The following is a 66,422-nucleotide window of genomic DNA, read 5'->3' as shown; positions in this document are numbered from 1 at the left end:
CGTTCGCTTACATCTAGTTGTATTTGTATCGTTCGCTTTAAGCGATGCATGTAGTGTTGAACCGATCTTGTTGCAGCGGTGCTTGGTTCAGCTCGGCTCAGCCGCAGTGTGTGCGCTCGAGCGGCGTGACTCCACGGCTGGGTTACAGCGACTGCCTGGGCCTAGCAAACTTTGGGCCATGCCGCGGGATGCAGCCCTGCGTTTCCGGGACGGTCGAGCGTACCCCTGGGCATGGGTTCCTTTAGGGACGGCGACGACCTTGGTGGCCGCTGCTTCCGGTAACAAGTGGGTCGCCTCCCTTTTGTTGTGGCCGTGGTCGCGGCGCGGCAGGCCGGCATAGGTTGTGCTGTCCTCGGGGGCGCCTTGACGTACTAAGTGCCGCAATGCGCCAAAGGGTATATCGGTCGGCTCTGGCGGCCCCACTCCGTGTTCTCCGGGGCGAATTGTTCTCGCAAATTTGTCCACAATTTGATTTAGTTACGCGTTACGGCACAGTGAAACACCCGCGCTTCTTTTCGCGGCTTATGATTGGCATCCTTTTTCCTGCGTTGGTAGAGAATATTATGCCCCACACGCCAGGGCTGTGTCATGATTTAATGTACTTTCGGGGCATTGCGAATTAAAGCTGCTTATCTCTACAGTATTACATTTTATAAAGCTTTTTGTGGCTATATAGGCTAATTAAATGCTTTCCGTCCCTCAACCATGGATATCGAGAGCAAATACAAATGTTGCAGTGTATTTTCCGAATACCGTGACAATTCATGGACGCATCAGTGTCAGACGAACGACATATATTTTTTGGTACATGCGTATCCTAGCAACCGCCAAAAGCGGTGTTAGAATAGTGCTGAGCGAAATGGCCGAGCTATCAATGTTCTGGCAAAAATGTTTTGTCTTACCAAATATCAGTGGTAATGACAAATAGATTTATAATATCATTTTGTAAATACATTTATATTTACTGTAGCTCAACAACTGGCTTTCAAGAACAACGAGAAACAAGGTTTTGGAGCAGGAAAGCTGAGGCCACTAAAACCTACACTGTCGAGCATATATTGGATGAAAGCGATGGAAACGCAGCGACACTTCCCCAACTATTTTGCGTTCGCTTCTTTCTGTTATTTTTATGCGTTCTTTTTTTGTGAGCAGTTTAGCCGTCAACAGAGCCGTCCAATGGTCATAAGATCGCCACGTGGTCCAGGGCCTTAAGATCGCATTTCGTTGAGGGCCTCGACTTCTCGGGCCGCGGACAAATCGCAGCTGAGCTAGCGATCTTATGCCCGGCCCCTTTTCTTTCTCTCACTTCCACATTACTCTGTCGTAAAGGCGTGGATCCCTACAAAATAGCACGTCATACTGATGAAAATCCGGATGGATGCAGGCCTTCTTGAGGTATTTTGGACGATGCAATATTTTCGATCTCATATCCAATCTCTGACTCACTTCTGCCACTCAGTCTTCAGATACCAAAGGAAAACATAAAGACATAGGAACCTAAATGTACTCTTAGAAATGTGCCTAAGGCACCCACATGAGGAACGTAAGGAGAGAATGGGAGCGTAATTTAACAATTGAGGGAATAAACATTTGGACCCCGACCTAGACTCAATTGCACTCATTTAGTACATCCAAACCTCACGTTTACCGTACCCAAGGTCGATCAATCCCGTGCTCAATGCTCTCCTCAATAAATTCGGCAAAACCAGAGCTCTGGTGAGAATCTATGACCAATAAACATTATTAGTAATTGCACACGCTCCCGGACATCCGTTCTGAAAGCAACGGGACCTAAGCCATGTTACTTATACAGGTGCCTAGATTGCTAGTTTATTCCATGTCGTAAATTGTATCAAGAACAACGTAAAACCGGAATCCGGGATGATCCAACGAGAATACCCAATGCACGGGATCCCAGTTGGAGCAGACAGGTCTCGCGCTACGTCAACTGACACTTCCCATCATTTCTTGGAAGCCCGTCGGCTGTACTTTTAATGGCATAGCGTTTAAATGAGATGGTGCACTGTACCGAACGTCATTGACTTCTTATGGCAATGGTACAGTGGTCCTCATACAATAATCCCGGCTAAACACTCGAACACCTTCAAATCATGGACGGTGATATGAACGAGACCATCAGCTTCAACATGTCATGCAAGTGTATTCAGACCGGCAGAACACGCCTTAGCAGACAGGAAACGACGACAGTTTAGACACATTCCGCCTAAACCAGACATAACACATTCCGTCCAAAGGACTTCTCACAAATATAGTAAAACAACCTTCACAAGCTGTCCAAGTGGTTTATGCAGCCAAAAAGGAGACTGCACCTAGCACAGCGTACAGTTTCTCGTCCGCAGGCAAACACATCGTCATCATAAAGCCATCAAATACACCATCACATGCCATCGTCACACATCATCGTATCAAGCCACCCTCGGTTCCATAGCCACAACGAAGACGAAGACAAATCAAGGTTAAATCGGACTCCTTCCCAGCCCTACGTACAGCAGCAGTCTGAGCCGGCCGGCACCCGGTACAGGCATGCAGGGAGCGGCTGGACGCCCCAAGATAAGCATTATATGTTCCTGTGTGCAACACCTCTATTCTTCAATACATGCTCACACCAGATATTTTGCACACTTACCCAAGCACCTTTAGACTTAAATGTGTGTCATCACCTCAAACCCTGTATCTGAAACAACTAGAAAGGCCTCAGATAGTAAAGCCCCACTAAGCCTAAGCTTGTAGCTATAGGCATTTACTGAAAGGCCGGGATATTTCCAGGACAAGGCATCTGATGAACATGCAATGATCATAACACTGAAATGAGAGAAAACAGCCTGCATGAGAACATTTCTATGGTGCGCTGTCTGTTTAACTACCCAACTCGCCCTTCCATGACCTCAACTTGACATGACATGTTCTGCGACCCAGCGCTCGATTTTGCTCGACGCAGTCCTGCAGACTGTGCGGCGCTGCGGCACGACGCTGTCCCAGATACCGCTGGTACGGGTGATGCTAACTTCCGGTCTTGGGAGGACGACCAGCGAGCACACGCTACCGTCCACGGAGTCGACAGGCTTTCCGCCTCTGCGGCCGGGGGACAGGGATGTGGTGGCCACGCTTTTCCGCTAACCTAGTTGACGTTGCGCATAGAGTTGGCTCTGACAGGAGGGGGGGGGGGGGGCGACGGAGGACGTGGCGGCGCATCAGTTAGCCATGAATGCCGACAGCGCCTTGTGCCATGTCGGGTCATGCTTAGGGTGATCGTCCAGATCTTGAAGAATGGACTTCTGCATCCTGCGTAGGAGATCCGACATGGTGTTGTGCGCACCGGCCGTTGGGCTAGCCACAAGCGGTGAGGGTTGGGGGGGGGGGGGACGCTGCGGACCACCGCGGGCGCCGACAGGTCAAACGATCTGACGTGACGGGGATCCACAAAGTCGTCGCCATCGCTGTCGTCATCGACTCGGTCTCTTGGGTTCTTCGTGAAGGGCTGAAGGGCTGGCGTCCCGGCGGCCTTCCTGGACGGTCCTGGCGTCGGCTCTATGGCGGGGCTGGCCTCCGCCCTCAGGGTGGCAAACCATCCAGATGGTGTATCACGTCGTCCTGCCAAGAAAGAACAGTCCAATGATCCTTTGAAAATCGGCTGATGTCATTGGAAGAACGTAATGTGCGTCCTCCCAAAATTATATGCAATCCACACAGACAACTGACTTTATCAGGACTGACTTGGTGTCTGACCAACTATTTCAGAGTGATCCCGTTTGTAAGCCATGTCATTTTTAAAGCTTCAATGCCCTGAAAACCTTTAAGTCTCCCACAGTTTCTCAACATATTTTCACCTATCATAAACACTTACTGCAAGTATTCTCTGCAAATGTAGTGCAGCTTATGTGAGGCACACGGACGGTGGAACAATGACCAGAGAGCTGATGTCCTGTAGCAAATCACCTTGAAACCTCACGCTCTGCACAGCACTTCAAAACCTTTCATCCTAGTTGTCATACTTTGGGCAACCCTTTCCACACACAGGGTATCTGGTGCTAGGATGCAGTAGCGAGATGTACTACTATACTGATGATCCTGGGACATGTATTTCTAACCCTATGCTTAGTTGTGGTCATCAAGATATTTTGGCTCAGCCATCTGTATCTCCTGTAGCCATGACCTTTATAAGCAGGCATCAGGCATTAGAATGTGGGAGCTGGAATGATTGTTTATTTTTGGTGTCCAATGTCAGGGTCTGCACAGATTTGGAAAGTTTCCTTTTTTGCTGTCTTCAAGTCAATGGTTACATCTAAGTTGTAAATAGGCATGTGAGCCCACAAGTGTTCCTTTGAAAGCATGTTAAAAGCATGCTGGAGCCATGAGCATGCTACACCTGAGTTTTTGTGAACTAAAGCCAGAACACAATTTTATAGCAGTCAGTGATATTTCATTATTCAAGCGCACAGGTCAAAATTATGAAATATAGATGTCATCACTGCTTGTGTTCATTTAAAATGATTAGCAAAAATTCAATCCACAATGCTCCTTGAAAAATATAGATGTTGGAAAAAAGTCCTGTCATGTTCTATCCCACTGCACAAGTATTCAACTAGTTATTTCTGAGAGAAAGGGGTCAAGGATCAAATTTCATGGATTCTTGTTACCTTGGCCCCATACATTTTTATGGTTCTTGATGCTGCTTGATGCACAGTAATGCGGTGACCGTGCACAGTAATGGCGCCGGTGTCGCAGCTGGTGTGTTTGCCACAGTCGGATGTTCAGTATCATTATTAGTTAAGTTCTAAGGTAAGAGTATAATGACCCGTTTTACAATTAATTAAGATATACTCTGCCTTAAAAACAACACTTGATGTACAATGCTCTTTTGTAATGCGAGGTAGGAAACTACACCCTGACTGGAATCATGATATAACCAAGGCAGTTTCAGGTAGACAAATGCCAAAAAATATCTTTACACATGAATAATTTGAAGATTCAGTGTGATTTGGCTTGGCTCACGTTTCATATTCCAGTGTGAAGATCCAAGCATGGATGTCTTGTAGGTGTCCAGCAAAACAGACCATAGTTTTCTGAATGGATGTAGACATTTTGTGGTATGATAGCTTCAGTTAGTAAACCTTTGCATCACTTCCTATCACTGTATGCTTTGTACTTCATCACTTTGTATACTTCTTTGCTAAATTCACTGGCAGATTAATTAAAATAGCCAATTTTCCATCACAACAGCAGTATGTCAGGAAAAAGGAACGCTACTGTAAATTACAACATAATGTACCATACAGCATAAGGAAAATTACTGGGCATGCACATAGAATTCCAGGCGGTTACACACATGGCCAATACAGATGACACACAATAGATGCTTAAAACCAGACCCAATCTACCCGATCACACCCAAAACTTACCTCTGTGAGCATGATCAGACTGCAAGGCCGGTCCCATGCAGGAATGATCAGTCAATAGCAGCACAACTAAATCCAAAGAAAGACCCACACAAAATGCAGACATCCCCCACGCCTCGTAATAATGCTGTGATACCAAAGTCCAACCCATGTTGTTGCTGTTGGTTAAGGGCGCATAGCCTCTCGGGCTCAGGCGTCCATCGTTGAAGTGTTGTCTTGCAAGTTTGGTAGCACAGGTGGTAACTAAGCGCGACAGAGGATAGAAGGAATGTGTCGCACTGGTCAGGAATTTTCGTGCAGGATAGTGGTGTAGCAAGGAGGTGCAGTAAACGGTGTTAGTTTCTAGAAAACTCGGTGTTAAATGTTCAGATACATAAACTGATTAGTGAACTAAAACAAGAGAACAAAAAGTCCGGTTTTTTTTGCCAGGCTCTTTTTTATCATTTTCTTTTAACCGCAGCTTCCCCACATGATAGACGTTGCAGGTTAGTCATCAGTCAGTCGGCAGTCACAACATTGCCGTTTAACAAAGCATTTACCAGATGGAAATTTCACATATCTGCCATGCCGTGTACTCTAACGCATGCACGCACATTCATCTGCCTTCACCATGCTCGTTCAAACCTCATTCATGTAATCTCCTCTGCTTACGCACACACCCACGTATCACACATATACACATATTTGCTACACATAATTCCTATACCACTTCCTTGCTTCTCACATTTCTCAAGCATCCAGTCAGACATCGTACGCAGATATGCACGCAAGCTTAAATTATACATAGAATAAACAACTCATTTCAAACAATTACAATATAGTATAAACAACATGGCAGCAATCAATGACAGCAAAGCAAAAATTGCACTTGTCCCGCACGCAAATGCAGCACTTCACAATTGTTTCAGTAGGTCGCAGTGTCGCAAATATTTCATCACTCCATCAATGATATCCGGGAATTGATTTCCTACCAGCGACCTCACACAAAATTGTGTTCCGGACCGTTGACATAGTGTTACCAATGATCGTCTTTCGTGAAAATATACGGGACATTCAAGAAGAATGTGATACACTGTTAATGGACACTGACAGCGTTCACATTCAGGTTGGAGGTTTCTATCTATCATGTATGAGTGGGTATAGCGAGTATGCCCAAGTCTCAGCCGGCACAGCACTATCTCTTCGCGTCGGACTGCTCGCTTACAGGAGACCCAGTCTCCTACCTCTTCTTTGATGCGTTTTAAATTAGTCCTAGGGTTGTAATCTGTCCAATATTTGTTGAATAATTCACGAATACTTCGACGCACTTTAGGAAAATAATCTTTAGGACCCATTTGAAAATTACACACGTCATTCAATCTTATAGCCATCTTTGCTTGTGCATCCGCTGTCTCGTTTCCACGTATATTACTATGGCTTGGGATCCAGAGGACAATGATTATACTGCCCATTTCAATAAGCTGACTGACCGTCTCTAGTAAATGGATCACGATCGGGTTTTCAGAAGTCGGATTTCCCAGGGCTGTTATAATGGACAAGGAGTCTGTGCATATAACACATTTGAGGATGCGATTTGTATGTGTATAATTCAGAGCCTGTAATACTGCGAATCCTTCAGCTATAAATATCGAACAAAGTTCAGGAAGTTTAAATTTTTGACGTCTTTCACCGTGGACAAAAGCACATCCAACTCCGTCTGCACTTTTTGCTCCATCGGTAAATATGAACTCGTATTCTGTATACCTGCTTCTCAAATCATTAAACTCACATTGAATTTGCACTTCATCTAGCGTTCTCTTGCTCCTGTTAGTCAACTTTATCAACGTACATTTACGTAATCTCCATGGCGGAACGACGCTGCGTTTTAAGGTCACCTCTTCTGGGAAATCGAATCCTGTTTCATGGCACATATCAAGTATTCTCTCATATAGCGGGAAACCAGAAATCCTTTTCATATATCCAGTCTCTACCTCATGTAACGCAGCCTCATTGGCCATAAGTTTTCTGCATGGATGATCCTCTCGACTTAGTATCTTCAGGGAATAACGGAGAGACAAGTCGCATCTCCTCAGTCTCAAGGGAAGTATGTCTGCTTCAACCATCAGTGGTAAAATGGGCGAAGTTCTAAAGGCTCCAGTAGCAATTCTAATGCATTCATTTGAATAGCATCAATCATTTCCACTGCCTTGTTACGGGGACCATCAAAAACTTGGCATGCGTACTCTAATATCGGTCTTATCATGGCTTTGTATATTCTCAATAGTGTAGAACGATCTGCGCCACAGCCTTTTCCAGATAAACATTTTAATATTGATATCCTTTTGACAGCTTTTGTTTTAATGTACTGCATCATCGTGTTTAAGTTCAGCCTAGAGTCCAGCATCACTCCCAAAAACTTGACGGTGTCGGTGTATGTTAACGGTTGGTTATATATATGTAAGTTAGGTATGTTCGTCATCTCTCTTGCCTTCATATACCTCCGAAATACAATTGCGTTGCATTTGTGAGGTGAGAAAAGGAAACCCCACCGATCAGCCCATGCACTCACATGGTTCAACGCCCCCTGCATTTTATTAACTAGATGAAAAATTCTCCTTCCCTGTACCCATAGAGAGCAATCGTCAGCGTACAGCGCTCGGGACACTTCACTCGGGACATTTCCACACACGTCATCAATCATGATGTTAAACAATATCGGGGATATAACTCCTCCTTGGACTAAGCCGTTTTCCTGTTCGAACGTATCCGATGATGTTCCATTGCGCACCTGGAAGGTTCTGTTATCAAGGTACGATCTAACGAAATACATAAGGCGTCCTCTAAAACCCATATTAAACATTTTTTGTGAGCAAAGCAACTTTAGACGTGAGATTATATGCATTTTTAAGGTCCAAAAAAACAGCCAAGGTATATTTGTTGTAGAAAAAACCTTTTCTAATCTCGGACTCCAGCCCGACTACATGGTCTGTGGTACTTCTTCCATTCCTAAATGCACACTGATATTTAGACAACATATTGTTCCGCTCAAGAAACCAGGATAACCGTCTGGCGACCATTCGTTCCATTATTTTGCTAAAACATGAAGTTAGCTGAATTGGTCTATATGACTCAGGGTTTTCCCTAGGTTTGCCTGGTTTCAAAATAGGAACAATAATCGAGTGTCTCCATTCATCAGGGATATCACCTCCACACCATATGCAGTTCATCATTTCCAAAATTGAATGCAATTGTTCATCAGGTAGGTGTCTAAAAAACGCGTAATGTATCTCATCCGGTCCAATGGATGTATTGCCGCATTTAGCAATAGACATTTGTAGCTCAGTCATCGTGAATACATCATCATAAACCTCCTCATTGTCAGAAATAAATGACGGCATTTGATCCATCATCTGCCATTCCAGCTCTCTAAAAGTGGCTCGGTAGTTCCGAGAGGACGACATGTCAGAAAACAACCGTCCGAAGATATTTCCAACTTCAGTTGGGTCGTCAATTGTTACCAGCCACCTTCAGAACAGGTAAGGGTCTCGCAAATCGCTCCTTTCTGGTAAATTTCCTAATGATGTCCCATAAGTGTTGTATCGGCGTATTCACATTGAACATATGCAATAGTTTTTCCCACGAACCTTTCTTTGCCGCACGAATTATCCTTCTGGCTTTCGCCTTCGCCTCCTTATAAGCCAATAAATGCAGATGTGTGTACGAACGTCGGAATCGATTGAGCGCCCGTTTCCTTAACCGAATCGCCCCCTTGCACTCATCAGTCCAACAGGGGCAGCTATATTTGGTGTTTCTGATTTTCCGAGGAATGCTTTCCTTTGCTGCCCCCAGCAAAACCTTCCTAATGTTTTGGTAGTTTTGCATACCGTCCCTTTCATTGAACCGCAAACAACATCTATCAGTAAATTCAGACCAGTTCGCCTTGTTAATATTCCATCCAGTAAATTCGTCACATCGTGGTGGAATATCTCCATACCTATCATATGTAATATAAACTGGGAGATGATCACTGGAGTGTAAGTCAGTGTCCGTTTGCCAATGCATGAATTGTCCCACACTGCTTGACGTCACAGTCAGGTCGATATGTGACCATAATCCTGTGTACTCGTCCATTCTGGTTGGGGAACCATCGTTCATCACTGTTAAGGCATGTTGCCGTATTATCATTTCCCACACCTTTCCACGAGAATCGCACCGGTCTGCACCCCATAAGAAATGCCGACTATTGGCGTCCGTGTTTATGATATACGGCTGCGGTAGCTGTGTAACCAAGTCGTTCAGTTCAAGGTACGTCAAATTCTCGTTTGGTGGTAAGTATAAAGAACAAACACAAATACGAGAATGCCCCATTGTCACCGAACATGCCACCGCCTGAAAATTAGTATTTAGTGTGACCTGAAAATGAGGTAGGTCGTTGCTGACGTAGATTGATGCTCCGCCTCGTCTAATATGTGCGCCAGAATAAGCGTTATAAAGAGTATATCCGGGAATTCTGAAATCATATTGGTCAGTAGGGAGGAAGTGTGTCTCTTGGAGACATACGGCACTATGTGGTCTTGCCAGCAGCAGTGGTTTTATCTCCGCCCACTTTGAAATCACACCTCTACAGTTCCACTGCATAATGCTGAAAGTCATTTTATTGTTGCCTTAGACTGCAGACTCCGTCCAGTCAAGCACACACGCCGACAACAGTTCGACATACCTGTACCGCGTACCATATCCCCACACACAAACATACAACCAATGCGCAGCCCGAACGCCGAAATCCAACAAAGGACCGCCACCAAAAACATGAAAAAATCAGATAAATAAATTAATAAATATGCCAAACATCGGTATGTACTACTTGTCCTGTAACTGCGAACAAAACATCTCAGTACATACACATTTCCCTTTCCCTTATTCCCCTCCCCAGCCAGCCCCAACCCCGCGGTCGGGACCAGGCGCGCTCCGGCCGGGCGAGTGGAAATAGCGCCTGTACCATTGCCCCCGGCAAGGATCACCCCGCACCCTCCGAAGGGTGACCTCCACGAGACAAACAACCTCAGCTCGTCCACCCCCTGACCCGAATTAGGTATCGCACCTGGATGTTTAACCTTACCTCCGAGAACCAAGTGGGCTGGGACTAGCCCAACCGGGCGACCCCTGCTCAAACCGAAAACGCAGCTGCCTCCGGAAAACACCATGAACTCGTTATTTAAGTCTGCCTCAACTTTGCAAACCATTTCGCATAACAATCCCGGCATTAAGGGTCCTAAAATAACTATGAAAACAAACACCACCGACCTCTGCATGCCCTCCGCACGAGAACAATTACGCGGAGAACGTCTGAATTTGCTGGCCTATTCATTCAAATATTCAACATACCTGTCAACCAATCACCAACAAACTATTCAGCTATTAACAAAGAAGAAAGAAACGTGGTTCACTCCATTTCAATACTAGTTAGTCTTCCTTCCATGACCTCCTTTGGCTGGAGTTTCTCTTCGGCCTCTCCGTAGATCTCCCTGCTCGGCTAATCATTGGTGATGGGGTAGTGTCATTAGGTACCTCAGATATGTTACATTGTTGTTTGTCCTTTTTCTTTGCCCTACATGCTCTCTGCCAACCCTCCATCTCCTCATTATGCTCCACAGTCATATGATTCATCTCCCTGTCCACTCTTTCACTTTCTACATCATCTCTCTGCATCACTTGAACCTCTCCATCATTCCTCCTCTCATAGGTTTCCTGCTCATCTTTTTGAGTGTCCTTCTGTCCCTCCGCTATAACATCCACCTCAACTTCCTCATCCTGTCTACCTACAGGTCTGGTACTGTCATCCCTCCCCCTGGTATTCCCCTGGGCACCTTGTTTCATCAGCAGTTGCTGAAGCAGAGCAATCATCTCACCCACCTTTTCTTCCAGTTTTCCTACTTTTTCCCTGAGGTCATCATGCTGCTTGTTAGTGGGAGCCACACTTGGGTGCCGGACAGTTGCAGCATATGACTTCAGGACAGGGGGGTCATGCTCTTTCCCATACTGCCTTCTAGCCTGAGGGTATGAGAGTTCTTGTTCAGTTTTAATCTTGCATATCTCCTTTTCTTTTTTCCATATTTCACACTCTCTGGCCATACATGAGTGTCCTGACTGTTTGCAGTTCACACACCAGCGCTCACATTCCCCTTCATGCTTTCCTTTCCTACAACGAAGGCATAAAGAATCACCAGGGCATCTTGTTTCAGTGTGGCCAAATCTGCCACAACCAAAACATATCAGTGGGTTGGGGATATATTGGTGGACATGGTATGTGATGTAATCTAGCTCCATTTTGGCTGGGCATGAGGACCTGTCAAATGTCAAAAGTATGGTTGGGGTATTCTCCATCTTTCCATCCACCCTCTTGGTGAATCTCTGAGCACCCACTACCCCCAAATTCACCCAGCCATCCCACAATCTCGGTCTCGGACAAATCTACAAGGTCATATGCAATGATGGTTCCCCTGGATGTGTTCATTCTTTGTTCCCGAACAACCTCACACTCCTCATTCCCAAACTTTTTGTTTTTCATGAACTTTTCAGTCTGTCCATGATTTTTGGTTTTTATCAGAAGGCTGCCTGCAGCCAGAAGATTCGCCTTTTCAACCTTCTCAGAGCCTCCCAGAACTCCTCTCACGCACATCTGGATCCATGGCCAACCTTTGGACTTGAATGATTTCCCTGAGTTGAGTGTTATTTTCAGGTATGAGCCTGAGGACTCCCCCCCTACCTGAGAAAAGAAAAGTTCATCTGTACGCACTCGCTTACCGGGTCGGCTCGGCCCAGTCATCTTCACTTCACTCCATCACCACCAAGAAGAAAGAACATTACACTGAGATTCACCCGAAGTCTTGAAACAGGAAGAAATTCAGAAGTAAATTAAATGTGACCCCACAGAACTCGCTTCCACCGTTCGTATGGCCTGTCAAAAATGCTCTACACTTATCCAGACACCAACACGCGCCACCCCAGACGGCCGGAACGTGTTGGCTTCAGCAGTACTCGAACGCGAATGAAAGTCCAGCCCAGGTTATAGAAACGCGTTTTCAATACGTCACTTCTGCGCCGGAAATGTGGTGAAATAGGACGAATCAATCGGAATCGGTTAGCACTATTCCTCACGTTGCTTACATTGGTTGCTTAGAAACGCATGTACGAAAAAATATATGCAGACGAACGCTATTGCCCGCAACATCTGGCATCGCATCCGGTAGCAACGGTTTTTGGTCAGGGTGTACTTTCCTTCCTAACGTTAGAAAAAATCATTGTACACCATTTGTCGTGTTTAAGGCAGGACATATCGTATATAATCACAAAACAGGTAGATTCATGCTCTTACTTTCAAACTTTTATCATTACAATGGCGAGCTCCCGAGCGCCGCACACACACAGCACCCGCGATACCGGCGCCATTACTGCGCGCGGTCACAACATTACTGCGCATCAAGCAGCATCAAGAACCATAAAATGTACCGGGCCAAGGTAACCAGAATCCATTAAATTTGATCCTAGACGCCAACGGGACGATGGGTTGCAGAGGGATTGGGTGGGGAATAATCATTGGTATCACAGCATCCACCATCATGCCGTTGCAACTACATTCGGCCTGAAATCCCCAATACAGTGGTCACGTGCCTTAAACTTAGCTACAAAACATCGCATGACTACAAAGTCCTCATGAGTCTCAAATCATTGATTCTCTCCACACAGAGCACGCCCCAAGCGAGCGCAGAACGCGCCCGCCCCTTGGCTGAGGGAACATCGCCAAACAGATCCAATGGCTTCATCGCGATGGGGCCATACCCTCTCAGCAGACAGACGGGCCATCCACAGCATCCGAGGGTAGGCTTTGCGCGGCGCGTGCTGGCACGGCGTCAGCCTACGGACTCACCATCTGGATCTGCTTGCTGTACTGCCGCAGCTCCTTGTAGAATGTGATGACAGCCGCCCACCAGAACCAAACCAGAGCGATCACTCCAAAGCCAAACACCACCGCCGCTGAAATCACGCCGGGATGCCCGGTGGTGATGGCTAAGGCGAATGCGGCGAGCTGGCCCACGGAGAAGAGGCCGAAAGACTATGCCGTAGAAGATGAGCCATGCGAGTATCATACCGGGACGGTCGTTATCCACCCCATGTATCAGAAGAATGTTGAATAGTATGGGCACCATGGCGCAAGCTGTAGCGATGCCCATCAGGATTTCAAATGCCTCCGATGGGTAAATTCTTGCCGAGGAGGATTCTGTGCATGCCAATTGCGTTTCGAACTTACCGCAGCCGTTTTGGCTGGGATACAGGCCTTCGGGGTAAACGATCCATGCGGCTGTTATTCTTAGCAGATTAAGTACATCCCACAAGAGAACACGCCGATGGCCTTGGTGCCACCTCTCAGACCGCAGCAACAGCAGCCTGTCAGCCCCATTCTAATGAGTGGAGAGTGACGCTCAGCACTTCTGGCGACGGCGTGACCAGCTGCGCTAGACGACGAGACGGCCCCCACCCTCGGATGTCCACGGCACAGTAAAGCCGGCCGCGGCGGTCGTGGGACAATCCCCCACGGCGGGAGGCCCCACCACGGCAATGCAGCGCACAACTCTTACGCCACCTTTGGTAGGTAGTTTATTAAGAATATTTTCTAGTGCCTACTAGACTTTAGATATAACTGGTCAAATAGCGCACATACATCTTAATTATATAAAAAAATACACACTCAGTGCGGATTTGATTGATCGGTGTTGTTTAATTTCTCCCTTTGAATAATATATCGCGATATTGTACGTGCGGCGTTATAAAAAGCTATATAATAGCCAGGTTATGTCAAGGTGCATGTGCTGCGACCGTGTATCTATGAATGTGACCAGCATGAAAGGAAACTGAATTCAAAATGGGTGAAGGGACGAAAATAAATTATTTTTGTTTGTTTTTACGATCAGAAAAGTATCTGAAGTGGCTGTGACATATAAGTTTAGCAGAAGTCATATAGGCTTCTTATTTCTACTACTAGATAGAAGTGAAATAAAAATAATTTAAGGATTATCGGCAGCTATGACGCGCGTAAGGCGTTACTTGTGCAAACTCAAACCGAGACAATTTTCGACGAAAATAAAGCGGGGTGCCCCTACTCCTGTGGTACAGCGCAAGGCCATGCGCGTTATAAGAGCAGGGTAGCAGGGTAAGTTTTTATATTGTGTCGATTCATGCAGTTGTTACAGACCAGGGCAGATCAACAACGCCGGCTTTGGGGAAGAGGAAAGCTTGGGGCGGAAGCCCTAAAATGTGTTTTGATTGTCATAACCCCATCAAATTTCGCTTCTTTTTAGCTCAAAAAGTACTCCAGAACCAACTCCTCTCAGTGCAAATTACCTTGTTTGTTTTTACAACCTAGCATTCATCATTCTTGCATGTATTTGAGTATTTAGAATCAACTATGGGTAGGGTGTCTCTCCAGGGCCACACTTGCCTACAGATCTTCAGCATGTCATGCATGTTTGTGTAGGTGCAGCAGTGTGTAAGACTGCGTCATAGTGCTCATTTTTCATCAATTTTATGCTGCTATATTTCATAGTGGAACATTTGTATGGATAACTGAATTGAATGAAAAAGTGAGAACTTATGGCATATTGTGCTGAATGTTTTGCATGGTCAGTTGGCTTTTGCATTAAATTTTGTTTAGTTGTTGCCTGGAATAAAGATGTTGCCAATTCTAAGGCATTGTAATAGGTGATATCCTCTGATTGGCATCAGGCAGAAGATTGTAGCTAAATGGTATTATATGCAGAGATTTCAGTGCAGCATTTCCCATCAATAGTTTGTGTCCTCGCAGGTAGCTGGAAAAGATGAAAAACACCATTTATGCTGAAGAAGTTCCCACTGATCTGACTGGATACACACTTGTGCTGGTAAGTGTTGAGTCTTATTCTATATCAGTTATGACCTGATAAGTACAGTATTATGAGTATGTTAAATGATAATATACATTATATATATATATATACATATATATATATATATATATATATATAATATATATGTATGTATATCCACAAAATTTGGCAAAATAGGCCAACTCTGGGTGCTGGACCAGTCCAGCAATGTGCACTCTCTGTGGTAGGGGGCACAACAATTGTCCTATGGTTTGACATATTGCCAGAATCATATTTCTCAATTTTGTCACCCTTTGGCTATGTTCATGTTCAGCACTGTTCATCTGTGTGTTCAGCCTTAGCTTGTCTGTTCATCTGTGTGTCTGGGGTTTCAGCCATCAGTGAGCGTGGGTAACGTGGGACAGCTGGCAGTGGATCTGCTGCTACACAACCTGGCCTGCATATATGTGGGCGCCTTCAGTCACCCCAGTGTGCAGGCTGTGGTCGGTAGCATGCCAGATGACAGCACTGGTGTGCCTCGCCTTATGACCGCCGTAGAAGGTATGACAACAAGGAATGGTAGAGGGGCCTGTAAAAGGTAGGGCGGCCATGGAAGATTGGGTGGCCCAGAAAGGTGGGGCATATGGAGAGGATAGCTTGGTTAAAGAAGGTAGTGTGGCTGTAGAAGGTGGTGGCCGGGGAAGATAGGGCGTCTACCGGGCTCACCGTCGCGTGTCACGTGGTGCATGTGCTGATGTGCAGCCTTGATCTTTTTTGGAGCCATGCCATTATATGGCATTGGGTTAGAATGTTGCAAGAGAAAGAGACAGCAAAATATGAGAGAGGTGACTTTATTCTTCATGGCAATTTTGTACCAGCAAAGAACACTGCTGTGGCAACACAAATTTGCTGGCTGAATTTTGGTAATAAGTTCAAAGGTTCAGTATCATGGAAGGAACGAGGCGAGGTATTGTTATGAGGGATGGTATAATAGTTCGGACTTTGGCCTTCGTCTGGTGTTGGTTCATTATTCTGTGGGGTTCAAAGTATTTTGCGAAGCATTGTGTGCTTAGTGTGGCACTTTACTAAACGTCAATGTTTCTGGCCCCCTGTTTGCGAAAACCAACGCGACAGATGCTACCTGCGTGAGCTGTCGCCATGGTGGCGTCCCTGGTGGATCTTCATTGTTCAGTCTCAGACGGCTGTCGTCTGATGTCTGGTGCTGATACCCCGTTGGGGACCGCGGAGCAGGTGGCTGGAATTGGTCCTAGGCTGTGATGTGGCATCGTATTTGGTATCTCTTGCATAAGCACAGGCATTCGGTCAGTCACCGTACGTTTCGGGGGTACAGACCATCTTTGGAATGATTAAATTGCCATCATTGAGTTACTTAAGTGTGTTTATGTAAGATGACCATGATCGTTGGGCTAATGCTAACCTTCACGCATGCCTGCTTTTGCAGCATACGTGTGCAAAGACAAGCAACTTTTTGTCATCCAGATTCGCTCTCCCATCTCCCCAGTAAGTACAGAAAGGTGGGCCCTATGGTCTCACCTGAGCTGGATCGTATCCCAATGTCTGGAAAGCCGTGCAGTGAGATCTGCTAGTTTAGTGTCCGGCTCGTATTTCTTGACGTGTTGTCAAAGCTTGACCCGAGGTTCAGCCCCGGTGGCACAGTATCGCTGCAGCGCAGCACTGGCGTCCCGCAGGTCAGTGCTGCGACGCCCCGCGGATCACCGCCGGTGCCGGTGCCGTAATGTGCGCCGGCCAGGAGCCCGACTGACCATGTCGCCGACTCTGCGGCAGGAGGGCCGGCTGTCGCTGCTGGACGACCTGGTGGCGTGGGCGGCGGCGCGCGGCCTGGCGCGGCTGGTGCAGCTGGCCAGCTGTCACGCGGCGGCGCGGCCAGACCCGGCGGCACCCGTCCTCTGCCGGCTGGCCTCGACCGCGCTCGACGCCTCGCCGCTGGACGCGCTGGCGCCGCCGCAGCCGGCCGCCGTGCCGGCGGACCCGGCCCGCCGCGCCGCCACGGCCCGGCCTGCCCGGCGCTGGGGTTCGTGTCTGACCTCCACCGGATCTGGTGCGTGATGCCACCGACAGGTCACGGGACCGTGTGGCCAGCAGGCGCGCGCCGCTGGAAACCAATCCATGTGGAGCGCCGGGTATGGCCCGATGTTACTTTAAAAATGGAATCGTGTAAATTTACATAACGGCCCTTATGGCTCGGTGGTAAGATCGCGTTAGTCAAAGCCTTGAACGTTGCAATATTACTCTTCAGAAGCCCAGCCATAAGCCCGCAGATGCTGACCTCTGATGCGCATCACCGGTCGCCCTCCACAGCCGGACGGCCCTCGCCCAGAACTGACGCAGTCCACACAGCCGTCACCTCTGATCTTTGGTGTCCCAGACGGCCCTCGCCCAGGACTGACGCGGTCAACACGGCCGTCACCCCTGACCTGTGGTGACCCGGACGGCCCTCGCCCAGGACTGACGCAGTCAACACGTCCGTCACCTTTGACCTGTAGTGACCCGGATGTCTCTTGCCCCGGACCTGTCCTGACTCACAGGCCCTCTGTATTCGGGGCCGCCTGCGCGCCTGAGGCGGCCTACGCGCTGGGCGATGGGCCGCGTCGCTTGTGCTGACCCACACCGTGTGTGACCCCGCAGCGAGACCCGTGACATGCCGTATGTCTGCCTGCTGCGTCACACGTACGAGGGGAACAACATCCCCGAGGCTTGTGTCACTCTGCGACTGTCTCGACTCGTGGATCGGTCCGTTCAACGTGAGTGATCTTCCCCGTTCTTGTTCGGTGGGTTCTCTTGCGCGATGTGGTGCGCGTGCCTCCGTCGTTTGCGGTGCGTACTCGACTTAGCAGTAGCCCAGTGGGACCATACGCTTGCTTTAGCGTGCTGTGGTCGTAGGATCGTCGCATTTTGGCCCTGGAGATGCAGAAAACCGCTTTAGGGAGTAGGATTAAATGACCACTCCAGTAGGGGATATGCTTATATGCTTTAGTCTTTCAGATTACATATCGATGACGCAATTACTGTAATGTCGATCCATGTCAATGGTAAGGTAATGTCGATGTCGATGAGCGGTACCGATAACGGGTGATTACCTGAGTTTTGATAATTAAGTGTTGGAATTTTAGCACATCCCGAGGTAAGTCTACGAACGCTGAGACTGAATCTACCATTTGTCTATACAACACTTGGATGTTGAGATGCGGTTACACTTTATAACTCATGCAGCGTCACTTCTAGGTAGACCCAAACTGAACCTGGTGTTTCTAAAGTATTGACTGGACCTATTACAACAATGTCTCGGTGTATTTTGCATGCAACTTGCAAAGACTGACGCCACCGCATTGGCGCCCACGCTAAAATTGCAATTTTTCGAAACAAGGCAACGTAAATAAAATGCTTGAGGCACAAGGCAAGGTCACGAAGGAATCTGAGTAGCATGTACGGTGCAAATGTATTATTAGCGTTCTCAAAAACTAGTCTTAAATGGGTCGAATTCCTTTAAACTTTCCGTTCATGCTGTTTTGTTTCGTTTTTATTTCTTTGCTTGCTTCTTTCTCGGTGAACAGTGCGGTGTGGTTGAGTCGGTTGATGCTTTCAAAGGTCCTAGCACCGTCACTTTGGCAGACACAGTCAACTGACGTCTCCGTAAGGTAGGTTTGGCTGCTACACCAGCCGCAGCGATCGGCGACCGCCTGGGCTCAAGGCGTTGCAACGGCGTACGATCAGGGGTCAGGTTGGGACACCTTGCCCATGTCAGGCTTGCCGACCCTGTCCTCCGGCTTGAAGAGTCTTAACCCGCTCCTCTGCCGCAGGAGGTCGCCCACCCCCGTCCGGCTCGGCCTGGACCCGCTTCGGTGCTCGGCCGCTGGAAGATGCCTCCCACCTGGTCGCATCTCTTCGGTGCAGCGTTGGATTCGAGGCTCTACTGACACGTGGTGGCAGCAGACACGTCGACGCAAGAAGGCCTGGACGAAGAGTACGTCGCCACCAGCACGGCCGATTTCTCTGATAACCTCGCGACCTTTCTGCGTGTAAGCTGATTGTTTCCGCCTGGTTATCGTCGGGCACAAGGCGACCAGAACAGGAACGGTGATAATAAATGATGTCGAAAGGAAGTTTAAGCAACGGTCTGTCATTCATAATGGCCAATGTCTTCATTGTCGTGGTGTAGTCTATGGATGGCATCGAACTTTTCGGCGAATCAGGGGTCCTGGTCTCCGCGGAACGCGCCAAAGCACGGAACATTCAAGGCAGTCTTTATTTCATACGCACCAATGCACCAGTGCTCGAGGATATCTCACAGCCGAGGCCTTCACTGGATATACACATACTCAAAGTCGGCCGTCTTGCCATTTTTGGCGTGCAACTTAAGTTTTCGATGAGCCTCGGACTAGTCCGAGCCCAGGCACGGCGTTAGGAACTGTTCGAAGTGGCCCAGAGCTGCTGGGCCTGCACGTGCGCCCGCCCGGGCGACCGCCCCGAGCCGAGACGACTGGGGAGCAACATCAGAGGCGCCAGTCTCGGGCCGGCGACTCGGAACGCCGCTTGTTAGAGCCCAGCTGCCGCATGGTGTCGTTGACGGCGCGCACCAGCTGGTCGCGGTACCTCTGCAGACTGGTGTCGCTCACCGTGTGCCGGTAGTAGTTGTCTCGACACTCGACAGTCAGTTCCTCCGGGCAGCTGGCGCGGTAGTGGTGCAGCAGCGCCTGGCGCGGCACCACGCGCACCTCGTGCTGCATGTACGGGTAGAGCGGCTCCAGCGCGTAGTGGTTGAACACGGTGAGCGCGCCGCGCGTGCTGACGAAGCTCTTGCTGCTGACACCGCGGCCGCTGAGGTTGGCGCTACGCTCGGTGTGGCGCAGCATGTGGAAGTGCTCGGGCAGGCTCGGGTCGGGCGTGCGCGTCATGTTGTCGAAGAAATAGACGTGGCGCACTGAGAGCGAGGCGAACCGGTGCAGCAGATGCGGATTGACCTCCTCCAGGTGGCTGAGCAGCGCCGGCCACGTGCGGTACTGCAGTGGCACCAGCAGCTCGTCCATGTCCACCGGCACCACGAACCGGTAGCGGTAGAGGCTGCGGTACAGGCAGTCGTTGTAGTGCACCAGCTCGTTCCGTCGCTTCTGCCAGATGGAGACGCGCATGAGGCGGCGCCGGTCGGGAGCGTAGTTGGGCTGGAAGCCGGGCAGCGTGACGTTCACCACCGTGGCCAGCCCGGCCGCCTCGTAGTGGCGCAGCACGCGCGTCACGCGCTCATGCGTAGAGAACCGATAGAAGATGAAGGCGTCGGCGCCGAGCAGCCGCTGCGCCTCCACCCACTCGACTAGGCGGCCCGACACGTCGTCTGGCAGGTCGAGTCCCTTCACGCAGACGGCGAACCCCCGGCGGCGGCGCGTGCGCTGCCAGCGCCGCAGCGGCGCCGCGTTCACCGGCAGCAGCGTGTCGGCCGGGCCGCACGGCGCCGGCGTCAGCGCCACGCTGCGAGGCAGCCGCGCCGCCGAGCGCAGGGGCACGACACCAGCACCGGGTCGTACAGGCGGCCGGTGTTGCTCGGGTCCCAGCGGCGCTCCCAGATGAGCTGCACCTGCGCCGGCACGCTGACGGTGCGGTTGGCAAAGGTCAGCTGACAGTGCAGCTCGCCGCCTGTGGTAGCTATCGCGCATGGCAATCACGCGCACGTAGGCGTAGGCGCGGCGGCGCACACGCAGCCGCCGGTCCGGGTACGCCGCCAGCGCGTAGTAGGACGTGTTGAACGGGTGTTGCCAGATGTCGTTGTTGAGCAGCACGGGCAGGCGGCGAGGCGCGTCGCAAATCTCCCACTCGCGCGACCAGAAGTCGCGACGCAGCAGCTCGTCAACCGTCTCCGGTGCTCGGCTGGCGGTGGCCGGCGAGCTGGGCGGCGGGTCGGCCGGCTCCCGGCCCGCGGTCGCCGTCCAGCGCAGCAGCAGCAGCAGCAGCAGCAGGCCGGCGACGGCGGCCAGCGCCAGGCGGCGCCGCCGCGAGGCCTGCCGTAGTCCGCAGGCCATGCTGCCGCCGCCGCCGGGTCAGGGTGTCATCTGACGCACGGGTAGGCGTTTCTGGGGGACGAGATGTTGTGGAGTTAAACGCACGGCGCGGGATCGCCGCATTTGCCAGTGGCTCACAGCCGTTGTCGCCTGTATGGCGAGGGCAATGAAGACCATCCACAAAGCCTCCTTATGTAGCTCCCAAGCCTCGGCTGCATTCGGTGTTGAATGCACCTCCAATTTTTAAGTTTGTAATTAACTTTTTGTATAGATACTCCAAACTGTTAAGCGTTTTCCTTCCCCTCCCTCCTCCCTCATGGTGCAATCAGTACCAAACTATTACACTCTACAGCCCTAAACGTGTCCCGTAAGCATTTTTCTAAATTGGACGACATAAATGTCCACGACATAACGTGTGGAGGGGCCTTAGAGCAATTCTTACGTCTTACTACCTTAAGCCTCTTACATATGTCGCGGCTGAACTCTGTCAACTAACGCAACCTTTGCTCACGAACTCGCAAATGCCACGTCACCCGTTCCAACCCACGTGTCTCTAGCGACTCACCTGCATAAATTACGTTGGGGCTACTCGGTCACGGCAACAGCTGATGATTGTCGCTGCGTCTTGAAGTTTCCCATGGAACGACATCAGCAGCTCCGGGCCGCCGGTAGGTTCACCGATGTACCACGAAACACGTCATACAGGCGCACTTTCCACGTGCCGGAGGAAATCCGCGCAATTTGCTTGTGAATTAGCCTGCGCCAATGCCCAACCTCGTATTATGGTAACCCGCCACGCGCACACACCCCACAACACGACGCGCGAGAGGTCGCTGCCCGACTGGAACGAAGCTACCCTCTGTGACGTCGGGAGGGCCGCCAGCGATGCCAACCTCGCCCGGGGCTATGCCGCTCGCAGTGCCACCTGTTGGCAGCGTGGGAAGGCCTAAGCCTCCTCAGTCGGTCGGCCGCAGCCCGCACCGCTCGTCGGCGGGCCGGGAGGCTTTTGTCCGTCACGGATGACTGAAGCTGTGGGCTTCCTCGTTTCGCCCTCTCTGACCTTGGAAACTTTTTAATCGTGCACTGCTATGCATGCCCTCTCAAATGCTTCCGACCCTTATCTGTGCCTGCGTATCAACTTCCTCGTGTTAGGATGGTGGTCAAAGCTCCGTCAGCGTTCCCAATGTTGTTCCCAATGACCCAGGTGGCTGCACCGGGCGCGGCGGACGTGCCTTTCGATAGCGGTGTGATACGGGTGTTTCATAATCATCGGCATCCCGTCTTATGTTGCGGTCAGCAGCAAAAACTGCATCGTAGGCCACCAGGACCGACGAGCTTTCAAAAATGGATGTGTGGTCACAAATGGCAGCACAGGCGGTGGATACGCAAGCTGCGACATCATCGCCAGGCTACCGAGACGCACGATTCTGATGGGTGGGGAAAAGGCCACCGGAAGCCGAGACTGCACATAGCGCTCGCGACCACATGCAACGCAAACTCCCCCATCTGGCCATGATCAAACATTGAACAGCCTCACGACATTGGGGTTTCTTCAGCAGCACTGGTCTCAGCACGTCCTCGGGTGCGGGGTTTAAATTTACCCCCCCCCCCCGCCCCATTAGGTTTTTCCGGAGCGGTTTCCGAACGTCGCGGCGTAGCCGCGCCAAATTTTGCGCAGCTACGGGCAATTGAATAGCGGATTGTTTCGTATCAAAAATTTAATGTGCTTTGTAGGTCGCTGACTTATTATAGTTAAAGCTAGGCCATGTTTAAGGGGAGTACATTTCTAGGGAATCGTTTAATCTGATGCAACAGCGGAGTATTAGACAAATCATGCATCTCCGAGATGCTTTCTTAGGCAACACAAATGAATGGGCAAATTATATTAACCTGAGATCAGGTATAAAGGTCACACCAAGGTCACAAACCAACTGTTTTATTACTCTAGGGTTTGCTGTGTGGGTTAGCTTATGGTGCTCATTCAGAATTGATCGATAGAAGAAACTGAATTATGCATCGTCCATGGACTTTTTAGAGGTCAGAATACGTCGTTGACCTAAAATGACCCGGGCCAACATTTTATTTTAGGAACATATTGCCTAGCGTAACGTGGTCGCTTGTTGAAACGCAAGACTCAATTTTGTATAATTTGCCCACCATGAACTTCAAAGGGGTCAAACAAGGTCACTGACCTCAAATGGGCACGTGGCCTTTTGCTTAGGAACAGTTACCTAGGCTCTGGTGGCACCTTGGGGATCAACTCGGAATTGACCGTATTTGACCCGAAGGCCATGACCTAGTAACCGCCCAAATTTTGACCGAAGTGAGTTCACGTAAAGGTAAACCCCGTCACCTATGAATTTCAACCCTGCGAATTTCGTGTCTCCAGCTTTCTTAGTTCCTGAAATCTCAGAAGGGTTAAATTGACCCTCCGAGCGGTGTTCAGGCGGCCACCCGGACGCGTGTTAAGCGGCCATCGGAGGGCTGCCCGTGACGTTGCGCGACTCGCCGGGAGGGGCCTTTAAATCATCGACTTTGGTTCCCTTTGCCCGAGACTACCACCTGTCTCGGCACCGACGCGTCATCCTTCCACCGCTTCCCGGGCGGCGTCTCCAGGCCGTTGCCGCGCCCACGACCGACGTCAACACCAGCGCAGTTCGTCAGCTGTATTTCACAGTCAGTCATACCCGGCGTCAGCTCGCCGCGTGCGCGCCATAAAACGCGTGCTCGTCGCGACCAGCGCTGCGCGGCCGGCACAGTCCACAGCGCCACACCACGCCTATCACAGATGTCGACGTCCATATGTTGCTATCGTATAGATATTTCCGCAGTCAAACGACAGGGCCGACGGCATGTCAGGGACGCACCCGCGCCGCCACCAGATTAGCACTCGACAAAAGGTGTTCGGAACACGCCGACGTCGGCGCACACAGACCCCCCGCACCCGGACACGCCCGGCGCCGGCGAGAGCGCGCACGGTGCGACGCCGCAGCGCCTGACAGACACCCCGCCTGCACCCTCAGAGCATGCCCACGCCTTCCTGGTGCCGTCCACCGCCTACCGGAGACGCCAGGTCGCACCACGGATGGGACGCCTGGCAGGACGTGACAGCTCCGCTCCCTCACTTTTATCTAAGAAAGCGCGACTTCGGACGATTCTACGCGTGCCAGAGAGCGCATTGCACAGCCGGCTACGAAAACGGACACCGATTCGCCGACGGAGCGTGTGGCGGCCGGATCCTCGTATAAACAGCCAGACCGAACACCAAGCGGACCGCGCCACCTGACGCCCCGTCGGCCGGCAGAGATCAGTGATCTGCACACTTGAGACGGCGCGGTCCGCCGGGCCGGGCACCCTCCGCGCACAGCGACGGCGGCACGAAGGCGTGTCACCCCCGCCACCGGGAGCGGGAGCGGCCAGTCTGCGCGGCGGCGCGGCTCAGACGGCCGGCGGTTCGCTGGCGTGGTTCTCGTCCGGCCGGCAGATCTGGTAGGTGATCAGGTACTCCGGGTAGGCCTACCGAAGGCCGGCCCATCGTCAGCCAGCCAGCTCCGCCCACACGCCCGGTCACAGCGGCAAGCCCCGTCACGTTCCGTGGGTGCGCGGGGAAGGCGGCTAAAAAGTCACATTGTTAAGTTCTGTGGAAACCTATTGAGCGCATGAAAGAATAGTCTCAACGATTAAAAATTACTGTTTAGCTAAGATGTCGCCAGCAGCAGGACCACGACTCACCTGTTCTCCCCGGCACACCCCGCTCCGGGGAAGCGGTGCTATGACTCACCTGTTCTCCCCGGTACACCACATACTCGGGAAAGCAGAGGCCACCGGCGCTGGGCCGGCCCACCACGCTGTGGTGGCCGGCGGCGCGTGCGCCATCTTCATCGCCGAAAACTGCAGGAACGACTTGCCCAGCGCGGCCGACACATCAGCAGCTGCCTGCGGATGGAGAGGGGAGAACGACGGTCGGTCACGCCCTACTGACGGACCGCGGCCGTCACAGCACGTGTTCGGTGACACTGCACACTCATGCGGCACTACAGAATCCAGCTCCTTAAAACAGACGACGTGGAGCGTGGATTCAGACTGTCGCAGCGGGCGCCATCCAAAAGCCACGGGTAAAATTAATGTCTCTTTGTTTCATGCATTGCACGAACCATCCTGAACAGAGCCATCGAAATCAACCGCTGAGGGCATCTTATGCCCAGAAACCTGCCAAGTCAAACGGCACTCGCAACAAGGCGCACTTCCACCTCTTTGGCGCCCAGGTCTCCCCTTGATTTGAGAGACGAGCCGCTCAGTCTCCCCGCCGTCGACTTAGCACGCCACCTGGCCGTCGCTAGAGGCCCTCCCGGGTCACACAGGGGTCGCGGTCTGACCTGTGGCACACGTAGCAGGAGCGGTCCTTGTGTGCCGGACAGCCGGTGCCGCCGCCGATGCCGTGCACGTACTGATTGCTCTTGGACGAGTTCTCGGCGAAGTAGATCCCTGCACGAGCACAAGGACGGACGGTTCGGTGAGATGAAGCGGACGACAGACGTCAGCTAGCTAGGCAATGCCAGGGGGCGGTGAGGCCGGATCAAGACAGGAGAGCACCCGGCAAGCGTTCTAGCCTGTCAGCCCGCGCGCCTGCCTCAACGTTTGTCCAGGCCGACAAGACGCGCCGGACACTAGCAATGCTGCCCCCCGCCCGACCCCCGACAGCAGCGTTCATCTCGCTGCTGTCGGGGCCCGAGTTCATCTCGCTGCTCCCGCCGGGCTTCCCGCTGACGCCGCTGGCGGCCGCGGCGCGCCCCACAGTCCCGCCACGGCGTCCAGCCGGCGCCACCCACCGGCTCCGAACATGCCGCCGATGTAGGCGTGCCGCTCGTCGAAGCCCTTGTGCACGATGGCGTTGATGAAGGGGCGAGCCGTGGAAGAGGATGCGCTCGCACGCCTGGCCGCCGTTCTCCTCGGCCACCTCCTTGCGCCGGTGCTGGTAGCGGTCCCACAGCCGGCGGTTCTGCACCTTCTCGATCTGCCGGACGCCAGGGGACGGTCGGTCAGCGTCACGCCGGCACCGCTCGGCGGCCACCATCTGCTGCCCGCACGCCTCGTGACGAATAGGAATGATGGTGATGGCGATGAATTTGGGCTTGTGCGCCGACTACCCTGGTCATATGGCGCCATGTGAAAAGGAATTGCAAAATCGCAGTTTCATCGGATGTTCATGCTTCGAGTTCCACATGCAGGGCGTTAATGTGGCTTCTCAGCTCAAGACAAGCCTCAATCTATACAGAAACAATAAATTAATTCAACAACAGGCGTGACAGTGGCTACCCAGATACCAGTAGCCTAACCCGATTGACACAAGTACCCAACAAGGCAATTCATGGAGAGGCAATAAATGCACATCGATGCAACAGTCCATCGATATCACTATGACATCACAAGGCATCGAAAGGGCGTTTATACGAACCCAAACATAGATGGGCTGCACAAGGACAGGGTTCAAATGATCCCATTGAGTACAAGGTTTGACAAAAGGATACACCTATACAAGAACAACCGACACAGCCCTGGCAGATCGTCATAGTCTACCCTGCCCAGACCACCAGACACCTACTTTGATGATGGTGTAGCGGTTGAAGATGCCGCCGGCTTGGCCGCTGTCCTTGTGCTCCATGATGGTGGACTGCATCTCGTGCTCCACCGCCTGGTACTCCTTGTCCTCAACGGGCAGGTCGACCAGGCTAGTGCCGGCTGCCTGGCTGCTGTGCCAGCCCACCGCTGCCGTGCCGAGGAGATGCGCGGTCACGGGGCGCGCGGCCGGTGCATGGAGCGGGCGGCGAGCGGCAGGCTCAGCCGCCTCCCCTCCCTCCCTCCCTGGCATCGACCGCTGGCGTCCGCTTACACAGCCCCGCTTACAGGCGGCGGCCTAGCTGCGGCCAACGGACGACCGCCGTGCCGTGCCATCCGCGTGGGTCGTCGCGAAGGCTTGTGTAGCTGTCTACCGATACCTAAATAAATGCGACATCACGGCATCGAAAATACGGGCCGACTGACGAGTCCAACGTAGCACCGGACCACAACACTGCCACATCCGACGGCCGGTCAGATCCTCAGGAGGCGGTCACGACACAAGAGGAGGGCTTCGTGAGCCGGCGCCGCTCCGCCGCCGCCGCGGCGAACACCACCGGTGGCCACTGACCTTTGATGAGCTTGTGTCGGTGGCCGTAGGCGTTCACGCCGATCTGCTTGAGCTCCTCGTGTCCCATCTCCGAGAGGATGTCCAGTGTGATTTGCTCTCGCTCGAAGATGTCGCGCAGGTGATCCAGGCCGAGGCTGGAGCACGCAGCACGGTCTGAGTCACGCCCGCCCGGCACCGCACCAAAACACGAGCGATGCTGCCCGCGCTGCTGTGCCACACTGGTCAACGTGACGCAACAACCGAGCTGCAGCAATAGCGCACAAAAAGCGACCTTCGACTTCAGCAAGCAGAACAACATCTACATAATTCCAGGAGACGTCAGGAGGGAAGCGGGGATAAAGATGATAACCTTTCCGTCCGAGGCTTAAGAACTCTGCCGCAACGATTTCGGTTGTCTTTTTTCAGTGGGTATAACGGAGCATAGGAGTTCATTCACGCTTCACTGTGGGTAAAACCCCGAACCACACAATGATACAATGAAGGCACAGAAGAGCATATATAGAGCCAATAGACAGAGCCAAAAAGCAAAAAAGAGATAATAGAGCCAAGACACAACGACCTACACACAAGGATACTCCCACTTGTCAATGTCAATCCCTAGCCTTCGGCGCCGGACCCAACGCCACCGTCCTCCGCGTGGCAGTCTGGCCCTCACCTGCTGAGGAAGGCGGGCGATCGAGGCGTTTGGCGTCGGCTGGCTCCTCGTCCACCTCCACGTCCGGCACGCAGGCGCTGCCGTCGCCGCTGAACGGTGCCGGCGGCGCCAGCGGGCACGTGATCAGCAGTGAGTTGCCAGAGGGCATCATCACCAGCTCGCCGGCCGCGGCGCCTGACGGGACGCGGGGAGCGGTCAGCGCCACACCCGGTCACGGCGGGCGCCGCACGGAGACGTCAGTACCGCGCTGACCACCGCACGGACGGGGACACTTCAGACCACGCCTCTCTGGCCATCGGGCGGACGGAGGGGCACGTTACAACACCGGCCAGCCGCACACCCGCACAGCCACATGGCCGACGCCCCGCGGGCCGTCGTAGCCAATACTGGCGCCGCCAGTGACCACTGGAGACGTATGAGCGAGCCCAAGACGGCCACAGACGTCCCTCGGCGCTCCCTCCCCCGGCCCGGCCCGCTCCCGACACTGACCGGCTTTGCGGACGGCCCGGCGCGGCGGCCTCCGGCGGCGGCCGGCCGTCCGGAGCGGAGCTGGCCGCCGCCGGAGCCGGCTGCGGCATGGCGTCCTGCAGCAGCAGCGCACGTCCTCATGCCGTGGCCAGATCGAGCGGCGTCTGGTCCTCCCTGGTTCTTCATAGCACGGGTCGGCGCCGTGGGCCAGCAGCAGGGCGCACAGCTGCGTGCGGCCCTTCTGGGCCGCCTCGTGCAGCGGCGAGAAGCCCCACCGGTCCATGGCGTTCACCACCGTGTTGAACTTGATGAGGAGCGCGGCGATGTCCAGGTGGCCTGCGTTCCGTCGCGACCCGTTACCGATGTGACTCACGACGACACGGCGCCGCTCCGGCCCGGCACCGCCACTCCCAGGGACGCAAATGCTGATGTTTGTGTGCTCAGGCGTACCACTCAAGTTGCGGTGCTATCCGTCTAACAAAGATCACCGCACTGAATACCATCCCAATGTCTTAATGCCAACGCACATCACGCCACCCACTGTGTGAATCACACGGCTCACATCACGCCAGCCACCATGTGACTCACTAATGGCAACCAGCATCACACTCACACCACGTCAATTACCATGTGACTTACATGACTCACATCACCAACCACCATGTGACTCGGATGACTTAAATTACGTCAACCACCGTGTGATTCGTGTCATGCCAAACATTGTGACTTGCATGACTTGATTGCATCACGCCAGCCAATGCTTAACTCACATCACTCACATCTCGACAACTCACCATATGACGAGGCGTTGTGGAGGGGAATGAGGCCTCCCTTGTCCTGGGCGTTCACGTCCGCGTTGTTCTCCAGCAGATATTCTGCCACCTCCACGTTATTGTACCCAGCTGAAACGGATATATAATCGATACCTAACCAGAACACACACACCAGGTAAGCATGCTTTCTCGCAATGAACTGTTGATTCCAACTGCTGAAAGACATCGACCCTTCGTCTAAATCTCTTCGTTCGCCAGGCGATTTATGCATAGCCAGTGATGACCAGCAAACAACACTGCGTTGCCATCCAACTTTGGCAGTTCTAACGATTCGCCAGACCTAATCAACATACCAGTGACTTTCCTTAGATGGCAGGCGGTACACACCGGTCAACAGCGTTTAAGCAGCCCTCTTTGCACGTCCTCAAGCGAGCCCAGCGTCCAGCTCCAGACGACTCTCCCTGTGCGACCAATACCTGACAGGCACGGCCCAGCCGCCGAGCCGGTTGCTGGGGCGTTCAAACGCGCCGCCCAACCGGTGACCTGCCCAAGTGTGCCCGTCCCTGACCTGCCCTTGACCTGCCCGGGCCCGGTCAGACCCGCCAGCTGACCTGCCAGATGAAGCGGCGTGCTGTTGCGGCCCTGCGAGTCGCGGCAGTTGATGTTGTCGGGAGTGAGCAGGCGCTGCAGGCGCGCCAGGCTGCCTTTCTTGGCGGCGTCCAGCACGGCGGCGTCTCCCAGCAGCAGGTCGGCTACCTCCTGGTCGGCCTCCTTCACCAAGTCCAGCGGCGTGAGGCTCTCGCGGTTCTTCTTGCCGGCGTCGGCGCCGTGCTGCCACGCACACCACCACCCGGGCACAGTGAGGCAACGGGCGCGACACCAGCGATCACAGCAGCACTAGACACAGCCGGGAGAGACCCTCCCTCGCGCGCAGACGGCGGCGCTCTGGCTGGTAGCGGCGCACACGTCCGGCTTCAGGGCCAGCTTACAGTAGAAACGTTTAATTAAAACGTTCACATTTCCAGGTCGAAGGCTTAAAGCACCCGGAATTATCGAGCGACCTCCAGCCTCGTCCGCTCGGGGGCGGCACGCCGGCTATACTGGCCGGTCGCCTGACGGTCCCCAGAGCATCAGCCACTGAGGCGCAAGCAGCGAATATGACGGACAGCGGCACAGCGCAGCGCGGAGCAGGGACGCCTCAGCACCACCCACCTTCAGCAGCAGCTTGACATGACAGACATGACATGACAGACAGCGGCACAGCGCAGCGTGGAGCCGGGACGCCTCGGCACCACCCACCTTCAGCAGCAGCTTGACAATCTCGTATTTGCCCTTGGCGGCGGCCTCGTGCAGCGGCGTGAACTTCCAGAGGTCGGCCACGTTGACGTTAGCGCCGTGCTTCACCAGCAGCTCCGTCACCTCGTAGTGGCCGTACGAGCAGGCGTTGTGCAGCGGCACCAGGCCCCTGCGGCGACGCGAGTGAGGTCAAACGGCCCGCACCGGCCGCACGCAGCGCTGTCAAGCACCGCGAGCTGCTGGCGGTCAGCAACGCACCCCGACAACCGCTAACAGTCCAGTTTGTGCAACAACGCGCCTTAACCTCATATAGCACAAGAAACGGGTGTCAAGACACGTACACGACGACCAGCGGAGGAGCTAAGATTTCACTTTTCTCAACCTCTCAACAGTGCGGGAGATATTTGCATGCCGCAAAGTGTCCTGCCCAGCATGGCATTTGCATCTCACTTTACCAATGCGTTTCCTGCGACGATCTGCTACTTGAACGAAGTCGTCGCCGACTACATGCGGTACTGAAAGTACATGTGCCATCCTGGCCTCCGTTCCAACCAGCCGGCTAGCATCGGGGAGTCGCGGCAGGCACGCTCACCCCTTGTCCTTGCATGCACGTCGGCGCCGTGGTTCAGCAGGAAGTCCACCACCGGCACGCGGTTGTAGCCGGCCGCGAAGTGGAGCGGCGTCGAGTGCCTGGCGCGGGGACCGGGCGTGAGAAACCCCCGGACAGGTGACGGGCTCGCTGAGGGACCGGGCAACCGGCAGCTCCTGGCACAGCACTGGAGCGGCCGGCCCTCCGGCTGCGGTCGCAGCTGTGATCTTAGCAGCATCCCTCCCCTCCCCCTCTCCCCCCCCCCCCACACACGGCATACTGGACAGAGCAGGAGGTAATCAGCCCTGCAGCCTCCCTCCTCCCCCCTCTCCCCTCCCACACACACATTGCATACTGTACAGAGCAGGAGGTAATCAGCCCTGCTCCTCCCCCTCTCCCCTCCCACACACATATTGCATACCGGACAGAGCAGGAGGGAATCAGCTCTGCAGCCTCACTCCCCTCCCCCTCTCACACATACGGCATACTGGACAGAGCAGGAGGTAATCAGCTCCGCAACCTCGCTCCCCTCCCCCCTCTCCCCCTCCCACACATACGGCATACTGGACAGAGCAGGAGATAATCAGCTCCGCAGCCTCCCTCTTCTCCCCTCCCACATACACGGCATACCGGACAGAGTAGGAGGTAATCAGCTCCGCAGCCTCCCTCTCCTCCCCCCTCTCCCCCTCCCACACACACATGGCATACCGGACAGAGCAGGAGGTAATCAGCTCCGCAGCCTCCCTCCCCCCCCCCCCCCCTCTCCCCCCTCCCACATACACGGCACACCGGACAGAGCAGGAGGTAATCAGCTCCGCAGGCTCCCTCTCCCACACACACATGGCATACTGGACAGAGCAGGAGGGAATCAGCTCCGCAGCCTCCCTCTCCTCCCCCTCTCCCCCTCCCACACACACATGGCATACCAGACAGAGCAGGAGGGAATCAGCTCCGATATGTCATCATTTCGTTGACCGTGCCACTCAGTGTCGCGTGTCTCTAGTTTTACCAAGTACCCGCGTTAATGATTAGCAAGCATCCTCTAATCCATCTCACAACACATAGCTCTTTTATATCTTATCCCATACCAGCTGTCCTCTTTCGATACAGCGGGCGGTACTGCCGCGTGAGGTACACTGGCGCCGCCTCCAGCTCGGCGGTCAGCGAGGGTGGTCTGCTGCGCTCGGGGGCGTGGTCGCCGTTACCGGCCACCCACCTGCCGGTCCAGGTCCCGGCAGTTGACCAGGTGCGGGTGGGCCGACACTAGGCGGCGGCTTACGTCCAGGTCGCCGGCCTTGGCCGACTCCAGCAGCTGGTACTCGAGGCTGGTGCTGGCCACACTCGGCTCGTCTGCGGGCACCGCACCGCACCGCCGCGGCTCAGTCGGCAGCCCGGCGGCACCGCACGCCGACGCCCCCTCCCACACGCTCACAAAACACCACGACACACACACCAGCTGAGCACTCAGCACATGAAGAACAGCACCAATGAGTACGCGTTCGTTATGACTGGGAGGTTGATTGCGGCGTCCGTACCGAGAAGCATCTTCTTGACGGGCTCCGTGGACACCTGGGCGGCCGTGAAGCCCTGCAGCGAGGCGATGCCGGTGTCGACGCCGTACGACAGCAGCAGCCGACACATGGCCACGGAGCCGTCCTGGCCGGCCCGGTGCAGCGCTGAAACCGACCGGTGCCGTCACACGCCAGACGGCGGAGGGCGCGCCGGCGGCCAGGCGCGCGGGTCCGGACTGGTGGCGGCAGACGGGCTGGTGCCATCACATGAGGTCGGCTCGCAGGCGTACAGCCTCGTGCAGATGCAACAGATGCACCAAATCAATTCGCGCCAGGCGTACGCACACAAGATGCCCCAACAAGGCCGTCAAACAAAATAGCACCATCCCATCGTGGTTGAAACAAAGTCGACAGCTTCTTGGCCTACGTCAACACTGGAGCGGCACAGGCCGTGAAGAAGCCCCTGCTGCCGTCCCCAACAGCCAGTCCTGGCACAGCCAGCCCCGGCCGCCGGCCCGCCCGCCGCGCACGTCGAGCCCGCCCTCACCGGTCTGGCCGTGACTGTCGAGCTCGCCCTCACCGGTCTGGCCGTGACTGTCGAGCCCGCCCTCACCGGTCTGGCCGTGACTGTCGAGCCCGCCCTCACCGCTCTGGCCGTGACTGTCGAGCCCGCCCTCACCGGTCTGGCCGTGACTGTCGAGCGCGCCCTCACCGGTCTGGCCGTGACTGTCGAGCCCGCCCTCACCGGTCTGGCCGTGACTGTCGAGCCCGCCCTCACCGCTCTGGCCGTGACTGTCGAGCCCGCCCTCACCGCTCTGGCCGTGACTGTCGAGCCCGCCCTCACCGCTCTGGCCGTGACTGTCGAGCCCGCCCTCACCGCTCTGGCCGTGACTGTCGAGCCCGCCCTCACCGGTCTGGCCGTGACTGTCGAGCCCGCCCTCACCGGTCTGGCCGTGACTGTCGAGCCCGCCCTCACCGGTCTGGCCGTGACTGTCGAGCCCGCCCTCACCGCTCTGGCCGTGACTGTCGAGCGCGTTGACCTTGGCGCCGTGCTTGAGCAGCAGGTCGACGCTGTCGGCGTGGTTGCAGTCGGTGGCCACGTGCAGCGGCGTCAGCAGCTCCTTGTTCTTCTCGTTGAGCGCGGCGCCGCGCCGGATCAGCAGCTCCGTCACCGCCTTCCGCTTCACGAACGGCGAGCTAACGGCCGCGTGCTGCAGACCAGGGCGGCGCCGGCGTGACAACAGAGCGGAGCGCCCGGAACACGGGCGTCAGGTCACTCACGTCACCAGCGTCGAGTAAAGCGTCCACCGTGATGAAGATAATGACACCGGCCAGATCATCAGATCAGGGCAGAACACCAGCATCGGGTTATGGCTGGACACCAGCGCCAGGCGAGGACCAGATACCACAGTTAGGTCAAGGGGGAACAGGTCAGGGCAACACAACGGTGTCAGGTCAGGTCAAGCAGGAGAACCCAGACAAAACAAAAATATCCTGAGTGCAAAATTCAGCAATGATCACTGGGATTGTGCACACAATGGGAGGTAGGGTGCCACCGAAAGACGCTCCATTTTGACAATAATGGCTCGGCATTGACAATCAGGGCAGCCACCGAAGACACCGAAGTATGCAGCAGGCGAGACCCGAGACAATCTGCGACGAAATTCCCGCCCGAGCGATGATGATGGGGACTTGACTTTGGGGGCGCGTCGACGGCGGAGGTCATTGGTGCCCATAACTTAAGTTAGGAAGTCCAACATTTTTCAACTAAACGGAAGAAGAAAAATACTGAAAACCTGACGTCCGTAAGAAATGAAAACAGCTGACTCGAGTTCAGCTAGTACCAGTGGTTCCCAAAGATGTCTGAATAGCTTAGATGCTGGGCTGTCGTCCGAAGTGACGCAAGTGCTCTTCCATGAAATGTGGACAAGAGTGGGACCCAAGCCACGCCGTTAACGCCTGCCAGCAGTGATAAGCCAGCCCGCGAACGCGACGTCACGCAGCAGCCGGACTCGTACCAGCGGCGTGTCGCCGGTGTGCGGATGCTTGAAGTTGACCGAGTCGCTGGAGAGGAACTTCTTCACGCGGGCCGGGTCGGCCTGGCGGGCCGACTCCAGCAAACTGTGGCCCTTAAACTCGTCTGGCGGCGCACACACACAACAGATGGGCTTAGCGCAGTGCTCAAGAATGTAGCGCAATTTTAGCCTCGAAACCTCGGACCAGAGATAAGGACGTCGTTCAAGTCAGCTGAGTCACATCAAGAGCATTGCATTCTGAGTTATCGCAGGATTGCGATCACACTGACAGCAGCCTTCCTCTACTTCCACAGATGATGACCTCACGCCAAAAAATGGCATACACATAGGATGCAGAATGCCTTCATCGAAACGAGTATCAGTGATTCCAGGAAGTGTTGCAGCTATGATTTATGACGCCAAAGTCCAGTCATGCTGCAAGCTAAACGGACACCTGTATCGCCCCATCTGCCACCGTCTGACGGTGTGCACGAGCGCCACCCCGCCCGGGGCTGACGCCGCCGTTACGAGGGGGGGGGGGGGGGGGCTGGCCGCCGCCGGCAGCACCACCTACAGGCCAGCCGGTGCTGCAGCTCGCGCGTCGGCGCCGCGTCGATGGCCGTCTTGGAGTGGCAGTTGAGCAGGGTCGGATCGGCGCCGTGGCACAGCAGCAGCGAGCACACCTCCAGCCGCATCTTGCTGGCCGCCTCGTGCAGCGGCGTGAACTGCCACAGGTCGGTGGCGTTCACGTGCGCGCCGTGCTTCACCAGCAGCTCCGTCACCTCGTAGTGGCCGTACGAGCAGGCGTTGTGCAGCGGCACCAGGCCCCTGCGGCGTCGCGAGCGGCCAGTCGTCAGCGCAGAGGAGACGTACCTACTACACCGGGGCCGGTCTGCAGAGCCGGCCGCCCACACCGCCGCCGACGTGCGAAAAACGATCACAACTAACGATAAACAGCTTGTGAGACAACTTGACTTCTAACGTGCCGTACACATTGCAGTGACAGCCCCACGCCCATCCATACCCTGCCGCCTGGCCACAGCCGCCGCCTGGCCCGCCACCGGCCACTGACCCCTTGTCCTTGGCATGCACGTCGGCGCCGTTCTGCAGCAGGATATTGACGATGCGGGTGCGGTTGTAGCCGGAGGCCAGGTGGAGCGGCGTCGACTTGCGGCCGTCCGAGGCATGGCAGTTGACGTTGAGCGGCGTCAACAGCGACAGCAGGCGCTCCTCGTTGCCGGAGCGGGCCGCCTCCAGAAGCTCGTCCTTCTTGTACTCGCCTGCGGCGGTGGCGGCGGAGCGGGAGGTCAGGCGGGCGATGCGCGGCGCTATGTGGCGGCTCTCGGCCATCCCGCAGACACTCCGGCCGAAAGCTAGAGGGCCGACACATACAAGCGCCTTGGACTCGGTGCCAGTTTGGAGCCAGTTAGGACCCCCAGACACCCTCTGGCCGTTTTCGAATCGGCGGAAGACGTACTTCTTCGTCGTACGTCTTCCAGATGAAAACACGCAGCCTATTGTACCGCAATGACTACAAGTGTCTGCCCCTCTGCAAGCGTACTGGAATCATGTGTCACTTTGGCAGGATACACTTCAGTCTTAACATAATTTCCCAGTATCAGGCACCGCTGTGCTCTGTGACCGCGCGACGTTAATAGACAGCCCTCGCCCGCCGCGCGCGGGGGTCCACTGACCGGTGAGTACGGCCCGCGTGGCCAGGTCGGCCAGGTCCAGCGCCGTCTTGCCGTCCGTGTTGCGGATGTTGGGGTCGGCGAAGTGCTGCAGCAGCACTGCACCGGACGGCCAGGCCGTCACACGAGCGTCACAGGGGGCGGCGGAGGCGGCGGCGCGCACGGCGGCCGCCTCGCACCGTCCAGTGCGCAACACAGCAGACCACAGGGACAGGTCGGCGGCCAGCCGCAGTCACGCACGCTGACGGCCGCGAGGCTCAATATAATGACAACACGCACTCTTTTCGGCGAAAACTACGCCTCGATTCTACAATGCCAGGCCTCATGTATACGCTCGATGATTTCATGTTTGTGTCATAACTTTCAGTGCAACACGTCTCATTTACGAGCAAACATGGCTAGCGATATTCTCTCGTTCGACGTTTTGATGTTTGACGACCTATGCTACCCTATGCAGGAAGGTCAGCACACTGCAGCACGCAGCACAATTCACGCCTGCCACAGGCGCACGTGTCACGCGCGTCGCCGCCGCGCCCACCTATGCAGACGTCCGTCTTGCCCTTGATGGCGGCCTCGTGCAGGGGCGTGTAGTTCCAGTTGTCGCGCGCGTTGGGGTCGGCGCCGGCGCGCAGTAGCAGCGCCACCACCTCGGCGTGGCCGAACGAGCCGGCGTTGTGCAGCGGGATCAGGCCGCCGTCGTCGCGGGCGTGCACGCTGGCGCCCACCTGCAGCAGGTGCTCCACCACCTCCCGGCGACCGTACCCTGCACCGCAGAGGGCGAGCGCTCACCGACAGGTCAGGGCTGGGTAATCTGACCTGACCTGACCTGACCAGCCCTGACCTGCTCGCCCGTGAGCAGGTCAGGGCTGGGGTAATCTGGGACTTGGCCCAGTCAGATTAGGTTCTGCACTCTTCCTTCAGCTGGGCTTTGAGCTAGTCCCAGCCCTGCTCAACTTGTGTCATGAGGTTTATCTGACCCAAAGCTGTGCCTGGCTTCAGAACACAAATTTTGATGGGTCTTCAGAACTATCTGCTAGTTACTTTACTATTACCCAGGATTTACCATAAATGGAAGCAAGCTATTACCATGCAGGCTTTTATCTGGTAAGGATCTGGGGCCATGTTCTGATTGCTTGGTGTGAATGTAAATAGGCATCCCTAATGCATGAAATGCAACATGTAGTTCTTCACTGACAAATAACCACCTCTACTGCTGTGAGGTTTGCAAGGCTGGCACTGATTAAAAAGATGCTGTGGAAATGTCTGATCCTCATAGTTGGCAACTGAGTGAGACAAAAAATATTATGTAGACAGTTTGCATTAAGGTCATCTCTGGCTTTCCAAACACATCCCTGAATGGCTATGATGCTTTTCCACACCAGTGTGAGAATAGGCATGGTTTCACACAATAATGACCCAGGTCCATTTCAACCAAAAAGGAAATGTCTCTCTGACACTGTTTATTGAAATATAGGTCCTTTTGCAAGGAAGACCAAGCATGTGGCAACAGTGAGGCATAGGACACCACCATGCTTGTACCAGCAGCACAGATCCCATGTTCAATGAGCATAATGCATTTTATGCCAGACCACAAAGTGAGACACAAAACCATTGCCAAATTAGAGACATGTGATATATGCATAAAATAAAATACATAAGCATCTAGTCTTCAGCAAGGATGACCTCTTCATCAGCACCCTTCCCCTCCATAACTAGACCTTATCCTCATGGAGTTGCCAGGCCACCAGAGCATTAATGATCATCAGGAGCCATGCTGAACATGATATAATGGGGATGCCCTGCCAGGGAGGCTAGGCTGCTTCTACCTATATCATGCAATAAAAGAATCTTATAAAGCAGGAGGTAACACCTAAATTAGGAATGTATGACTTTGACATATTAGATAACAAGCTTGACTACACAAGGTCTGACTGAATCTGGCACAACCTCCCAGCATTTAATTGATACATGCAAAAAACATAAGCTAAGCTGCAAAATATAGGGCAATGCATGTTACAAGTCATTCTGGACAATGATTGACCAGATGCAACTATTAACCATGTTATAATTATATAAGAGAAAATATTTTAGATGACAGTTCATCTTATTTTCAAATGCTGGTCAAAGTGAAGTATCTATTCTTAACCATATATAATAGATTTGGATGCACAAATGCTGGACACACAAGTCAAAATTTAGTAGCAAACATTTAAATAAGACTTGAACCAGCCCATGTATTACACCTACTACATAATCTGCCTGTAGGATATATGCAATTTCATGAATAATGGCAGTGGGATTAACATTTCACAGTGTTCTCTTGGGAAATTTGAACTCTCATTAATGCACATACAAGCAAGATGCATTAAGTATGAGGTGGCATGCTGCAGAGGCTGCAAATTCTTGTTCTTGCATGTTTAACACAATAACTGAAACATCCCAAAAAGCAATACTAAATTTATTTGGCTGGATGTAATTTATATCTTCCATCCCTTAGCATTTGATATATGCATTTCTTGCACAGGTTTCCATAATTTGGTGCATATATATTTGTGAATTGAGTACCAGATGTTTGGCAACCTGGCATTAAGGTACATCCATCAAGAGGCACAAATGAAGGTACTACTCCACTTTGACCTTGAACATCCAACTGAACTGGGAAAACAAACCCCAAAAGTATAACATACAATATTATTATAATAATGTTTAATAACATAATGACATTAATACTGTGAACCACTTTCATGACATTTTGTACAACAAAAACCCTTTAAATGTGCATGTCCCATTACAATGTCAATCAAAATGGTATCTGATGACAAACTCTGCTCTTACCAAACATTACCAACAAAATGTCACAGCAGCAAGTTGTGATAATTTTACAGTGAGATCTAGGAAGCAAGGGGATAAAGGCAAAGAGAGAACCGCTGTTAACAATAAAAAGAACTCAACAAAAAATACAGCACCCACCTGCTGCAATGTGGAGTGGAGATGACTTCCGACCAGCACTATCCCTGGCATTCACTGTTTGGTTTGTAACAAGCTTCTTTACTTTTGAAATCTCACCAACTCTACAGGCCTCGAACATTTCCCTAAGCGGGTCATTTGGGCATTCAGAAAGCTGTCTGAAGGCAGTGATAAGGCAGTTCTACGCGACATTCTTGTTTTGTCGTCATACAGACAATTCAACAAAGATCAATCGAGTATCCCCTATGCATGTTGACGAAAACAAGACCAGTCAAAGGACAACGCCCTTCGTGAAAACGTAAGCGCCTTCATTTTATCACAAGCCTCGAAACTCCCGAACAAAAATATTGACGTGCGTCAACACACCAACCCCACGCAAGCAAACAAAGCACAGTAATCAATGTGGCGCATGTGGCGCACGCTGTCAGGTTACGGCCACCAATTTGATAATTCAAAGATTAAGAAGCTCTGAGCAAAGGTAACAACCATATAAGAAACAAATTCAACGTCGGAAGCGTGATATCAAAAGCTCCTTCAATTTTAAACAATGAACAATAGCTGAAGATATCGGCTCGAAGGACATGATGAATGACGCAGACCCGGGTAGTGGTGAACAACGGGGTGGGCGGTGCGTTTAGGGGGGACGTCTCGAGGGACGGCCCGCTGCGCCATTCTCATCCCTCTGTAGTTGCTCACCAGCTCTACTACCCTCTCACAGCACACTGTGCCGAAGTAGGGAGTCGGGAGTGTTATGTATCCTGACAGTTAGCCGTGGTTCGACAGCGGCTCGCGGTATACGCCGTTGCGGTCGTACCACGACGCAACTGCTGATACCGCCGAGACAACACCAGAGGTCTAAGATTCTACCACCGCGGTACCAGTGGTCGCTGCTGCATCAGTAAGGGCGGTACTAGAGTGATATCTGGAAATGCTGGAACTTCTCCGGTACCAAGAAACGTTCGAAAGGCGGCGTCGCAAGCACCAACCATATATTGCCGGCGCGTGGCCAACAGCCATGCGTTCAAGTCTGTCCCAGAACCGGCCACCATCATGTTTGCACGATCATGTTGCACGATCATGTTCTTCATAAATTAAGTACGCGCCCGGCAACTAACGTCCTGATGTACGGCTGATTGCATCGCCTTTTCCCGATAATAATAATCTGGTGAGTTGTCTGGCGGCCTCTGACCGACGATCCGCGACCGGTGCGCTAATCGGATAGAGTTCGGTAGCCTCGTCACCACACCACTCAACTATGCTCGCGACTGCACACTGCAAAACCGCATGCCGCTAGCGCATGTGGAATAAACACGGCGGCCGTTAGGCATCGGATCAACTACCGGAAGAATACAACACGGACAAGATAATTATTTTCTATTGCATTTGTGTCCGAACCCGCCACACCAATGGATGACACCTGGCGTGATATTTCTCACCTTACAACGCGTGCTTACTCTGCGACACGGTGGCTTGCTAACTAGCCACCCGCAAGGAACCAGCCTTGCCCCTCTAAAAAAGCAAGTCAAAACATGACTACAGCACCTGCATGGCCATCGTCAGCAGGACGTTGTGACAAGACCAAAAACTACGTCAACCACATCCACCGCAGTCCACAGTCCACACTCGACCGCCAGCAGACCGGCGAGACCGGCAAGACCCGAACACCCACCGCAGTCCACAGTTCACACTCAACCGCCAACAGACCGGCGAGACCGGCAAGACCGAACATCCACCGCAGTCCACAGTTCACACTCGACCGCCAGCAGACCGGCGAGACCGGCAAGACCGGACACCCACCGCAGTCCACAGTCCACACTCGACCGCCAGCAGACCGGCGAGACCGGCAAGACCGAACATCCACCGCAGTCCACAGTCCACACTCGACCGCCAGCAAGACCAGTGAGGCCGGCAAGACCGAACACCCACCGCAGTCCACAGTCCACACTCGACCGCCAGCAGACCGGCGAGACCGGCAAGACCGAACACCCACCGCAGTCCACAGTCCACACTCGACCGCCAGCAGACCGGCGAGACCGGCAACACCGGACACCCACCGCAGTCCACAGTCCACACTCGACCCGCCAGCAAGACCAGTGAGACTGGCAAGACCGAACACCCACCGCAGCCCACAGTCCACACTCGACCGCCAGCAGACCGGCGAGACCGGCAAGACCGAACATCCACCGCAGTCCACAGTCCACACTCGACCGCCAGCATTCCACCGAGACCGGCCGCGCCGCGCTAGCTGTCGTCCGCCGGGGCCGGCGCGCCGTCCGGCAGCTGCTGCAGCACGTATTGCACGGCCTCCGGGAACGAGTCGGCCACGTGCGCCGGCGGCGGCTCGATCAGCGCCTCGTCGCCCGGCCGGTACTTGCCGGTGCGCACCAGCACGCCAGCCAGGCCGACCGCCTGGGCGCCGCCCCACATCATCGCGCGCGTCCTGCCGGAGCCGGGCCGGACGGCGTCAGTGCGGACGATGACGCGCCGCACCGGCGGCGACGGACGCGGAGGGGACGGCGTTGTACGGAGATCGCGCTAGGGTTCTCATACCCACCATGGTACAGGAGGTCCATCAGTACGCAACAATGGTGAAGACACAGCCTGATCACACGCCGCCACTGGTCCACCACGTGTTACGTTTTACACAATTTGCTTCCATAAAAAGAGATGTTTTGTGCACCAAGCACAAATGGTGCGAAGTTTCCATTCATGGGTTCATTATCATCATCATCACTTTGCCTGCTGTGCACAGTCAAAAGAGATCCTCACACATTCAACTCCAAACCGTGGATGTCAAGGTTCCACAGTTTCCAACAAACTGTGCAGCAACAGCACTGGCGCAAGTTAGCATGCATGGGTACCGACCCACGACCGGCAAGGTTTGGTTGTCACTGGTACTGGCTTCCAATACTTCCAATACACATAACAGCTCCATAACCGCTAGCAATGAAACGGTTGTCGGCTCCCAACACCTGATTAAAACAGCACCGAGCTGCACTTAATCAGTTGTGAGCAACATTAATGTAACCACTGGGGTCGAGGGGAGGGGCGGGAGACATGCCCTCCAATTTTCCCAAAATGGGTTTCCCCCAATTTGTCGCGCAGAATACACGCCTTTTGCGTATTCCCATTCAAAGTGTAATTTTCAGGTCAGGTTATTGTCCCAGGTTCCAGTTTGACCCTTCCACAGTTGATCTCTCCTCCCCAACCTTAAGGATGTGGTTACACCCAGCAGTGAGCTAGGGATGTGGACACCACTCACATCCCCGATCATGACGGCCTCTTCCGGCTGGCAGCCCAGCCCGTCTAGGGCAGCCCGGAAGAAGGCTGCACTCGGCTTGCCGATGACCTCCGCGTGCCGGCCGGTGGCGTACTCCAGCCCGGCGACGAACGGCCCCCGGGCCCAGCGCCAGCCCGTCAGACCGCCGGAAGTAGCGCCCCTTGTGAATGGCGATCAGATCCGCGCCCTCCAGCACCAGTCTGGGGAGCAGGCGACCAGAGCCGTGGCAGCTGGAGAACGGCGGCTCGAGAACGACCGCCTTAGGGGACCTCCGGAGGACAGCACTGGAAAGGTCAGGCGCCGTGCTGGGAGCGACAGCCAGTCTCTAAAGTAGAGTCGCTAGGAGAGTATGAGACATCTCAGACTGACGACAGTCCAGAATGACTAAGAATGGCTTCCACTGCTCAAGGAAAGCTCCTTTCAGGCATACCAGGCACCGCGATGAGAACGACAGTGAGCCTCGAGGCAAGGGCCTTACAGAAACACCAGACAGCCGGATGAGAACGACAGTGGGTTTCAAGAGCACCACATAAGTTAATCTCGTTAGAGAATTAAAACAACACTGGGAATCAGGCTGAGAATGACAGTGGGTCTCAAGGGAAGAGAATAACAGCAACATCGGACAGCGGGCTGAGGATGACAATGGGTCTCAAGAAATAACATTACAGCAACATCGAGCACCAGACTGAGAATGGCAATGGGTCTTAACAGCAGAGCATTACAGCAATATTGGGCACCAGACTAAGAACAACAAGGAGTCTTAAGGGAAGAGCATTACAGCAACATCCGACAACAGTCTGGGAATGACAGTGGGTCCCAGGGGAAGGGCTTTACAGCAACACCGGGCGCCGAGCTGCGCACAGACAACCAGACCGTGCCCGGCCGCACGTGTGGCCACCTAGTGTCACACCTGAAGGCCCGAGTCAGCGCGTCATAGTTGAAGTGGTCAGGCGCCAGGCCGACCAGCACGGCGTTCGGATTGGCCGTGTCAACACTGGCAAAGTCCTCGAGCGCCTCTGGCTGCAGCAGCAGCAGCGGCCGTAACTGGCGCTGGTCCACCAGCTGCCGGGCCGCGCTCAGCGAGCTGAAGATCTCGTTGCGCGCGATGCCGAAGCCGAGCGCTGATAGGCGTCCGTGCAGCATCGACAGTGACTCCTTACTGGCATTGGTGACAAAACGGACCTTCACATCGGTCTTTCGCAGCCTGCAAGATGTCCAGTTTCTTGTAACACTGTAATGTAACATTAAACAATGGCACCCAGCAAGGTTTTGTCAAATCTCAGTGTTTTGCATGACAGAGGCTGTACATGGCAAAGATGTTCATGAGATAGTAATTATGTGTCTTGCATTTATTATACACATCTAGCCTACTAGAGAAAAAAATGGAAAAATGGATTTTTTATGTTCTCAACAATCATTCCACATTAGTCATTAGTGCAAGCACTCATGGATGCAGCCTCAGGAACATCCTCAGTGAGCCTTACATGATTATTTGATCTTGATCTTAGATTTAGAAAGATCTATCAAACTTTGATCTTAGATTTCATCAGAAGTATCAGATGCTTTTACATTTGTATGCTGACACAGCATTACCACTTTACCACAAGTGGGACTTCAGACCTGAACACCATTCAGCATCCACCCATTGACACTATCAATACAAAACTGCTTATCTTTTAAAGGAGAAAAGTTAGGTGACTAGGAACCAAGGTGTTTTTAAGATATTTTCACAAAATAATGCATTCTTTTTTAATATATGCACAATGCATGTGCACCCTAGCATAAAAAATTTGAAAATTATTTTTCATTGTTCTTCAGATGTCATTTCAAAGGGCTCCACAAATCAAGGGTGTATCTTAATATGTCTTTAACCCTAGGTGCACAAAAGCTACACCTTGAAAAAAGGAAAAGAAAAAGGCTGGCCTTGCTATGTCTGGATGGCCTCCTTGCAAGGTACTGTGTTGTTGATGTTAGAGCCTGGCATGTACCATAACTATTCATTGATATGTATCACAGGTATTATATCCACAAGGTAAAACATCATGTCCATGTTTTCTTATTATTAACAATGTTTTCTGGGTTATAGAAGACAACTGATGTTTAGCATGTTCATGTAAGCCATGGGTAAATCCTCAGCAAGGCCAAAGATGACATTTCAGCTTTGCACTGCCCAATTGCAAATCAACACACCTTCCTGCCAAATGGTAGCCCATACATGGTTCTGAATATGACATGATGATGGGTATTCAACAGCACTAGCTGGTCATTTTCACCTGTCTAGTGCCTCACTGGCACCAGGGATCTTGCAATCCTCGATGAGAATGGTTCCACTGAGATCCACTAGCACCGCTTTGATCACGCGCTTCATTTTGAGACCTTTCAAGTTTTCCTTTGCAATAGGCGAACTGCCGTGGCAAGAGCAAGCGCTTGGGTTTACAAGGGTCTTGAGGGTTGTATGTTGCCTTATGTACTCAGAGCACAAATTAACCCGGTACCCCCAGACCTCGTTCCGGCCCGGTCCCGGCCTGGCACCTCGCTCGCCAACCTCAAGGCCATATAACAGAACCACGCGCCTAAAGCAGCGGCTCAAGTGCGCCGGTATCGATATATTTGCGTCATTACTCCTACCGTCAAGAAGTACCATATCCAAAATACAGCTAGGAATCCAGTATAATCTATAGACTTAATACCATATGTAGACCTGCTCCGTTCGATATTCGGAACACTTGTCAGTTTGCCTGTTCAAAACATTCAAGCCATCCACATGTTGAAAGCTCCTGACGGCTGGATGCAAAAGAAATCGGGCAAATGATTTATAAGGTCATGATGTTGCCATAGATTATTGGCCTTGATTGTGACCTTGGCCGTGATAATTCTAAGCTTTACTAGCACAAGTGCTGCACTTCCTGCTAATGTGGAAGCCCACACATAGGCGGATCCTGGGGGTGGAGGCCATGCCCCCCCCCCTAAAACCTCTGAGTTTGTTTTGAGCCCCCCCAAAAACATTTCCAGAACTTCATAAAAGTTTCGTCTACTTACGGTCTGTTTAAATTTAACTGTTTTAACTGTTTTGTTTTAACTTCTGTTTAAGATTCAAAAGCATTTCGGTGTTTTTTTTTTTGTTGTTTTGAATGGTGTTCCTACTAGGTACTCGCGAGAGGCACCATGCACTAGACCTCGGATCCCACACCAGCCAGCTGGCGACGAACGGCTGCCCGTCCCCCCCCCCCCCCCCCCCGCCAAAAAAAAACTCCGGGATAGATCGCCCCTGAGCCTACAAACATGCAGAATGTGGCCAACGGTACTGGTTCACGGTTAGCATGAAGCAAACTGGATACGAAGTGAGTAAATATCAACTACTGATCCACGCCAGAGCAGAAGTGCAGTTTCTCAAAACCTGTAAGCGTGCTGAGCAGTTAAACATAACTAGAACCTGCTCTCACAATCCAAAAAGAACTTATTTTCTCGACTTTGACCATCCTTTTCCAAATTGAGCCTTCCCTTCTAGACTGAATGGAAATTAAGAGATGACACCTCCGCCGCATATCCATAGGAACAGCTAGCCACTGCAGATGAATGGTGTGGCATCCGTCCTTTTCATCCTCAATCTTGCTTCATCCTGCGTCCTCGCGACACCCCTCTTGTTCGGGGCAGGCTACATGCGTCAGCCACGAGTGGGCCGAGAGCCCCCGTGGGAAGGGGGACCCCGACCGGGTACCCGAACATACGCGGGTTAAAGCTTGGCAGTTGGCCCCCCAGGGGCATGCACGTCTACCCCATCGTCAACCATTTTCCTTCGTCCCACAGCCCTGAAATGATCATGTCTGGTGAAAAGGGCTCTAATCCCAAAACTGAATGTTGTGGAAGCATACTGAGCTCTCATTGGTTCCAATAAAGTTGCTGGGCTACGTTGAACGGGCCGTAAAATGTTTACCATAATATTATACTAAAATTTTCCGAGTCAATCCCAGAATTTGGAAGCGCCAAGAAGTACGTCTGCTTGCTTGCGGGGTGCGAAGCAAAGTCGCCGGTTTGACGTCGATCGTGTGCATGTGAGGAGGCGCGGGAGTGCTGTGGCGGTGGTAATTCTGTCCGTGTTTTGACCTGTGATTGGTAGAGCCCAGTCGGCAGGTACTTTATTTCCATACTGTACCTTTAGTCAGTGAATTTCGATATGGATCCGGAGGCGTTCTTGGACCTGGCGAACCAAGTGACGAAGCTTAATCCATTTCCATACTTTGATATTGCTCACTGTGCCATTACTTGCTTTTATGTGCGAGAAGATATTGGTGCAGGTAAGTTGCCATGAAAATTTTGTGTTAAATGGCTCATTCATGTTTGGGATAGTCTTAGGTAACTATTTCAGATGGCTGGTACCAAGCGCTAGAGGGATAAATAGACACCATGCTATGTGGAATTGGAATTCCCCAGCTCGTCTGGAAGAGCGCAATAAACTGTTGCAAAAATTAATGCTTCTAGTTGTTTGAGATTCTGTGGGTAAACTGAGCTTTGCTAAAACAGGAGATGAACAAAGGTTAAATGTAGGCACAGGTTTTCTGGGTCAAAGCCATGAATGATCTTTATTACATGCTTATCATATTTTAGCTTATGGCTGACCATAGACTTGGCCACAAGAGGACTGTGGAGGAGTTCCCAGCCCTACAGAACTCAGCAGTGGGTTACTTTACCCATACCATTGAATAAGAGATCAGTGTCTCCAACCCCTTCATTCTCTGTGCTTGTTTTTGCCTACCAGAGCTGCTGAAGGTAATGCTGCTTTTTCCAATGTCAGACTGTTTATCATGAATAATTTGGATGGGTATGTTTGTGTATGCCCTTATGTTCTCAAAGCTGCTAAATTTTCCCTTGGTTAAAGACATATACCCATACATTTGTTCAGAAGTATTTCTCTGGATTATACTTCCAGCCATTCCCTCCCAGAGTAAAAGTTTAGAATGTTTAAGAATTATCAAATTTGAAAATCTTGTATTCTTACAATGCCAGTTTCAGCATACTGTTTTAAGTATGCCCAAACTTATTAGGCATCATAGATATAACATCAAACATTTTCTGTGAATTACTTCAGCATGTAAATGCAATATATCAAGTAATCATGACTTGCAATGACTAGAATGGAGTTTAGCATAATCTTTCTAACACAATACCCATAAATAAGTTTAAAGCCAACTGCCTTGAGCAATTGATACAAATATGAGATACCAAGGGGCTGGAAGGTAATTGAAGCATTTCCAAAAATGTTAAGCTATGTGGGTTTAGGCATTAATGGTTAAAAACCACTATCTGACATTATGGCAATGATGTTTTTCTTGTTGATACCTCTGACCATAGCAAATTGAAGCCCTAATGACATTCACCTCTGTGTTCATAACACCTCTGGCTCAGTCACAAGAAGCACCATTATTTATTTGTTATGCTACAATGTTTTTAGGACACCTTCAAGGTGTTTGGTCATATTTTTCATCTGCATCAATGGGTAAAAGAAATGGATTAACAGAAGTTACAAAAGATAAGCACGGGAGGGACAAACAGGCTTACATCTTGATAGGCTATGACCATAGCAAATCAGGATCAGTACCATTTGACTGGGGAAAAACAGGCTATGATAGTGGGGATGTATGTGCATCAGTGGACATATACAGTATTAGATCAGTGTGTGCTCAATGTCAATGACAAACCATGCACACTTCAGTTACTGATGTTTTCTGTCATGTCCTGGCAACTAAAGCAGATACAACTCAGTTTGAAGCACACAGTATTGCTGAATGTGCTACCCCCCTCTACCTGCAAATCATATAGGCAGTTTAATACTCTCCTGCATCACCCTGGGCACAGTGTTACAGGAAAACGTGCAAGGTCGCGTTTGTAAACTGGTTTTGATTACGAACACTCGCCTCTACCACTGGAGCCCATATGACAAGGCGAACTATGCCGAGGTCATCCACCAGCCCTATCACTTCTGACCATTTTGTGCACAGAATGCTTTAGGTGATACCGGTGATGTGTTCATCGACACAAATTTCGCCGACTCTCTCTGCTGAAGAGGCGATGCCGGTGATAGCCAGGGGCCAGCCAGCTGCTCCCCTGTCATACCGTGTACGTCGGGAGCGCGCTTCTCAGGGCGTTCGCTAGAGACCGGGTGGGCGTGCGCTCTGCGCTTTACCATACAAATTCGTGGCACAGCATACGCCGGTTAGTAGCAGCTCGGGCATGCCAGTGCGTTCAAACGGCGTCTGCGGGGCTCGAAGACCATCCATCCCTTCCCTTAGGAAAAAACGATGGCGGACGAAAGCAAAGATAACCAGACAAGAAGTGTGACCGTTCCAACGCACAGAATTGCTTCAGATCCATTCACCATTCCCTGGTCCGGCCCGCAGCAAGCAAAACATGGGCTTTTGACGGGTTGTAGTTTCCTACCCAGTTTGCGTTTGGCTCCTCACCGAACTGTTTGATGGAAGTGGCCACGTCTGGGGAGAAACGCGTTTGCTGACGAATTTTGGGGATAGGTTTCTTCATTTGTCACTGCCCCTCCCCTCACCTCCCATCCCCTCCGCACCAACTCATGCAAAATGAGTCGTCTGCTTCTTGAAATATTCGTCCTAAAACGTGTGGTAGCAGTATGAGTGTCAACCAGCGAAGCGTCTCATGCTAAATGACACCAAAAGGCGAATTTCTGTGCATTATGCGCTGTGTAAACTTCAGATTATTTCCACGCACGTTGTTTGATCAGACGTGATTTCCTGCCGCCTTTCAGTGTGATCAAAATATGGCCTTCTTCATTCGATGAACTTGGAAAAGGTGAAATTTGCCTACCTCGAAGACGCTGCCCGCTCGGCCTGAAAATGAGCACAGACGTCGACGGCCGGCGCTGCAGCGCTGCCAAACCAGCGGTACATTTATAGATCCACGTCAGGAATTCTTTGCATATTGATGATAACCAGGGTAACCCTGGCCATCCCAACAAACAGGGAGATAAACACGCACAGCCAGCTGCTCGGTTTAGATGAGTGTTCTGTCTGGAAATCGTTCCGTCATTTTAAAACAGACCACTCCCGAGGTGCGTCAGTTATCGGCCGTGCGGGGGTCAATGGCTTCCCCTCTCAAGAAGATCTCAAATATACTACGCTGGAGCGTAAGCCGACTGGGCTATGAAAGAGGTCGCTGTGGCCAGTGTCCACAGAAAATGTCTGGCCTTTTGGCGACTCCTAACGACGGTCATCAAAAACGTTAACGTGGTCTGCTCTGGTCCGTGATATGGGCTGACTTAAGTAGATTCCAACATGCTGCCATTTACCGGGTGAAAATCACCGTTGTCTGGCGACGGTGACTTGTGCTGGGGAGCGAGTCTCGAAGCGTCGCCGTGCTGACATACTGCCTATTGGCGGCGCAGCCGTGGGTCGGAAAGAGTTAAGTCAGCCGCGGGTTCGTTTGTTTATGGAGCACTACTGTAAGCCACAGCTTGTGGTTTATGTTCGTATCTGTTCTGGTCAGCGAATAGCCATATGGAATGCATCAAACGGTCGAAAACCGAGCAGCTCCATCCGTGACCCGTATGTGTACATGACACGTGGCACACGGAACGGGAAACTGCTGCTATAATGGTGCTTGCTTTACTCGCTGGCAATACTTTGGGCAGAGACGTTGCGCGGCTGCCTCTTGACATTTCACAGCTCGCTGGTCCAGAGCCGGTTTTGAACCTCGATTTATCGCGCAAGACGACGTGATCGTGAGCATAACGGGGGGCCGTTCAGGAGATGATGTGGGGAACCGTTCAGGAGATGACGTAGGGGGCCGTTCAGGAGATGACGCGGGGGGCCGTTCAGGAGATGACGTAGGGGACCGTTCAGGAGATGACGTAGGGAACTGTTCAGGAGATGACGTAGGGGACCGTTCAGGAGATGATGTGGGGAGGGGACCGTTCAGGGGCTAACTCCGGGGACCGCTCAGACGGGCACGGTCGACAGATGACCTCCCGTGGTGCCCGGTTACTGGTCGAGTATGTGAGAGCTGTATGCACAGAAATGGAAAGGATCTCTCAATTGTTTTTTTTCTACATGAATTTGAAGGTCTTTTGAAATTCATGGAGCGTTCGCAGCTGACAACATTCTGCGGGCAGATATGGTATTGACGTCACCACTGCCACTGTGTCACTGCAATCAAGCCATCAAAATAGTCGAATACAGTAATCAGAGTAACGCAGCAGCAATCAAAATGGTGCATGCGTTGTGGAAAAAGCCAAAAAAACAGGTGTCTTCACGCAAATGTGTCAGTTGCATGTGGACACTACGTCATCGTTGGCATAGATAATACGTTAACACTACATTAACACGTGGCGGCTCTCAGCCATCTACAAATAATTTTCGCTGAATTCTGAAAACACTTAAGCTTCAATTGCCTAAAGGTTATCGTGGTTCACCCAATATCCCTGTGTTGACACGTCTGAAAGATTATGAAATATTTCGGAAAATCTGGCTTGAACATGTCACCTATCTTAACAACACTCACCTGTCACATCACATGTCATCCGATGTTAAACACTGCTAGATCTTACGTATAAGTGGGGCGCGTATGTCGTATTATTGCACGAAATAGGGATCCAAAGCAGAGCAGATAACAAACGCCAGCATCGACAAGGTTAAACGCATTTGGGTTAATGAACCAGGCTGCATTTCAGCCTTGTGCCCCGTTCATGGCAGATCTTTTGTCAGGTTCGTAAGATACCGCCAGCCGGCTGTTCCAAATTATTTGGATGAACAACTTTCCAATCGCATGCTGAGTTTGTTGTTGACGCGACGTATCAATCAGGTAGCTGCCATCAACCGGGCAAATTCAGTTAATAAATGCACGCTTCGGGTGAGGTGCACTGCCTGCTTTGTTGGGTGTGGTTTGGGTGCCCGTGTGCTGCTGTATCTGCGCTGTCTCTGGAGCCGTCTGGGTGTGACGAGTGTCCGCCGGGCGGCCGGCGTCCCCGTCTGCGGCCGCCAGCCGCGCCCCCGCCCGCCGGCCTGCTATATTTGCCCAGCGGCGACGCCGGGTATTCTTGGCCTGGGGCGGGGGCGCGCCGCCGACGGCTCCGGGCCGCCGCCAGCCGGCCGCGTGCCGCGCTGCGCCGGGCCGCAACCCGACCAGTAACCGCGCCGAGCCGCGACCCGACCAGTAACCGGGCCGAGCCGTGACCCGACCAGTAACCGCGCCAAGCCGCGACCCGACCAGTAACCGGTCCGAGCCGCAACCCGACCAGTAACCGGTCCGAGCCGCAACCCGACCAGTAACCGGGCCGAGCCGCGACCCGACCAGTAACCGGGCCGAGCCGCAACCCGACCAGTAACCGGTCCGAGCCGCGACCCGACCAGTAACCGGGCCGAGCCGCGACCCGACCAGTAACCGGGCCGAGCCGCAACCCGACCAGTAACCGCGCCAAGCCGCGACCCGACCAGTAACCGGTCCGAGCCACAACCCGACCAGTAACCGCGCCAAGCCGCGACCCGACCAGTAACCGGGCCGAGCCGCGACCCGACCAGTAACCGCGCCAAGCCGCGACCCGACCAGTAACCGGGCCGAGCCGCGACCCGACCAGTAACCGGGCCGAGCCGCGACCCGACCAGTAACCGGGCCGAGCCGTGACCCGACCAGTAACCGGTCCGAGCCGCAACCCGACCAGTAACCGCGCCAAGCCGCGACCCGACCAGTAACCGGGCCGAGCCGCGACCCGACCAGTAACCGGGCCGAGCCGCGACCCGACCAGTAACCGGGCCGAGCCGTGACCCGACCAGTAACCGCGCCCAGCCGCGACCCGACCAGTAACCGGGCCGAGCCGCGACCCGACCAGTAACCGGGCCGAGCCGCGACCCGACCAGTAACCGGGCCGAGCCGTGACCCGACCAGTAACCGGTCCGAGCCGCAACCCGACCAGTAACCGCGCCAAGCCGCGACCCGACCAGTAACCGCGCCGAGCCGCGACCCGACCAGTAACCGGGCCGAGCCAGACCGAGATCCCTCGTGCCCCGGACTGGACTGCCACTGCCTCCTCCTCCTTCCCCTCCTCCCTCCCCCCCTCCCTCCCCCCGCCGGCGCCTTGTATCAGATCGTAGCTGTGTCGTGCCCGGCCGTAGACTTTCCTTTCCCGAGGCTGACGATGATGATGTAAACCCTCGTCATTCTTGTTGAAACTAAAAATCCGGTCCTGACGCGACATTTCACTGCACATCTGTGACGTCACGGAGGACCGCCCTGTGGCGGGCAAGGTTGCGACACGAGCTCCGCCGAATCAGGGCACGAGCTCCGCCGAATCCGCCGGGCATCCCTCCCTTAGGTCGAGGCAGACGATGGATTGTTTTTCCTCATAATTGGCGCTTTCCTAAAGATGTATTTGGGCTCCGCAAGTATTTTTGGACTTCCTGAGGCTAGTCTCTTCATGAATCGTCATTTCATAGGCGTAATAGTAAAATCTACCATCACGTGGAGTAAGGCCTCAAAAATGTAGAGTTCTTTCGCGATACCTTGCCAGGTATGTGTTACAACAATAGCGTAACGTCGACAACACCAGCAGTGTGTGCCTCGCGCCGACTTCATGAAAGTTCCACTCCATGAATCCATTCATCCTCTTATTTTGGGTCTTAAAGTTCCATTGTGAGTAAACGTACTCTTGATTGTGGTTGTAGTCATGACTTCATCATAAGAGCAGCGGGGTTACATGAATTGGGCCCAAATACCAAGGTTGGTGGCCCCCAAAAATCAGAGATTTCCGGTCGCCATGGGCGCTTAGAGCTGTCACGAGGCCCCGCAGCCTTCGTAAACCCCAGGCCTGCCATGGACTCACAAAATTTTAAGACCCGGTCTTAACTCTGAAATCGGCACGTCCCGCGAACCAGCCAAACCGTCGAAGGTGTCGGTGCCAGGTAACCTGACGAAACCTAATGTCGGCGGAGATTGCCGATTGGAAGCATCGTAATGCCACTGAAGACTGTCTGCGTAACAGGAGGGGAAGCGCTGCATCCATTCAATTGTCAACGTACGCCAGTTTGCCGTCTTCGTGGAAGATCCGACCGCCTCTGTGACCGGAGATGCCTCTCCTTCGTCCTGCCTTTCCTCAGACCGTGACCCTGTGGCGGGCTGCGGTCAGCTGACGCCGCAGGCATCACCTGGCCACGTGACAGGTGAGATACCGGGCGCCTCGGGCACTCCCCGTGCCCCATCGTCACACCAGACACGTGGAGGTGCAGCTAGAACGTGCTGAGTCGCTTCCAAGCGGAATCTGGGTCAAGCCGGACCCCCAAAATGAGGCGAGGAACGGTCTTTATTGGTAGATGTGCGGTAGTTGGGTGCTGTAAATGTATGCGAATATGTAAAATGTGTGAAACAGTGTGTTCCCGTTATGAGAATTGCTGGCTTCGAATGCAAGGTGACAAGGGTTCCACAATTTGTGCGGCTCTGAAAGTGTCCTGACTGACGTGACAATGATGTGTCTGGCCATCCCGGCAGATTAGACATGAGCCAGTTATCGTGCGATAGGACAGAGGCGCTTCGATGAGTGTTTCTGGCCACGACCAAGGGTACAGGATCCGTTATTGATCTTCAAGCCAGTTACGTTAGACTGTTGTCACAATTGAAATCGATTTGAAAAGCAAGAGCGATGTGTAGCTTACTACGTATTTTAAATAAAGGCGTGGCTTGGGTTATGATTGCGACTACGAACAGCCGACGTGGTTGTATACATTTGTTCAGTGTTGGGTGGCAGCTAAGCGCTACTCATCTCAAACCTGGTCCTCAATCCTTTGCAAGATGTAAAGCGGGGAGAACATGAAGCATCTGAAACACGATAAGAGGCGGCTGTAGAGGCGTCGGAATTCCTGGTCGAGGTTTTCAACATGCATGCGGTTTTTGGAGGTATGCGGCAAGCTCGCGGTCTTCTGAGGCTTCTAGCATTCATACAAGTTCTGGAAGTTTTCAGCATGCATACGGATTCTGGAGGCCTCCAGTATGCTTGCAAGTTCTGGAAGTCTTCAGCATGTGTGCGGCATCTGGAGGTCTCCAGTATACTGGCAGGATCTGTAAGTTTTCAGCATGTGTGCGTCTTCTGGAGGTCGTCAGTTCTGAAGAGTGAGGAGTGGGGAAGGGGGGGGGGGTGCTGACCTCCACCCTCGAGCGAACTGGGTGCAGCCCTCGGGCCGGATTGGCTGGCTAAGGCGGCGCCTCTTGCCGGTCGTATGTAACCAGCCCCTCCCGGCGCTGGCCGCCGGTCCTTACGGATAGTGATTTGTCCGCATTTAGTTCTGAGTCGCCTCGCAAGTGACCGTGTTGGGCATGGCCGGGCTGCGCTCTGCGGGTCTGCAGTGCCCTTGCCGAATCCCCCCCCCCCCCCCCCCTCTGGGACGGCTGGGCGAGTGATTCGACCGGACTGTGGCTCGGATGTCGTGCAGAGGCGCCGCCGCCGCACCTACGAGACTGGAGTCCTTGATCGATAAGACAGCGGCGGAGGTGCAGAGACAGTCGCGGGCTACACTGCTCCACGCTCGAGCAGGGCGTTCCCGTCTCATTGCATCGCGGAAGCGGCCGGCGCGGCGTCGAGTGGGGCGCGGAGCTCGCCACGGCTGCCTGCAGAGCCGCCGGGTCCGCCGTCAGAGCTGCTGACGGGGCGCCAGGTGTGTGCGCAGCCCACTGACACCCAGCGCCTCGCGCCCGTGCCCGAGGCGTTCAGAATGGACAGCCGCCTGTCCAACATCCGAGCGGTGTGGCCGGCCGCGCGGTCGGCGCCACCCACCAGCTGCTCAGCGGCGTGAGCTCGCGGCGGCGGCGGGCTTCGAGGTAGACCGGCTGAGGGAGGCGGAGCGGGACTGACGCGCGCAGGAGCCTCGGGGGCCCGATGCTCTTATCGTCTCTCAGGCGCAGCCGCCTGATTAGCCTCGGGGTCGTCGGAATGGGCGTGATAGTGGGACCGAGGTGCGGTCTGAGTAGCTGCTCGTAGTAACGTACCGTCTGCATACCTGGCATCCGCCCGAAACAGACGTATGTGCCGGATGTGTCGGGAAAGAAAGCGTTTGTATTCCCAGCTTTTGACAGCCTCTATGCCCTAAAAGCTTTTAAAAGAGATGCAATGCCTGCGGGGGAGCTGCAGCTGTGGCTTGCATTTCTAACTTCCTCTTTTTTGTATTCCGTTTGCACTCTGTCCTGGGCGGAAAACCCAACGAGCAACGAAGTGTTGTTTTCTTGAAACAAGCGAGTCACCCCTGCCTGACAGCGGTTGACAGCCGGTTGGTCTGCGTGCGGCTGTATGGTGTCAACGGTCCGGCGCGGGCTGCGGCTGGCTCCGCTCACGCGCCGGGCCGGGGCGGGTCGCGCCGGTGGCACCTGGGGGCGGCCGTGTCGCGCTGGACGGCGGCCAAATACCGGCCCGGTCAGCGCCGGCCGGCGCCGCCGCCGCCGCTGTCCCAACAGCCGCACGCGATGCGCTGATGGTCCCTGACAGTCCCGTTATATACACACGATCCGATAGTGCAACCGCTCGCGAGCCCCGTTTCGGACCAGCAACGCCTCGCTGTCCTCGTGAGGACGTGATGTTGGCCGCTGGTTGACGGCAGCGCTGGCCGGTCCGGCTCCGGCCGTGGCGGCGCTGCGCTGTATGTGACGGGACGTGACGCGGCGTCTCGTCGCTCGTGACGCCGTCGGCGGTGCGTGTCGCGTCGGGCGGCGCGGCTGCCTCACGAGCGCCGTCGACTCGTGCGGGCCAACCAACGGAGTGGGAACAGCTCAGAGGCTGGAGTTTGCACGGTTAGCTCCGCTGGCAAACAGCGGGTGCCATTGGACAGATCTTTGACGGTGACGCTGCGCTGCTGCGTGGACATTTGACGGTGCGCCGAAAGGAGCCACGGCACATGCCGTATGTTCCGGATGCACTGGACGGGGCGTGTTGTTGCGTAGATGGGGTGGTACCGTTTGGCATCAGCATCGGCAGCAGCAGCATCACCGGCATCAGCTGGGGCATGCCCTCTGGAATTTATTAATGTTCATGTTGTATTGGTATGGGAATTGAGCTTCCGCGTTTGCACACGGGAAGACAGACAGAGAAGTACAGAGAAGGTTAATGCTTAGTAATTCAACCGAACTAAATCGGCGACGAAACCAGCTTTACAGAGGAACAAAAGAAGCACCATTACACTTTTCTGTGGACTGTAAGCATGCATGCATCGGGGTGGTCTGTGCTAAATTTCCCATGACATTTCGCTGAAGTCAAGTGAAAAACAGAGCATTTCCGTCGCCAAAAATGCTTGGCATGTTTGCATGACTCGGAACCGGCGCGTCGGCAGGCTCGCAGGCGTTCTCCCGGAAGCATCCGCTGGCCACATGGCTGTCGTCCATGTTCGCCATATTCGCCGGCGCGCTGCTGGCCAACTTCCTGCTGGGCGAGCCGGTGCTGGGCGCCGTGAAGAACAACAACCAGCTGCTGGTGGCCACGGCCGTCTGGTCAGTGTGCGCCTCTCGCAGCACCGCTCTCGCACGCGCCGGTGACGGACACTGGATGGAGCCTTCATACGCGTCCGTGGAGATGGGCATAGTGCGCGATAACATCAAATAATATGCGTTGCACAGTTACTATTCGTCTATGTGGATGTGTTTTAAGTTGTGTGTTATGGTCGGAACTGGCTAGATGCGGTTTGTGAATGGGCCACAATATCAACCTAAGTGATTTGCTCTTCGACCCGTATCCGTTAGTTTCTTTGTCGCGGCTTGCTATATTGCTAGTTGCGCTATATATATATATATATATATATATATATATATATATATATATATATATATATATATACATCTCGGTACATTCCAGGTACGTGGTGTTTTACTCTCCATTTGACATCGGGTACAAGGTGGTCAAGTTCCTGCCGTTCAAGGTCGTACTGTCCGCCATGAAAGAGGTGAGAGTAATGAATGCGACTGTCTAGACAGCGGTGTGACTGACGTCATTGGTGTGTCGATCTCGCCGCCGCAATGTCAAGCGCAATTTGTTTGCCGTTCTCTCCTCAGCACTGTACGTACGTGATTTTACTGGATGCTATTGTCCGGTCCGCCCTGGCCTGCCGCACGTGCTCCTGCTCTGGATTCCCAGGTGTACAGATGTAAGAAGGTGCACGACGGCATCACCCACGCCGCCAAGCTGTTCCCCAACAGCTATCTCATCATGGTCGTCGTCGGTACTGTCAAGGGCAACGGCGGCGGCTTCGTCAAGATCGTGGAACGCCTGTTCCGGGGCGTGTGGACCCCCACCGCCATGGAAATCATGGGTCCTAGCTTGTGAGTTCATGGCATTGAACGAGTGGGGCGACGGAGGAGTCCCGCTGTGCCTGGCCGGCCACGTTGTGTGAACATCTCAGTTTGAGGCCACATGTGTCAGCTTCCCGGCCAGCGAATCGTAACGATTGCCGGTGAATGTAGGCTGTTGGCGGCTCTACATTCCTGAGTTCGAGCCGTTCACACAGCGCTATCGGCATTGTCGGGCGACTCGTGGGCACAGCTTATTATTTCGCTTGCTCACCGCTTCGCCACACGACGGAGCTGTCGCAGGCGTGTTTGTTGTCTGATATAGGGCCCTGGCTGTTATCTCGGGCGTGGTTTAGCGCGCCGTAGCGGATAATCAAGACTTGTGACTGCCCGCAGCCCGACGAAGGCCTCTATTGCCGCTGCCATCATATTCGTGCTGGATAAGAAGACGGATATCATCTCGGCGCCCCATGCCCTCGTTTACTTCGGCATCACGATCTTCTTCGTCTATTTCAAGGTCAGGCCCTCCACTATCACGCGTCTACCTGGGCGCATAGGCCTGAAGTAGTGCACCATATATATATATATATATATATATATATATATATATATATATATATATATATATATATATATATATATATATATCATACGTCTATCTGTAACGGTCGGTGACTACATGGAGCTGCAAGCTTAATATGGGGCGCCAGCTTAGGTTTGGCTTGTTAAGACTATCTGCGCGATGTTCTAGTTCAGAAACGATAACAGCTTAGCACATTACCGTTTGCCTTTGGGTTTGGGAATGCGCGAGAACTTCCAGCTTCCCAGAAGAGATGATGGGCCGACAAATGTCTGAAACGGTGCATAGATACATCGGTGCCTGCCTCGTGCCGTACACACACGCGCATCGCTTCATTTCATCCTTTTGCAATGCATGCGTGATGTAAATGAGGGCCGCTTTGTTGCCTTGTGCCATCAGCTGTCAGACCTGCGGCGTTCTGTGCACGGCTGTTGTGTGACTTGTGGCTGCCTTCTGTCGGCAGACAACCTCCCTCTCCCGCCCTGTGCCTGCACCTACCTGACCTATGGTGAGGTCCGCAGTCCTGGCTCCACCTATCGTCTGATTTGTGACGCTCTCTGTCCACAAATGGGATGTGACCTCTGTCGCTATATGCCCCCATACGTCCTCCTTCCGCTCTCCCGTCCACATGTACCCTCTGAACTAGCGGGTCTATATAGCAGACCTGTGGGCCCCCGTCCCATCTGTTGCTGGATGGTGGCACCCCTGGCCGGAGCCGCCCCCTGACCTGTGCTGCCTCCAGTGGGGCTGGTGCCGGGTGGCGTCCGCCGCCATCCGCTGGCCGCCTGACCTGTGCTGCCCCCTGTGATGGCTGCTGGTGCCGTGTGACGTCCGCCACCGTGTGCTGCACCAGCCGCCGCCTGACCCGTGCTGCCCCCTGTGATGGCTACTGGTGCCGTGTGACGTCCACCACCGTCCGCTGCACCAGCCGCCGCCTGACCTGTGCTGCCCCCTGTGATGGCTACTGGTGCCGTGTGACGTCCACCACCGTCTGCTGCACCAGCCGCCGCCTGACCTGTGCTGCCCCCTGTGATGGCTGCTGGTGCCATGTGACGTGCACCACCGACCGCTGCACCAGCCGCCGCCTGACTTGCCCCCCCCCCCCCCCTGCCTGTTCACAGCTGTCGTCGCTGCTGTTGGGCATCCACGACCCGTTCGTGCCGTTTGAGAACCTGTTCTGCGCCGTGTTCCTGGGCGGCGTGTGGGACTCCCTGCAGCGCGCCGTCTCCGGCGGCAAGGCGGCGCCCGGCGACCCGGTCCGACCTGACGCCAAGCCGGAGGCCGCCAAGAAGAAGGACTGAGAGGGGTGCCCTGACGCGGTACGGTCGGCGTCGCCGGCGGGTGTCCTCTGGCCGCCCAGGGCGGGAGGGTGGTGAGGTGCTGGGGGCCTCTGGTTCTCGTGGGTCGCTGCTTGTTCCGATGGCGCTAATGGCGGCTCATTTCATGTATATGCATGCCCGTTGCGGGAATTGTTGACAGTTCGTTGTCAGCATGTTGAACGCTTCTTATCATTTACTATTACACTGGCATCTTGCTCGAGATGCCTTCCCAATGCGTGGTTCTGTTTAATGACAACCGATGTAGATGGTAACGAGTACCCCTCAACAGCGGCTATATTTGGTGTTCCGATGCTGTACAGACATTTTTGTAGAAGCGTTCTCAAATGTATGAGACCGCCTTGAGGTGTTTCCCGTAGGACTATGTTGGTACCACTAGTGTTGCCGCTGATGCGATGATATCACTGCTAATATGAATCGCACAACGTGCTGGAGGATAACGAATATTTTCCGGGCGCGTCAGACATGGTCTGCTTTTTAGCGGTCTTGCGTCCGGCTCCTGCATTTGTACGACGCACTCCCTTTTCAGATCGGGTCTGCCATCATCTCATCCAAGCCGGATGTTGGCCGATCAGAGCCTGTGTCGTCAGCTGGCGACAGCTGGCGAGCAGTACTCCTGCTACCGGTCCTGCGACCAATTCATCTGGTCTTATATCGACTCATTTAGTGCCGGGCGGCGCCTGACCGGCGTCCGACGCCAGCTGAGCCTGCGCCACGCGTCAGCTGATCATGCGATCAATGTCAGCTGATGTGCCGCGCGTCAGCTGATCCAGCGCCGGACGTCAGCTGACCATGCGTCGGACGTCAGCTGGTGTGCTGCGCGCCAGCTGGCGTACCGGACGTCAGCTGATGCAGCGTGGAGTGTCAGCTGGTCCTGGGCCCGACGTCAGATGATGTACCACGCATGAGCTGATGTACCAAACGTCATTAATGTGCTGGATATCCATCGATGCGCTGGATGTCACCTGATGTGCTGAGGTCGGCTGATATACGGGACGTCATCTGGCGTACGGGACGTCACCTGGCGTACGGGACGTCACCTGTCGTACGGGACGTCACCTGCCGCACGGGACGTCACCTGGCGTACGGGACGTCACCTGGCGTACGGGACGTCACCTGGCGTACGGGACGTCACCTGGCGTGCTGGACGTCACCTGGCGTACGGAACGTCACATGACGTACGGGACGTCACCTGGCGTGCGGGACGTCACCTGGCGTGCAGGACATCAGCTGACTGCTCGCTCAGGCGCTCCTGGATGGCAGGCCTCATTGTCGAGTCGTCTCGTGTCCAAGTCCGAGCGCCGGCCGGCCCGGTCCGCTTCCCTCCCGCCCGTTTCCGACGTTTTCCCTGGAGTGGAGATGGCGTGGCAGGACCGCCGCTCCTGCATGGTCGTGTAGTCACCTGTAGTGCAACTAGTCCCGTGTTTTGTGTTGACCTTTGTCGGTTTGGGGCTCCTTCCCCTGTCCAGTGCGGGTGGTGTGTGCTGATCAAGAACAGGGAGGGAATCAGCCTCAGTTGATTGGTATCTCGTGTCATCGGCAAGTGGTCTCATTCTGCCAGGCTGTACGGGCGCAAACGTGGTCTGAATGCTCCGAAGATGTTGGGTGGCTATATGAAGAACATGAGTATGTTCATAACATCTAAGCAGTTCGTTGTTGGATGTCTCTTCGCATCCAGCCACGAAATTTGTATAAAAAGACAGACGTTCAGCTCATGGCATTGCAGTGTTATGTGTTGAAAGTTGTTATGCTAAGTTGATAACCTTGTCGAATTCTGCCACGAGATGGCACTTATTGCTCCCAAGTTGCTGAAGTTTGCATTAACATTGGCCTGAAAGGCATTAATGTAAACACCATGAAAGTCAAGATCTTGAGTCATGCATGGGCTTATGCCCGAATTAATTGTGCAATTGGATTTCAAGTACAAGGCCACGTTCATGATAGGTCGTGGCAGGACTAAGAATGATCTTGGAGATCATTGGCGGGGTGTCTTGCGTAGAAGACGGGCCCAACGCTGTGAGCATGAGGGAGAACTCTGGAGATTGCTTAAAACAAAACTGAACGTGACACCGTGTTCCAAACCTGTTAGTCCAGCCACAGGACATGGCCTTACAGGCCTGGACGATCGACGAGCCTCCCTTCCTTCCATCAACAAACCAACTACCCCTCCCTTCCCCGCCCGTAATGTGCATAGGTTGTCGAACGTGGTAGACCGCCCGCTCATGATTAGCTAAATACGTCGCACATAGTAGGCCTCCCCGCCCATAATGTACCTAATATGTCACGCGTGGCGAAACCACGCAGCCTGGCGAGAGTTAACGTGCCGGCCGCCAGGGTAACGTCGATGTGGATTCCCTGCCAAAGACAGCACTACGGCTGCGATGATTGGGAGCTTACGCCGAGCTAGTCCCTGCTTCTTGTGCCGGCCGCTGGTGGGCGCGCGTGTCGAGATAATGAGGGTGCTGAGGGAGGGCGGCCCGGCCGGTGGGCCGACCCAACGAGGGTGCTCTGGCTGCTGAGGGAGGGCGGCCCGGCCGGCGGGCCGACCCCCTCCCGCACCGCGACCAGCAAACATGGCTCGTCTGATGCGCATGTGCGAGTGCAATACAGCTTTGTTCGGAGTGGTGCTTGATGACTTGGGGAGCTGATGGTTGTCGAGAAATGGACTGCGCTGGAGAAAATTCAAGCGAAAACTTGACTCAACAACCTTGCGGCAAAATGGCTTCTGTTTCAGTGTCATGTCCCAACGGTGGCAATGATGGCACTGCGTGGTATGGATGCAATCTGGATGTGTGCTGCGATGGCTGAAAATGCTGTCAGGAGTCAAGCAGCGCTCGCCGGTGTGCGCAGGTGCCGTTTGTCAAGATGTGTTTACTGATGCCTGGGCGGCATGAGTGTCACGCTCTCAGCTTGTGATGAAAGGCAGCAGAATGGGTAATCTCGCCGACCGCTATAGACACCGTCCAGTTGAGGTCTACTCTGGCCGCTGGTCCATGAATGGCTGATTTCCTTCGCTGTGCTGAGACGCCATCGGCAGGTGGTGCCGGTGAAACTACCAAGAGCTTAACACCCAGGGTGTTTGGCAACTCCAGTTGTCGCGCAATAATGCCATCCACGCTAAAAAGGTGTTTGATTAAAGGCCCTGCCGACAAATGCTGCGAGTTCCGTGTATTGTCGGGGAGAAAGCAGCCGCTGAGCAGGCGCACCGCTGACAGCAGCTCCGCCGGGCTGTTTGACTAACCGAGAGTCCACACCGGCGTCGCGGCGCGCCCGTCGAGGCTTCACACTTTCCACGGACGTCTCGCTGCAGGCCGCCCGCGGCTGCACTGCCGGCAGCGTCACAGAACGCACGCGCTGCCGCTCAAGCGGTCGCTGGAGGCGGCTGCCGGGTCGGAAGCGGCGCTGATGGCAGTCTCGAGCCGCGGCGGCAGCACGATCGGGCTCGTAATGGACCGATTTCACGACCGTTGGGCGCGAGCGGGGCCGGCCCCGTGCCGAGTGGGGTGGCTTGCGTGTCGAGGGACGGCACCCGCGCGTGCCAGCGTCTGACACGTTCCTCCGGCTACAAACCGTCAAAACATCCGCACATAGGCATTTTATTATGTTTTTGGACGGTTCTAAGACCCCGATGCCCTTCATATGGCTGGATGTATTACATTCGTAACCGAAACGTAGCTCACAAAATCCCTTGGTATCCCACTCTGTCGCCCGTGTCCCCTCGCCATCAGCTATCGCATGGAGCTCCAAGGCACCTAACAACTAAACAAAAACAAAACATGGTATGACTTCAACATGCGAAACAAAGTACACGGATCTGATACCAACCATCTCCTCTGATTTCAAGCCCGAACTCGTCCTCGCGTTCGAACCAACTCTGAACCTGGCGTTTTCCCGCCCGCTCTGGGAGGACAGGCAGCCAGGGTTTCGGTCCACCAGCAGACGGACCTCAACGGCGGCACTGCGCTCTAGCCCCGCGTGGCCACCGGGTAATCGGCGACCCACTGGAACGCCCCCCGGCGGCCGGTCCTGGCACCGTACGTGACCTCGTGCCTGGCGGCAGCACCGCCCGCGGGGAGGCGGGGGTACAGGCTCGGAGACCGCTGGAAGTAGCCCGGTAGCTTAGGCTGCCGCGGTCCAGACGGCGCGTCGGCGTAGGGCGAGTGAACTGTCAGGCCGCCGTCTCCGCCGCCGCCGCCGCCGCTGCTCGCGGCTCGGCCAGACTCGGCGGGGCCGTATTTGAACGCGGGCAGGCCATGGAACTGCCAGTCTCGGATTTCGTTCAGCTCCACGCTGTCGAAGGCGTGGGGTCTGGCTGGGTGGTGGACCGAGGGGTAAAGGGGTTTGTTCTCTTCCACGTCGGGCTTTGATGTTATGGGGTGCTGAGCCACGCCGAGCGGTTTGTAGAATGTCGTGAACCGATGCGGACGTGGCGGTTTTTTGACCGGCTCAGCGGCGTACAGGTTGGGAGCGTACGGATCGGGTCGGGGCGCTAGAGGGAGGGTGTCCTGCGGTGTTGGACCGGGCGCATACGGCCTCGGATGCGGCTCCTGACCGGAGCTGCCTGGCCGCACAACGGAGGCGTACTGGCTCAGCTTACCAGCCAAGTTGTGCGTCTCCGGCCGCTCGGGCAGACGTGGTTTCGGTCGGATCGCCGGAGGTTCCCTGGAGCCACCGCTGGCGCCGGACGGTTCTGGGTCCGCCGCCGGCACCGGTCTGGACGGAGCCTTGGCGGCTGCGGCGGCGGGCCGACGCCGGTCCGGCGCGGCCGGGCCGTACTCGGGACTGCGGTACGGCTGCTCGGGTACGGCCAGCGGGCCGTGCGAGTACGGCGGGTACGCCGGCAGCGGTGCTGACTCGACCGCCGGCCGTATCCGCTGGCCGAAGTTGCCGTCGTCCAGCACGTACTCCTCCTCGCCGGGGAGGGACGCGTCGCCTCGTAAGCTGCTGTCGTCCGGGATCTGAGCGTCGGATGGGCTGCTCCCGGGAATGGCTGGAGCGTACGGGCTGGCGTCCTCGTCGGGCTGCGGGGCGGGGCCGGCCGGGTACAGGCCGAGCAGGTGGTACAGCCGGCCGGCCTGGCCCGCCTCGGGGTCCGCCGTGAATAGCCGGCTCTTCTCCACTAGGCCGCCTGGCAGGCTCAGCGCCACGTCCTCTTCGTACAGGAATTCGTCCCTCTCGTACCGGGCCAGGTCCTCCTCGTCCAGAAGCGCGCCCGCCTCGTCCGCCGTGTACGGGTCTCCGACGGCGTCGGCCAGCGGCGGCGCCTGCCTCCGTCTCGCCGTCGGCTCGGGCGGACCGTCAGCGGAGAGACGGGCGGGCGCCGAGCCCGAGACGCCGGCTGGGGCCGCGGCGACGGTAGCGGCGGCCGGCGCCGGCCAGGCCGCAGGTACAGCCGTCAGACCCACCTGGCGGCAGCATACAGGAAGTTTTGATGAGGCGTTGTTTCCGTGTCATTTATTTGTACGCGATCGGTGATGACACGGCATTGCTCGGCGAGAGTCGGGATCATGCATATGTTTACACGCCGAGAACATTACTGTTGCACAACCGCATCTCCGTCGTAGTTTGTTCATGCTTACGCAACGGTCTCGCCAGATAAAGACCGGTGGTGACTCTCGGGCGGCACCATGACGATACGAAGCTGATGGATGCGCTGGAGCCACCTCGTGGCCTGTGATACAATTCAGAGGATTATCCTGGGGACGGCACCTCCATGCACGAAGATCGTGGATAGCGAATACTCCAACGATGCGAGAGATTCCACAGCAGGAGTACATCGGGCGCCCGAACATGATTTGTGCTGTAAAACTGAGGGCCTGCCTGGCCTGAACAACTCGAAGAAGATGTCATGAAACGGTGCTGAGTTTGTGCAGTGTTACGGTTGGCACCACAGCCAGCAGCCATGCAGCAAAGCGAAAGCGATGCCGCCGCAAGACATCCTGCTATTACAATGCAAGTTGTCTTCAATCTTTCTTTTGGTAATTGTACGTTGTGTTGTGATCATCATCCGTTAATGGCCCCATGTCTGCAGCGGTGCTACGTTCTTTCACATCCCACAGCCGAGATGCGCTTCGCGGGTGCCCAGACCCATGGCATTACGGGACGTCTCTGAAGGCTAGAGCCTGAAGGCACTGTCCGATCTGTACTGGCCCGCGGTTTAGGCGCAGCGACTGCTGCTTGTTTGCTCTATTACAATGGCCGTTTGGTAATGACTAATCCCAATTATTTGCTGGTGGTCGGCGTAGACCGTGAGCAATTGGCTAAGGAGTCTGCTTGTTGCTGCAGTGATGAACATACAACAAAGGGCAGGTGGGAGAACTGTACACTTCCATGTTGGGCATTTACTTGTCTGTACCTGCCAATTGCAAATAATAATGGACTGAGTATCGAACATGCGCTTGTAATACATATGTTTATTACAAGTCACGTGGCTACGATTACACACAAAGTCCTGTCCGACACGGAATCTTGGCGGGAAT

The 66,422-nt window shown here is 54.1% G+C and overlaps 5 protein-coding genes and 1 long non-coding RNA gene across 6 annotated transcripts; 3 read left to right on the top strand and 3 right to left on the bottom strand.

The window, feature by feature from the left end:
* Positions 1-14,491: 14,491 nt before the first annotated feature.
* LOC119111547 (proteasome assembly chaperone 2) lies at positions 14,492-17,820 on the top strand. Its single transcript, XM_037235359.1, has 6 exons — positions 14,492-14,608; positions 15,260-15,331; positions 15,691-15,856; positions 16,758-16,816; positions 17,102-17,150; positions 17,792-17,820. Exons 2-6 carry the CDS (start codon positions 15,269-15,271, stop codon positions 17,818-17,820), a joined length of 366 nt encoding a protein of 121 aa, XP_037091254.1. The 5' UTR covers positions 14,492-14,608; positions 15,260-15,268.
* Positions 17,821-17,993: 173 nt separating this feature from the next.
* LOC119112372 (uncharacterized) lies at positions 17,994-19,443 on the top strand. Its single transcript, XR_005095708.1, has 2 exons — positions 17,994-18,078; positions 19,135-19,443. It is a non-coding gene; the product is annotated as an uncharacterized LOC119112372 (long non-coding RNA).
* Positions 19,444-19,827: 384 nt separating this feature from the next.
* Positions 19,828-20,982, bottom strand: LOC119111546 (uncharacterized). Its single transcript, XM_037235358.1, has 2 exons — positions 20,960-20,982; positions 19,828-20,734 (listed from the first exon to the last, which is right to left on the bottom strand). The coding sequence occupies exons 1-2, from the start codon at positions 20,980-20,982 to the stop codon at positions 19,828-19,830; spliced, it is 930 nt and encodes a 309-aa protein (XP_037091253.1).
* A 3,283-nt stretch (positions 20,983-24,265) lies between these two features.
* LOC119111545 (poly [ADP-ribose] polymerase tankyrase-1-like) lies at positions 24,266-41,030 on the bottom strand. Its single transcript, XM_037235357.1, is given in 26 exon segments — positions 24,266-24,840; positions 25,106-25,182; positions 25,185-25,241; positions 25,244-25,260; positions 25,701-25,809; positions 26,154-26,226; positions 26,228-26,338; positions 26,927-27,090; positions 27,512-27,645; positions 28,167-28,340; positions 28,656-28,816; positions 28,819-28,970; positions 29,429-29,536; positions 30,019-30,238; positions 30,707-30,872; positions 31,292-31,393; positions 32,498-32,642; positions 32,828-32,968; positions 33,813-34,014; positions 34,822-34,943; positions 35,393-35,646; positions 35,891-36,098; positions 36,513-36,608; positions 37,048-37,272; positions 39,480-39,630; positions 41,019-41,030. Coding segments are annotated over 26 exon segments (3,459 nt in total). The 3' UTR covers positions 24,266-24,762.
* Positions 41,031-41,595: 565 nt separating this feature from the next.
* Positions 41,596-45,289, bottom strand: LOC119112482 (haloacid dehalogenase-like hydrolase domain-containing protein 2). Its single transcript, XM_037236681.1, is given in 6 exon segments — positions 41,596-41,897; positions 41,899-41,916; positions 42,739-42,867; positions 42,869-42,956; positions 43,667-43,960; positions 45,030-45,289. Coding segments are annotated over 6 exon segments (804 nt in total). The 5' UTR covers positions 45,125-45,289; the 3' UTR covers positions 41,596-41,717.
* A 1,572-nt stretch (positions 45,290-46,861) lies between these two features.
* On the top strand, positions 46,862-62,569 carry LOC119112190 (trimeric intracellular cation channel type 1B.1). The gene is made up of 7 exons (XM_037236264.1): positions 46,862-47,051; positions 57,078-57,234; positions 57,596-57,683; positions 57,875-58,059; positions 58,423-58,543; positions 59,728-59,925; positions 60,473-62,569. Exons 1-6 carry the CDS (start codon positions 46,931-46,933, stop codon positions 59,905-59,907), a joined length of 852 nt encoding a protein of 283 aa, XP_037092159.1. The 5' UTR covers positions 46,862-46,930; the 3' UTR covers positions 59,908-59,925; positions 60,473-62,569.
* The last annotated feature ends 3,853 nt before the right edge of the window (positions 62,570-66,422 follow it).

Source organism: Pollicipes pollicipes, unplaced genomic scaffold (genome assembly GCF_011947565.3).
Source record: "Pollicipes pollicipes isolate AB1234 unplaced genomic scaffold, Ppol_2.1 Scaffold_7261;HRSCAF=8764_pilon_pilon_pilon, whole genome shotgun sequence".
In the NCBI taxonomy this organism is placed as follows: Eukaryota; Metazoa; Arthropoda; class Thecostraca; order Pollicipedomorpha; family Pollicipedidae; genus Pollicipes; species Pollicipes pollicipes.
The sequence above is the reverse complement of the archived record's forward strand: the minus strand, read 5'-3'. Positions and strand labels throughout refer to the sequence as shown.

Coding starts and splice junctions, on each gene's coding strand:
- LOC119112190 (XM_037236264.1), top strand. CDS start 46,931: ATGGATCCGGAGGCGTTCTTGGACCTGGCGAACCAAGTGACGAAGCTT. Junction 57,235..57,595: donor CTGGTGGCCACGGCCGTCTG/GTCAGTGTGCGC, acceptor GGTACATTCCAG/GTACGTGGTGTTTTACTCTC. Junction 58,544..59,727: donor TCTTCTTCGTCTATTTCAAG/GTCAGGCCCTCC, acceptor GCCTGTTCACAG/CTGTCGTCGCTGCTGTTGGG.
- LOC119111546 (XM_037235358.1), bottom strand. CDS start 20,982: ATGCGCGATAGCTACCACAGGCG. Junction 20,735..20,959: donor CGCGATAGCTACCACAGGCG/GCGAGCTGCACT, acceptor GAACGCGGCGCC/GCTGCGGCGCTGGCAGCGCA.
- LOC119111547 (XM_037235359.1), top strand. CDS start 15,269: ATGAAAAACACCATTTATGCTGAAGAAGTTCCCACTGATCTGACTGGA. Junction 15,332..15,690: donor CTGGATACACACTTGTGCTG/GTAAGTGTTGAG, acceptor CTGGGGTTTCAG/CCATCAGTGAGCGTGGGTAA. Junction 15,857..16,757: donor CCTTATGACCGCCGTAGAAG/GTATGACAACAA, acceptor CTGCTTTTGCAG/CATACGTGTGCAAAGACAAG.